This window comes from Gymnogyps californianus, chromosome Z (assembly GCF_018139145.2).
Source record: "Gymnogyps californianus isolate 813 chromosome Z, ASM1813914v2, whole genome shotgun sequence".
In the NCBI taxonomy this organism is placed as follows: domain Eukaryota; kingdom Metazoa; phylum Chordata; class Aves; order Accipitriformes; family Cathartidae; genus Gymnogyps; species Gymnogyps californianus.
The window spans coordinates 64,149,372-64,221,460 of record NC_059500.1 but is presented as its reverse complement, the minus strand read 5'-3'; positions in this window follow the sequence as shown (position 1 = coordinate 64,221,460).

Genomic DNA, 72,089 nt, shown 5'->3' with positions numbered 1-72,089 from the left:
ATGAGTTGTCATAGGACATCGAGTCTGAGTAGGAATATGAAGCTTCTGTACTGGAAATCATGTGAAACACCCAAGAGTTCTGAATAAAAATATTTGGATTTTAGCTAGACTGTTTCAGCTTTTGAGTCATCATAGAAAAGTTTAGGATTTCAAGAGACACAAAAGAATATTGCTCATACAAATGCAACCACTTCTTTTCTTTTTATATCACAGCAGCTCACTGTGGTCCAGGCTGTGCAAAAGGCAGCTATGGACATACTGCTGACTTACTGTTGCCACATGTGTGGTACGTCTACTTGTTTTTACTGCTCTGCTCTTCACCACTGAAGAGGACACAAGGGTGCTTTCATCCTGACTGGTTTCGTGAACACACAGCCGTTACTGTACAACTCTTTACTTTCTATTGTGTCTCCCTGTAAAGGTGTGAGGGCTACAGAGGACACAAAGTTCCTGCATGAAAGTATGGGGACCTTCTGTAAAATAGACTAAATTATTTAGCTGTAGCTAGGGGACCTTTTGTTTACTTATTAATGAGAATGTTTTAAAGCAAGAAACAACAGGGAAAAATGTTAATGATGGAGGCAACTTATTCACAAGAGATTCTCTGGATACCTGCTGGCGCTAAAGATGGGATTCATCTGACCCATTGTGGAAGTTTACTTTGATGGGATGAATTGTGCCCTGCAGGTGCTACTTTTCTACACTGAGCATAAAAGGAACCTAGTATGACTATTTCAGCTGTAAGCCTCTGTATTTGTTCAGCTGAATCTCACTATCTTGTGTAAATGCTTAAGATTTTATTTAACAGGGAATAGGAGAGAATAAGCACTCAGGGGATGTATAGATATAGATATATAAATGGGGAGAAATAACAAGCTGAGGACTGACATGGACTGTAGAGAGAAAATCAGTAGCTTTTCTTACAAAGGAAACAAAGCTAAATCACACCGACCAGATTGTGAACAGCTACCACTAATGAGCAGTCACATTAGCTATTACTAACGACAATGGGGATGTTTCTCTGAGCAACTGCTCACAATCTGCCCCTGAGATTTAAAGCGAATGCTGGAGGGAAAAAAATCAAACAATAAATGGGTCTAAGATGGGTGAAAGTAAAAGAAAAGAGAACAAAAATGGGAAAAGGGATAGAACAAAAGGTATGAACAAATGGTGAGACTGAATGCTGAAGTTCACTCTCACAACCTTTAAGAGGTTATGAGGCTCAGCTGAGATGGGAATGGACGGTAAAACAGAGTAGATTGATTGAAATTTCATGAGTATAACAGACCACAGCACAAGTTAGGAAAATTTTATATTATTTATTTCTTTGGAAAAATGCAGACATGCTTTTCATTGAGCCATGCCTAAATAAAACATTTATGAAGACTTTTCTGCATTATAGGATAGACTTTCTGATCAAAACAGAGAGAAAGAGAGAGACTTTTTACTTCTTAATACTTGCCTGGAGTATTGAAGAAGTCCCCAGTCTTCTTAATTGATATTGGGATTTAAACCTGTGCCATCTTCACATTTGGTTATTCTGGCACAGGATACTCAGGGTTATTCACACAGTTTGACTAAGGCAGAACTATGCTCATATCTGTGTGTAAGCCATGGAGAAAGAGTCTACTTCAAAGGAAAGTTCAGGGTAGAAAACTAATATAAATCTTTGCATTTCCTTCCTGAAGGAACAGTTTTCAAGTTTTCACCTTGACTGTAGAGGGAGACTAGCAGGGTGAGCAAGCTGCCTGGGAAAGGGTGTCCGTCTCCACCAGGAACACCTCCACTTCAGGATTAACAGGAGGCAGAGCAGCATCTCCATGCTGGGTCTGCAACATCACTAATTACTGTCTCACTATGGAGCTGGTCCACTGGCAGAGCCCAACGCGGTTGCCCAGGGGCTGATGGCTCAGTCTCTGCTTCTGTGATAGCTGGTTTGAAGCAAGGACTTAAAGTCAGGTTTTGCTATCCTATGTGACTCTTGTCATTAGAACACAGGGTCCTGCTCTGACCCTCCAGTATTTAATTCCCTGGATGAATTGGAACAGTTCTCATAAGGAAAATCTGAATGATTATTTGGTGGGTAGGTGTCCCCCTTGCAAAGTCTGACCCCCTCATTGGTTAGATATGAAACAGGGATTTGAAACTGCCAAGTACATCCTAGCAGATTGCCTAGACACCATTCAATCACGCTTGCCTTTTAAAACCTTCAGAAAACCTTGATTTGGGTCAAAATAAACCAGGATAATGTTGGAAATTGCAAATAGTACCATCAGACGTGAAAATTGTTTCCTACCTAGCTTCTCTCAGTAGATTTTTTTTTTTCAAGCAGTCTGTCATCAATGTGTAGGAAACTACCTGTCACTGATAAAATCCATAACTAAATAACAGTATAGCTTAATTAGTGGCATAAGTATAACCAAAGAACTGAAAATAAAGTCATTGTTGCAGAGTGCCCTTGATTGTGTATTTCACCCTGCGAACAGATTTCTAGTAGCATACATCAGTGGATCCGGGCTGAAAGTTGATTTTTTTCCCTTGCAGCATGTGCAATAACATTGTAACACTCTGACCTTGCAGCACTTTAGTAAAGTAGCAGGATTTGGACCCCAATGTTTTGAAAATCCTAAGTATTTAGGCTCTTAGCTTCCTACTGAAATGGACAGAATTCAACTAATTTAAATGAGAATACACATTGTACTGCATACAGGACCAGTGATTTTGGAGAATCAAACAAACATCAGTAAGAATTGTATTTTAGGTCACTTAGGAGACTTTGAAAAACTCACCAAATGATTAGTGAATTTTGTTATTAAGGTTTCAATAGAGCCCCTAATATTCAGTTTATGAAAGTCACTTTTTGGTTATTAAATGCTCCATTCCCAATTTCTGTTCAGAAATGAACAGGATCAGAAAGCAAAAGCAAAGTCTCTCACCCTAGAAAACATTTACTTGGTTTAAACTGTATTGTTTGATACTGCTTGTGTCATCACTGTTTGCTTACATCTGCTTCAGCATATTCTTGCTGAGTACGAGCACTCAAGGTGATGTTTGTGCTGGTTGAACTGCCTCCCTATGTTTCACCCAGGCTGCAGTCACCCCACAATAAGATAGTTTGGAGGCAAAGGGATTGCTCCCCATCAGTTGGACTGGTAACATTTATTTGGATCCATGCTGTCAACTGAATGAGATAAAAAATCGTACAATAATACTTGCTCCCCAAAAATACAGAAAAGGAGGGAGGGAGGAGGAGGATTACTTCAGCAGCCTGGTTTATTGCACAGCCCTAAATCAGCCAGGCTGGCTTAATGCAGAAGCAAAGAATTGCACTGGGACAGGAAAAAGCAAATCTGAGGAAATTCAGCTTTCATGATGCCAGCATATTATGAAATTACAACTTTGTTTTTCTTGATCAGACTTGAAATTTGAAATTCAAAGGGACATGCTGTCTGCATGTATCATAAATGCAGCGCTTTCCTTCCTAATCTGTAGCAAGTACCCTAAGCCTCTGCTAGACTCAAAGGGATGTCACCAGCACAGGTCCAAGAAGGTGAGCTCCCTGACCCTTCCAGTCCTGTGTTTCTCAGCCTTGGCGTTAGGGTTTCTCACTCTTTGTGGAGGGCCAATGTGGCTGTGTTCCCCCAAGGGACTGCCTCTTGGGGACCCTGTGATCAGACAACATCTGTGAGGGCTTGCTGCAACCTCTTTGCAACAAAATGCTATTAAATCAACAGGAAAAACACAGTTAGAGAAGCTAAAGAAAGAAGGCCTGTATACATGAATCTTACCTAAATAGAGGATCCTAGCATCATTTTCTCAGTTTCTCTCTGTACCACTGACTTTCATCTTGATTACATTGCCTGTCAGCTGTCCAGGCCAGGTCTTCTCTCCCAGAGCATCACATTTACCTTGGATTGAGCTAACAAGGGGGCACTTCTAGTTAAGAGTTGCCATACTGTCATCCACAACACTGTGTTACAGCTCACTGAGGACAGCTTCTCTTTACTGTTGTTTCCCTTCATCATCCCATGGCTCTTGATGACTTGCAACCGTGCAATACACTAAACTGAGGGGTGTGCAATATTCATGGAAATAATGCAGAGGTCCCCAGCATTCAGTACCTGCCACCAGTAATTGTTGCACTCAATCTACTCACTGTTTCTAGGAAAATACATTTTAATAGTTCACTATAAATTTGTCCTATAAGCACTTTACTCTAATGGCTGTTGTGGACCACAGGGTATGAATCAGGCGTGTGCATGTATAAATCAAGAGCAATTCAGCTAAAGGAAACGGTGCTTGTGTAAGACCAGCAAAATGAGGCCCTCTATAGCAAGGAAATTTACTGATCTTTGTCTCAATTAAAGTGGTGTATTGGCAAATGTCTTAGTAACTGACAGGTATAGATCCTGTGAGGTACACCACCATAGTAGTAGTCTGGAGTCCCTGTATCTTTGCAGGTAAATTTAACCATTTTGTGGTAGATACTGAAAAAAAAGTTAGTAGCAAAAGACCGAGTCAAACAAACACAAACCAAACAAAACAGACAACCCTTGAAATCCTAAGTCACTTTTAGATTAAATAACATTGTAATCATATGGATTTTAATATATAAAATGGCATAGACGCAATGACAAGATGCAAAATACCACACTAGCAAATTATATATAGACTTAATATATTATCGTGGCATATGGTCATTATGAGAACTGATGGTCATATTTTAATTAAAGGAACAATTGTTCTGGAAGGGTTGAAATAATTTGTAAATATGGGTCAATCTAGTGAGAGTTTTGGATGAAGTTTTTTTTTTAAATAGAACAACACTTTTCAGCGTTTTTCTTTAGAAAAAAAGAGATTAATTTATTTTAAATGTTTCATATTCATCAGGATTTATTTTCCCATCATCACCACAACTCTCCCAACATCTTTGGTTTGAAGTATTCTTTTTCTCCATGATTTCCTGCTCTCTTTACCCTCTTCAAGCAGTCTGAGCAATGAAATTTTAAAAAATGTTGTTTTCCTAGATTTAGCCAGTACCTGATATTTCTGAGAAAGGGAATCCGTATTTAGCCTCACAAACTGCATAAAGAGTTTGGAAATTGAGTGCAGTATATCAGGAATGTGGCTGGCTTGGAAACCTGAATGCAGGTCCCAATGTTCCTAGATATTCACAGTCAGGCTTCTGGCCTGTGATACATGTCTATTTTAACAACTTCTCTTACCCATTGTCCTGGTTTCGGCTGGGACAGAGTTAACTCTCTTCTTAGTAGCTGGTACAGTGCTGTGTTTTGGATTTAGTGTGAGAATAACGTTGATAACACTCTGATGTTTCAGTTGTTGCTAAGTAGCGCTTATCTTAAGCCAAGGACTTTTCAGTTTCCCATGCTCTGCAAACAAGCAGGTGTGCAAGAAGCTGGGAGGGAGCACAGCCGGGGCAGCTGACCCGAACTAGCCAAAGGGGTATTCCATACCATGGAACGTCATGCCCAGTATATAAACTGGGGGGAGTTGGCCGGGATGCGCGGATCGCTGCTGGGGCATCGGTCAGCGGGTGGTGAGCAATTTCATTGTGTGTCACTTGTCTCTTCTTGGGTGTTATTTCTTTTTTTTTGTTATATTCCTTCTCATTACAATTATTATTATTCTTAGGTAGTAGTGTATTTTTATTTTTACTTTAGTTATTAATCTATTCTTATCTCAACCCACAAGTTTTACTTTTTTCCCTTTCCTCCTCCCCACCCCACTGGGAGGGGGGAGGAGGAAGCAGCTGTGTGGTGCTTAGTTGCTGGCTGGGGTTAAACCACAACACCCATATTCAACCGAATTTCAAAATAGACACAAAAGTAGCTGGATAAATATATTAGGTTAGCTTTCTACCCTCGCTAACACTATCTTTTTTCTTTTTTTTCTTTTTTTTCTGAGGGCATGAAGCCTGTCAGAACTGAAATGCAAGTGGCAATCATTGAATCAAGTCAATCTACCGTGTCGGGGTGGAAGACAGTTCCACCTGATAAGGCACCTCACCTCTACTGTGTGTGACTGATGTAAATTCATTCTAGTTGCATTTGCTCCCTTGCTTCATCTTGCACAATTTCGTCTGGAGTACAACAAAGCAAGGTATTTCCTGTAATGTCACCTTTTTCTGTGAAGCATGTTGGATGCAAATGAAGCTATACAAGGTATCATCATATATGCATCACACAGCTTCTGCAGTGTCAATTTATCTTCCTTCAGGGAGAGCTAAAAAGAGCAGCATGGAGGATTCACAGGGTATGACAATGTACAAGTAAGATAAAGGCTTCCCTAAACCAGCAGCGTTAACTGGCTTCTGTGAGGGTTATTTTTCGAAGAGTTCATCCTTTTGGCATTTATTTCTCACAGTTCTTAATGGAAAATGAATTAACATTATTCTTGAAAATTATCTTATTTCAAGTTATTGTCTTTTTGCTTACTTTAGTACCTACAAGCACATGCACAACAATGAATACATCTTCTACATTTAATTACTTTCTAACAATAAAGATCAAAAAGAGGTTTTAGAGATAGCGCTTGATTTCTAGCAAGAAAGAAAAAATCATGAAAGACCTTTAACTCCATAATTTATTCTTTTCTGAGTTCCTTACCACTGTTTCTTTCCAGACTAAACCTAACCATTGTCTTTTTAGTCAGATGTTGAGCACTAGAGAAAAACTTTTTTGAGTATGTCACAGGTTTTTATTTTATCAAGACTGAATTTATTCTTTTTCTGAGGTTTGTTTTAACCAACTACACTTTTGCTAAATTTTACCTAAGAAACACCCCTTTGTTTTGTCTCTTAATACATTACCACGCAAAGAGCTGCAGTCTTCGTTAGAAACAGATTCTGAGCAGTCTAGAAATAAATGAGTAATGGAAACTAGGTGGAAGTAGGATGTAACTACAGACCATGAACTTCCATGAATGAATGCATGGATGGCGGGATTTAGTTTTTCTAATCAATAACATGAGTTTCCTGCTACTCCTCCTTGAGGCCACTTATTTTTCTCAGGGATTTGGAAGACCTGCAGACCTTGGCTTCACAGGTCCACGTAACCCAAACTCCCATAATCAAACCAGTTAGTGTACAGGCATTAAGACCCTTGTAATCAGAATGAAAATTGAGTAACGTGAGAAAACAAAGGGCTGAAGAAGATACAGATCATCACAACTCAAGGTAGATGCTTGAACACTTTCCTCTTCACACCCTTACTTCTCTGTGCAAAAGACAACCACTGCCAAAATTATATGATTCTTCAGACACCGTACAAGAGATATAAGGTCTCAGAGTGCTAGGATTTTTTCTGCCAGAAAAAAGTGTGTGTGCAGTTATCATTTGATTTGATAGTTCAAATCAGGTTTCAGTTTTATTTGTCATGGCAAGGAGGAGAAAGGAAGTTGCAATGGGAGCTGAAGCAGCTAAATTCTCAAAGTATAATGGGTAGCAAGCAAAGGAGAAAGAGAAGGGACACTGGATGGATCAGGACAGAATATACGCTGAAAAACCAATTCTAAGTGATTATAAACCCAACATTCTCTTGCAAATGGTCTCCAGTGTTCAGTTAAAGCTCTAGCTTTTGCAAATGTTTCTGCCAGTAAACTGACTCAATAGTATATTTATATAAAGCAGATATGACTGAATTCATTTTTCTAATTGGAGTGAGTATCCACAGGCGTTTTGAAGCAGGCACCTAGTGCCAATTGCATTGCAACTTTTCTCACAGAAAAAAACCCCAAGAGAGTATGACCAGGTGTGAAAGTTATGTGGTGAATTTCTCACATTACATCAATTCAAGGAATTAATAGTGTGGATGAGAGTTTTTTCTAATGAATTTACATTCTGTCAACTCATTTGAAATAATTGCATTTGACTGGCCCAATTATTGTGCAGGAACATGCTCTGCCATTGCCTGATATGATACTTGGCACAGTTTGAGCACATACCATGGCACATATTTTTTATTACTTAAGAATCTGAGAAGTACCTAAAAATAATGAAGGAGGAGTATATTTATTCCTATGTTTTCAAGTGTTTGACAGCTTTCCAAAGCCTTATGTTCAGAAAGCAGTCCTGCAAAGCCTTATTTGGCATGTCTTATTAGCACTGTCTGAGAGATTTCTTTAAAAGATAGCTCAGATTTTATAGCCAGGAGACACTATTGTGTGGTCTGATTTCCCGCCCCAGATTTTCTTGAGGAAATTATTGCTCTTTGCCCACTAAATGTGCTTTTTAGAAAAACATGCCACAGTAAGTGACAAATATATATGATCAGACTAATCACTGCTGCTTTCTGAAGCTGCTTTCATGTACTATTTAACAGGTCATTTAAGCCAAACATAACTGAAGTTCAGGAGGAAGGGAAACAGGGCAAAAAAATACATTTTCTTTGTTATTAATCTAATCTCAATCTTTAAAGTTTTTATGTAAAAATCAAGGTAGGCAGTAGAAGTCAAATTGCTTCCTCTACTTTTCTGAACATTTTAACACAATTTCCACTTTCAGTAACCTCAAGAGGATACGAAGAGTTTTTAGTCAAATCCAGGATATGTAACAAACCCCTGTTCTCATTGATTGATTCTCCTCTCAGAGCAGAGAGTATACACTTTTCTACAGTCATGCTAAGCTCTCATAATGACTGTAGTAGTTAGAGAAAACAGCAAATTCAAAATCTTACATGCAGAGCCTCCAGATATTAAGACCAATATTTATTGTTCTTTAAGCAGGGTAGTCTTTGAACCTTATGCTACAGATCAGAGACTTAAAAATATAACCTTTTTTCTTAGATTTTAAAATCTGAAAATAGACTCCTTTTCCTGAAACATCCAGAAAGTCACTTGCACAAACCATTCTGTCAAAAACTTGTAAATCAATATATATAAGCAAAAAAATTTGGCTTGAAAGAAACAGCATATTTCAACAGAAACATTTTACTGAAAACATTCTGAGTAGCTCTTCGTAGCATGTCTATAAAAATAGTGCACTGCTACTAGAAATGCATTTAATTAAATTGATAAACATAGTATGTGAAACCTGCAAGCAAAGTGAAACCTGACACTGCTAGAAAATATTTTCTGAGCCATTGGATAATGAAGAAGCTCCCTTCTGACTGTTTTAGGGATCATTTGTACTACTGTTAATGATATTAGACAGGCATACTAACATCTTTAGGCAATGTGATCCATGCTGTGTCTTTCTGTTGCTTGCTTGTTCTTTAAGAGCTACAACTTGCAGTACAAACAGCAATGTATATTTTGAGAGCTGATGTTCCCTAAGTCCCAAAACCTAGACTCAAAGTTACATAAAAAATGAAAGCTAGAAATTTTTCACCAAAAAGGAAATTTGATGCTCTGCAATTTGGAAGAGAAGCACAAAACTGAAATACACCCAAAATATTCTAAAGACTATATCCTCACCCCAACTCCTCCAATTTTCAAAGCACCATACATTTCTGAGGAGCATTGGCTTACTCTTGGAAGTTTACGTCAAAGAGGCCCTCCAAAAAGCTTCTGAACAAACACTCCTTTACAGAGCTTTTGCAGGATTTGTATACCTTCTTGGTATCATACAGTGGAAAAGGAGATTGGATCCTGGCCTAGCTGCCAGGTTGTATAATTTAGTTCAGAGCTTACACTTCTTTAAAATGTAGTAATTTGCAGAAGTCATGCATAAGGCAGTCACAGGTTACATCGCCAGAGTCTTTTTATGCTAGTTTTACTCATCACAGATCAGCATTCATTCTGCAATCACTTCCTTAATATGAAGGCGTGAACTTCACCTCCCCCTGCCAAGACATCATGGAGTACATTCTCCTTTTCCCTTTTGAAAAAAAAAAAAACAACCCAACTTTTTTGCTCCTAGTTAAATTGAATGGTAATTGGCAATATGTTTTGAGCATTCCGTAGTGTACAGGGTACCCAATACCCTGAGATATTCAGAATCTTGCAGAACTCCTCAGTTTAAGGAGAAAAAACATCTTGGTACTTGACAAAAAAAGAAAGAAGAAACAAGACGTGAAATGTCACACTGCCTAAAATAAACCAGAAATCTTCTAAAAAGGGCAGACTTAATAAAGACAGAGAGATTAACATACTTTTTTCTTAAATGAAAAAATGTGATTTTTCTATATATTTAAAATCTTACTTAGAAATTCAGCAGTACTTCACTTCTGAGATTTTATTCAATAATCGCAGAGGAGATCTGCAGGATACAGAGGGATCGCATATGGAGAATTAGGAAAGCTGGAGCTGAGTGGCTGCAGGATTCTTTTAAAGTAAAGTAAAGCCTGACTCTGGGGCTCAGATAACAGTCATGTGTAGCAGCCTGTGCTGTTCGCTGATCAAACCAAAGGTGTAGAGTTCTGTTTGGGCTACCAGCACATTAACAAAAGGCAGACAAAACATAACTGTGCGGTTATAAATGCTTTACTGGGCAGAGACACCAGCAGCACAAGAAGTAGAGAAGGAAATAAAAAATGGCATAGTGCAGACATTATAGATTAAGCCAGACACAAATCAAATGAAGGTTACTTTTTTGCTGTCTGGGTTGTAAACCTGATTAATCAATTCACAGTAATGTTTGAGCTGCCTTAATTAATACTTGGTAAAAGTACTAGAAAGCCTACAATTACAGCTGGAAAAGGGAAAATTTTCAGAAAATAAAAATGCTGCTTTGGCATTGGCAAAGCCTAAGTTAAAGAACCTAAAAAAGAACAAATGTGGAAGCTAGAGGGGGGAATAACCACTGGCTTGTTGTACCTGGGCTTTGGTACCTTTCTCTCCTTCCCTTCATTTCTTTGAATCTAATCACAGGTTCCATTTCTAGCAAAGCCAGCTTTAAATACTTGTTTTGCTGAGATATCCCTCTTAAAAGAAAACCTAATCATTACTGTAAAAAGTAAAACAGCAAAAAAATTACCCTAATATTTGCATTATCAAAAATCATGGCTATGGCTCCCCAAAACTTTCTGTGCAGAACTTGCTGAACATCTGACTCCTGTGCTGATGGGTCCCTGTGAGCTCAGGGGACAGCAGGGCCCACAATGGTAAGGGAAAAAGGCAATCCAGCAGTCTTATTCTCTTTATCCTTTGGCAAATCAGTATTCAGTGGGGTTCAGACTGGAGGAGTCCTTAGAGTGAAGAGAAAATACAAATTTAGTGGAGAGAAGACCATCAAGGTAGAGGAAATTCATAATGAATTTTAGGAAAAAGCACAGTCAATCACTAAGAGAGACTGGTTAGAAGATGAGATCAAGAAGAAAGGCAATTTTGTTTCATGTGTTTCCTTTTTTTACTGCTGAAATGGCAAGAGGAAAATGAACCAGTGATTTATTTTAAAAATAAACAGGGAAAACTGTAGAGATTGATAAGCTGATTCAGACATCTCTGGCAATAAAAAGGGTGAAGAAGTGAAAGAAAGAGGACAACATGCAAGAAATGAATTTTCTAGTGGCAAAATAGTTTGCCTGTATGCCCAACTGCTTCTTGACATTCCAGGAGTGTTCTGCATCTCCAGACACATCATGGGGGAGCCGAAAGAAACCTTTTCTGTGCACAGAAGGTATTTTGCATTAACAGATTATTCTGTGTATTGAACAGAAAGCTTTTGGCAGAAAAAAATGGGACAAGAAAGAAGAATTGGGCTAAAATTAATAAAAAGACACATTGAAAATTCAGATCTTTGCAGGACCATACTGCATATGCAGATATAAATAAATGCAACACTTCTTAGATAAATATGGTCCATGTTCCCAAAATGAACTGTGAGGAGCTGAGTATATATGACCTCATTCAAAATAAAAATTGTTGGCAAGTAGACTGAATGAACAGAATTATAATGTTTTAGTGAAACAAAACAAACACTGCAAAATCAAATATTAATATTATCTTAATATACAGCCTATTCTGTACAGTAAACTAAAACTACTATTGTTCATTCTATACAGCTAAACAATGTTCTTCATGTCAATACATAGTATCAAAATTATCCCAAACTAAATAACATTTTCTAAGGGAATATTTTGCTCACAAACCTGGAAGAGTGAATATAAACAAACATTAACAGCAGAAATCTTGCATTACTTTCAGGCTCTTCATTCTGCTGTAGCATCTTTATCTCAGAATCTCAGAATCACAGAATGGTGGAGGCTGGAAGGGACCTTTGGAGGTCATCTTGTACAGCCCCTGCTCAAGCAGAGCCACATAAAGCAGATTGCCCAGGACCATGTCCAGACAGCTTTTGAAGACCTCCAAGGATGGAGACTCCACAACCTCCCTGGACAACCTGTGCCAGTACTCCGTCACCCTCAGTAAAAAAGTGTTTCCTGATGTTCAGAGGGAACCTCTTGTGTTTCAGTTTGTGCCCATTGCCTCTTGTCCTGTCATTGGGCACCACTGGAAAGAGACTGGTTCTGTCTTCTTTACACTGGTCCCATTCTTGTTTTCTTCTTTGTTCCCAGATTTGAATAATAGTTTTCAAAAAATTATGTTTGCTGTTCTTTCTGTCTTTGTATCTTGTTTACTTTGATTTTCCAGCTTGTTTGCCCTGAAATTGGTTTCTGAAGAGCCAGTTTTTGCTAGATGCTTCTTGCATCATGGTCTGTATACTCTGTATGGCTATGATATTCCTAACCTAATATTTTCAAGAGTTTTTTAAAAAAGCTCTATTGGGATTGTATAATCTTCTAAATGTTCTGTGGATGCAATTTTGCTGTTGCTTAATTGTGACCACCTATTAGTACTGAATGCTGAGCACACTGTATTTTAATAAAACACAGTCTCATCAAGCAAACAAAAGTTCTCTCCAAGTGAATTCTGCAATTTTCTTTCTGTTGCGTGATGATAAAAAGTGAATCACTGTGAGTGAGGGGGAGGAGGAGGAGAAGGGAGAGAAGCTGAAAGTAATCAGACTACTTCTGATTAGCCTTGCAGTTGAAATAATAGAAAATTACCATGCCAACAACTTTGTTGGTTTTAGAAACAAACATTGCAGCACTGGAGTCTGTCATTAACATTACTGTGGATTGCTTCAATGCACAGTGTATTTAACTGTGGTCTTAAATAAGAAAATGTGCAGAATATGGAGCAACAAAGCCTAACATGAATAGATGTGTTATATCCACAGAGACACATGCCAGCATTTGGTATAGGCAGTGTTTCTCTGATTGCCAGCATGACCCTTCCGAAACCATTGAGTTACTGGTCTCAGTTTATTAAAACAAGGAAATGGATGTGGTGACCTGAGAGGGCCTTTCATTTTTGTTTAAAACTGTACCTAATTGTATAGCTTCCGGCTCACAGGTCTCCCTCCAACTGGAAGGAGGGCTCATCCTCTTCTCCATTAACTGTCATTTAGTACTTTTTTCTTTCCTAGTAAATCACTCCTAGCTATTTTTCCTTCTTCAAATTCTTTCCATTTGTCTTTCAAATAACTAAGTATCTAGACTTCTCAATAGAAGATGCTTACTTTAAGGATTACATGCCAAGATTTATAAATCCAGAGTGTAGACAGTGAGAGCAGAAAGGGCATACCTTCCAAAAATGGGCAAGTACTTGTACTGGGTCTGGCTGAGATGGAGTTAATTTTCCCCACAGCAGCCCTCATAGTGCTGTGCTTTGTACTGGCAGCTAGAAGGGTGTTGATAACACACCAGTGTTCTGGCTACTGCTGAACAGTGCTCACACAGCGTCAAGGCAGTCTCTCCAACATTCCCTCCTCACCAGCAGACTGGGGGTGGGCAAGATCTCAGGAGGGGACATAGTCAGGATAGCTGACCCAAACAGGCCAAAAGGATATTCCATACCATATGATGTCTGCTCGGCTATAAAAGCTAAGAGGAAGAAGGAGGAGGAGGGGCATTCATTATTACGAAGTTTGTCTTCCGGAGCAACCACTACGTGTACTGAAGCCCCACTTCCTGGGAAGTGGCTGGACATCACCTGCTGACGGGAAGTAGAGAAAAAAATCTTTTGTTTTCCTTTGCTTCCATGCACGGCCTTTGTTTTTGTTTTATTAAACTGCCTTTATCCTGACTCATGAGGTTTTTTCCATCTTCTTTTCTCCCCCTCCATCCTGCTGAGGAGGGGAGTGATAGAGCAGCTTGGTGGGCACCTGGCATCCAGCCAAGGTCAACCCACCACAGTACTCTTCCTTCCTATTTTACAGCACTAGGTGATAAATAACTGTTTAGATCAAAGGCAACCGAATAAGCTATTGGCGAACTTCAGCACCTCTGAAATACTCTGAGACACAGGAGTCCTAGTAAAAAATCTTAAAGAAGCCTGTGAGCAACAGGACAGAGATTGGCAAAATTGGATTATCTAGACAGGCTGAAAACTGAGAAACACACAGTTCAAATTTTGATTTATCCAAAGAAAACTAATGTGTTTTAGACTAGAGACACCAATGTGAGAATAATAACTACTGATCAATTCATTAGTAACTGATGCTGCAGAGAGAAAACACTTCTGGTCCCTTCATTAACTAAATCCTGTGTCAAGCCATAACATTTGAAAAGTCATCCAGTGCTGATTTCAAGGATGGTGGATTGACAGGGGGGTGTTTATTTATTGATTACATTTACATTTAAAAATAGGCATTAAACCTTAACATGTCTAACTACATTTTCCACTGTTAGATGCCAATAGGTCTTTTCATTTTAAAGAGTTTCTTCTCCTGCTGGTAAATACTTGTAGATTGTGATGATATCACCTCAACTTTTTCTTCCATTTGCTTTAAAAAAGGTTTATTTAACCTTTTCCTCGAATGCATGTCTCAGTACTTGTTTGTCGCTCCTTGTTATTCAATGAGTAAAAGAGACAAACACATGTATTTTTGAAGGACTATGAAAAGCCTTGCTCGATAAAGGAGTGAAAAGACAGAGAAGGAATCTGTGTCTTTCAAGTACTTCAGAATGAAGTTAAAAATAACAAATCAAGAGATACTTCCAACCTTGGGTAAGCAAAAGCAGTGTATTGCAGCATTTGCCAGATCTTGTCACCTCCATGTGAGCTATATGCTAGAAAGAAAAAAGCCCAGGCACATCAGTTTGGACAAACACTGGCCAAGAAAAAAATTACTCTATTTGCAATAATATGGGTAAGAAAAAAGGTCATAACCTGGTCTGAAAGTAAAATTGAACACATGCTTTTGTTGTAGACATTAGAAAAACTCCAGATGGGTAACATTTGCACCAGTCCTCAGACAGGCAATGCAGAAAGAATAGAATACTCAACTCCTTGAAAAGTGAAGGGGTCCTCATTATCCATGATCTTACAGTGCCCGGCAGCAGAAGTTTAAGAAGGCCTAACCAGGCATTTCCTTCTCTCTGTTTTTTTTCTCAGGGAGTAAAAGTTCAAGAGTTGATTTGCTACACAAAGGATTAACAAGGAGATGAGTTGCCTTTGCTCAGTGAAACCTACAGTCCATCTGGTGTTGATCCCAAGGAAGAAAGCAGGTGTTAGTTGTGACACATTTTAACACAGTTACACAAGTTTTGTGCAAAACATCCACTGCACAGACACTTCCGTTGTCTTTACACCCCCTCTGAGCCAGAAGTCAGGAAATCTGCACTGGTCAGGGCTGTCAGCTGTAGTGGAAAACTGAGGAGGCTGTAAAGAGTATTTTCCTGGCTTATTCTTTGTTTTCAGTATTCATCTGGGATCAGATGGGGAAAAAAATCAACAGTGCTAGTGATGGTTCAAAACAGGACAGGCAGGGCCCAACTGTTGTTGAAAATCAAATCAGTAAGTTTTGAGTTCTTCCTATGAGGTACCTGTGCTGAACTATTAGTTGCCTGTAAGTTCCCTGCACGCACCAGTAAAGCTATAATTTACATTGCCAAAATGCAGCTGTGTTGCATGCCAAGGGGAAATAAGTCAGAGACTGAACTTCAAACTTGGATGTGGGGATATGAGGTATTTTTATCCCTGTATTTGCCATTGGTTTCCTTTGTGACGCCTGCAACTTCTTCCTCAAACTTTTCAGAAAACCCCACCTAACACAAATTAATCAGCTCACAGAGGGACTTCAACGAACATTAAAAATGCATGTCCATAAGCCTGTTGGTGTTTTCGAGCTGGGATCAGACATATGCTTTTCCTGTGACCCTGAACACTGCGGTCATGGTGTGCCCGGCTGCTTTACAGCTAAGCAGGGAACCAGACACAGACTGCAACGAAAAGCCGCATCCAGGTTGCCAATGTTATATTTTTTTCCTGAGAGAGGCACTCTGTTTCCTGAGTGGAAAATGAAAGAACAACTCCCTCCCTCCCGCCCTAAATAATTAATAGCCCAGGGGTTAGCGCATCCGTGCAACACGTGGAAGATTCAAACATATCTCCAGCATAGATTAATGAGTTTATTGATGGGTCTCTTCAGCTGGACCTGTTTTGTTATGTGGAAATATGTAAACATTAGTTGGCTAGAGAGAAGGTGGCTTTGAGTTTGTGAGGTGGAGGTTGAAGATCCTGCCATGATGAATGCTTGTACAAAATGGTGTGTGTCCAAGAAGAGTCTGAGAGTGACTCACCACTGGACAGCCAACAGATGAACAGACTCAGGTGCTACAGGGATGTGAGCCTGAGTTTTTCACTCCTAAACAAATTTACTGCCCTTTGTACTGGTCAGAGTGGGACATCTTCATATGCCTAAGAATTTAATCAGGTGGGACATTAACCAACAGTTCATGCAGCCTGACACTTGATTTACCATGGCAGACTACTGTTAGTAGTGTGTTAGTACCCGTCAGATTTCTAGATATCAATCAAGCCGCATGAACAGTCAAATAAATATATATTGTGCATGTAATATCCAATTGCTCTGTCAGTGAAGGGCATTGGAAGCACTGAGGACTTGTATGTGTCCAACTGGACTACAGAGAGGTATGTTGGTCATACTTATAAACCTTTTCTTTGGCAGGTCTCCAAGGGACACCTCTGAAGAAACAGAGAATTGATAACCCCCAAAACCCTTCAACATTCTCAAATTTTTTCTCATCCTTGCATAACCAGACAAGAGACTCATGTTATCTGGATCTTTACAGAAAATAACTAAGGCAGTAGGAAGATTAGTTGGCATGCCCAAAGTACATGTAATGTTGGTCATGGAACTGAATGAAAATTGTATATAAGCTGAAATTCATCCAGCTATTCCAGGTTTGGAATTGGCAAAAAAATTCAAACTGGATTTCTTTCAAACTTGAATGGTGTCAACAATGCGTAAAATCAAACTTCACCTCAGGAACAGTATAAGCAAAAAGAGGGAGTACGAAATAGAGAAAAAAGGAAACATATGGAAGTTAAATGTAGGGTACAGGAAGTATCCCTCATGTGTCTTTCCATTATTGCCATAACAAATTGAAATATGAGGAAATGCACATACTGAGTAACAATCGCAACTATCTTTAATTCCTAGCAGTTCAACTTCAGCCTGCTCAAACTTTTCACTGGGGGATAAAATAATTAGATCTTTGCTTCCTGATCATTACATCCAATTAATATTTATGTCTACCCAGCCTACAGGACACCTCCTCAGAGTGCATCCAGAAATGGGGACCAGAGTGCTGAAAGGGTATCTCATAGACCGCTGTTTCAGTTCCTCCATATCCCTGAAGAACCCTAACTTTGCATCCAGAAGTCTTCAGAGAAATTCAAAGCAACCTCTCCATCTGAACAACACAGGGGCAGAGACTGCTGAACTTACAGAGCATATATCTCTGCAGCTGCCTCCAGGCTGGGACTGTACAGGGCGGGTTTTCCAGACCCAGCTTGTGTATTCCTCAAGTCTTAAGGTGGAGATTTTTCAGGATTTTGTGGTCCGCATGGTAAAGAAAATCTGCATGGATTGAACCTTAAAATACTCTGCTGTGCAGGCCCAGGTGTCTGGTGACAGGACCTAGGACATGGTGTATCAGAGCCCAAATGGCAGCCTAGTCACCCATGGGGCTGGCACTGAGCCTCTGACTGCCAGATCACACCTGCGGCGGGGGGGACTCCTGAGAGCCGCAAACCCTCACCATCCCCATGTGGCTCTGGGAGACTGCTGCCACTTAGTTTCACTCAGCTGCTGTGACACCTAGGGTATACAGCTATGGAGGGTTCTGGCAGTATATTTAAGGGGGGAAAAAAAAAAAAAAGATGAAAAGGTTGTGGTATCTTCTTTTTTTAGAAAGGAAAGAGGCTTTTCTTGAGGGGGTCGAGGGGGAGGGTAGGAAGCCTGTGAACCACAAATCCTCCCCTGCAGTCATATGCAGTTAAAAATGCTGGATACCTTGCCTTTTTTAATCTCTAACTGGGACTGAAAAGTAGAAATAAATTGTTGTGGAAGGTATAGTTGTGTTAGGATGGAAATTTTAGCCTTTTAATTTGAATTTACTGTTAAATCCTCATCTAAGGAACTCTGTCCTGTACGAGGCAGAAAATATTGGATCTAATCCAGCAGGTCATTTGAGCACACTTATTTTTGCTAAGTCAATGGTGCCATTGGCTCTGATGTGATCCCAGAACTTAACATTAAGTATATGTCCCAGGGCTTCATGGGGTTGGGCCCCAAAATTTCAGCATCTTACTGTTTTTATCTTACTGTGCCAGGTGAAGCCCCTTCCAAACACTTTCTTTTTGAAATGAAAGAGGAAACAAATCTCAACTATATTACTTATGTGAGTTACCTTATATATGCAGGCTGTGTGTCAAATCTTCTCAAGAATTTTATCATTAAAACCTTTATAACAGCAATTAGAAGATTTTCCAGTATAGAAAAATTTAGATAAGGGAAATCACAGTAAGCTGAGCTCTCATAAAGTCTAAAATAATTATCATCTAATTGTGGCCTGTTCCATTTTTAAATTACCATAACGTAATAAGATGTGCAGTTTTGGAGAATACTATCAACTTCAGAAAATATTATAAAATTCATGAAGCAAAAAAAAAGACTAAATTCTGAGCACAAAATGTCAGAAACTAGTATTATGAATGTTGAGAGGAAGGATAACAAATCTTAAGATTCAATAATACATCTATTTTTCCCTTAAGTAACAGAGAAGCATATATGATTGGCAAGTCTTGTGATATGCTAGTAAACACTTTATGACTTACTATTTGATCAAATTTGCATTTAATATAGAAAAAAAGAACTTCTATTTCTGCTTCACGGTAGACAGTTTGCATCATTTATGGAAGTATTATTAGTTTTACAGTACCAAAAAAAAAAAATTCTTTTATCAGTTGCATGGCTGATCATCTGCCTACTTTTAGTTTGAGGATTAAATGTTTATCATTAACAGTTTTTGAAGTGTCGAAATGAACAAATTTTTGTTCTCTGCTTTAATTCTGTTGTCTGCTTGATAAGTTTTCCAGCACATATGGAAGGGTTAAATGAAAAGTATACTCAATACCTGCTTCAATAACAGTACCAACAAGGTTTGCCAGTTTCTAATTTTCCAGGTAGTACCAACGAAACCTTGGGAACTCCTACTTCATTCTCTTGCTTCATAACAAGAGCAGCCTGGCCAGAATATTTATCTAAATGGAAAAAGCTTCTTGTTTGAGTCCAAATGTTGAATCCCTCCGCTTGCTCTTGCCATGACATTCAGTTGATTAGAAGTTAATCAACTTCTTAGTTGATTAACTAAGAATCCTTATTTGCTCTTCAGTTTCTCCCCTTTTTCCTTCTTGGCAGCTGTGGCTTCTCTGTATCATTTAGCCACAACAGATAGGTTGTCTTCTACCTTGGTATCACTGCATCCTCACCTGCAATACTGGCTGCCTTCTCAACACATCAGCCCTCTCCCGTGTGAAGAGGAAGAGAGAGGTGGAGATGAGAATTCTGCCACATTACTCTAAAAGTATTTTTTTTTTAAATGGTAAAGCCTGACATGAGCTTTTGCCTTCTTATTCCCTGTGACTGTGGCCTTCTACTTCCAGTGCACCCGTGGTACCAACTACTCCCAAATCACACGTTTCTCAGTAAGCCTTTCCTTGCTTTCTTCATACTGTCCCTAATACACAGAAGAATCTTCTTGCAAAAAAAAAAAAAAAAAGCGTATTTATTTTATGCTTCCTCCTTAAATACTCCTTTGCCAAAATGCACAGTAAGAATCTCGAAAAAGCCCTGATACCCTGAAGACTGCCTCTTCCTCTGACCAGCATCATCTCACCATCTCCTCCCTTGCCTGGACCTAGCTGCTGTCTCATGTATCGGTCCTTCTCAAGTGGGTGTCATGAACCCCCATTGCATGAACTGAATGGAGGCCACGAACCCTCAACTACCAATGGAAATGGGAGCTGGCTGCAAAAAGAAATTTGAGAGACACTGGTTTTAGATTGTAAATTTTGTGGACAGGTTATCTTCTATGTGTATTATCATACAGAGTGGTATCTGTGGCTATTTGCCACCTTCATTTAACTTTGGTGCCTTTTTTAAAATGAGCAATTGTGATTACTAATGAGGATAATTTTATAGCTGCTGTGAATAAGCAGGCATAAGTCTAAGGTATCTAGGCCAGAAATGACAAAACTTTTTGGGATCAAGTACCATATGAATTCTAAAAATCACTCTGGATCCATGTTGGTGCCAAGTTTGAGACCTGTGCCCACACTTTACCACTACTAGGCATTTCCTTAGCAGAAGCAGAACTGCCTGGATAGTTTGATGTCCCATGACCAGGAGCACGTACACAGCACCACGTAGTCCTAGTTGCACAAGGAAGGGTAGGATGTCCCTTTGATAAATTGTGTCCATCAAAGAGGCTGGGAGGCTATATAATATCCCTTATCTAACCAACCACTAGCAGACGAGGTGCAATCAAAGGAAATGGCTCATGGCTTGTATGTATCATTACATCCTGATGAGGAAGCTGAGAGCAAACCAGAATGGCTCTTGATCTGCTGTGTGAGAGAGAGCAGCCCGCGGTCAGTGGCTGGTCACCTCAGTTTCCTGAAGCTGTGATGATGGCTGCTCTCCAACCTTGCACTAAGCATAGCTTGAACACGCAGAGGAAATGGGGGGTCCACAGGGAACAACTCTGGTCTACTTAGATCTTATAAATAATCCTGCAGAAATTTCACATAGCTTTTCTCATACTTTCAAGCAAATGTGGCAAATATCTATCTACCTGGATAGTATTGATATCAGAAAATCCCTGAAATGTCTACTGAACCTTTCACCCATTGCTGGGAGATATTTTTATGAACTACAACAAAGGGAGAACAGAGCTAAAATCATTCTGCACTGATGTAAACAAACACAGATCTTACTGGATAAAAATAACACATTTTGAAGTCACTGATATCTTTAATTGCTATGTATTTATCAATTTATGTGGCCAAAATTCTGTTCTGTTTGTGGCATAATTAACCCAAATTGTGTTATAATGTGATATTAGACCAGACTTTTCCTATTTACAAAGCTGTGGCCATTACTTCCAACTTTCATATTACATCTAAGCAGGCTGTTCTAAATGAAATTTCCAAATTGCTGAAAATATCCCTTGTGAAATGAACTTAGTAAGCTGACTTCTGGGAAAGTCACTCTGCTCTAAGTCATTTTGAATTTACTCCATTCAACTCCTCCCCTGACTTTTTATGTTCTTATTCAAATGTGATGTCTTGTCTACCTACAGTGTCAATTTCAGTCATAAAATTGGTTGAATCAAATACTTAAAACCTCCAGAACTACAGGCAAATCTGCTAAGACAAAACCTTCCTAATTAAGTAACTGCTACCTTGATATTTTTATCAACATAGAAAGTTAATACATGCTTCATTTGCAGAAGGACCATATAAGTAAGAGGAGTTTGACTACATTATATCAATAAACTAATTAGACTACATTTGAAACTGAATAATCCAGATTTGGTACTGAAAATCATTGATACCACCAACAAATACAAATTCCAGACAGAGTCAAACCTTCCTTTATTTGCCCTTACTGAAAATTATATGCAGGCATGACACACTATATGAAGATATATTATTATAAACATCATTTTTTGGTTTACATCTTCAAAATAACGTAGGTGCACAGTTTAGATCTGCAGTTGCTATGACTTCATGTGCAAACACAACAAAAACACCACAACCACCTTCTCTGTGAAAATTCACAGGGCTAAAGGTACTTTTTGACAGGTTGTGAGACCTGGGCTACACTGACAGGCTATGTCTAAGGACTCCAGTGTTCCTGCATTCTAACTTACTTTACCCTATTTTTGCAACAACTGCCTTTAAATGCTTCATCTGAGTCACATGATTCTGCTTTCCTGTAAGCTTCCTTTACTCGCACATCCTCGAGGCTAATTACATTTTATCTCTGACAAAAGGTGCTGCACGCCACTTCCTTCCTACCTGGGGTTTCAGTCCAAGACCTTCCAAAGGAGCAACACTCTGGACTCTCACCCGGAGAGGATACAAAGCAGCACAGTAAGACTGAGGGGAAAGAGGCTTCTGCTGCCAAGGGTCACAGGGCATTGCGTAGCAGGAAACAGACACTCTACATATGATGATTCTGCACGATTTATTTGGCAGGTGGGGAGGCTGAGAGCCCACACTGCAACTGTGCAAGTGTAGGGACAAGTTTCCTCAAACAAATAAATGTGTGCCGCATCATTCACAGGCACTTACTGTGCCTGAAGTCTACTGTTGTATCTATCCTCTCCTGAAAGACAGAAGTAAGGAGATGTGCTTTGCAATCTGGTCACTGCCAAATGTGGTCTGGAGACGGTGTTGCAACCTCCTTCTGCTTCTCTTCCTTCATATACTTTGTTTAAAGTGCTCTTTGCCGGAGGAGCAGTGAGTTTCATTTTTTATGCAGGTTGGTTACAGGGCATGTATTAATGTAAGTCAATACCTGGATGAATAGGATTGGCACAACTCAGAAGAATGTGAATGTTCTGGTCTCATTTATTTCTGAGAACCCTTGTTTGCTGCGTATCTTACACATAGATACCTGCTGACAGTGAGATAACTGGCAGGCTGAGATTTGTCATCCGTCTGAAAGCAGGCTTTTGTTATCTAAGTTCCTCTCTTACCCGCTCATGCCATAGGAAAGGAGTGTGGTGATCTGGTCTCCTGAGACCGTGAAGCTATTGCTTGCTTCATGAATAGCAGAAGGGACAAAATCGCACTGAACTTATCACAGTGGAATTCCCAATTTCCTTTTTTTGTTTCATCTACTTTCTCCTGCATTGGGAACTGGCACCTTTTTGAAGAGAGTACATCGGAGAAACCACTGCACCTTTATGATAATTAGAATAAGTGGAGAATTAAACCCTTCCTTCAACTCAACTGCTCCCCACTACTAGCACCCATCAATGGGGAGTCTAGATCAACTCCTGCTGAAAAATTATTCCTTTTGCTGTTTTCCAAGCAGTTGCTATTGAAGAGTTAAGGTGGCTGTAGGAGATGAAAACCTTCAGAAATGGGAGCTTCACAAAATACGTAGAAGCACATTAAAGAGAAAAGAGAAAGTTAAGAAAACATTAAAACTTTGAGTTATGAGATGCTACACAGAGAAGTGGTTCGCTCAGCCCTCACATTGTCCCCTTGTGTACACACATCATGAGATAAGATGTAGTCCAGGATTCAGAGAAATACTATACCTCCTTTGTAGCTTCCCCCAGTTATCAAGATTTAAGGGCTGCTTTCATCTCTTACAGGAAGTTTTTGAAGCCCACAAGTGCTTTATGTGTTCAAACATCTCCTTTTAATGCTAAGAGAAGGGATGGTGAAGAGCTACTGTTAGAAATAACCAAAAGCAGGCCCCACACTCAGACAGATGTTGGACACAGCCCGCATCATTGGTAGAATGTCCTACTGAGGCAAAAAACAGAAATAAAAGCTGTCCCATAAAGTAATACACCATGATGCTTGCAAAGCAGCTTCTGCCACAAGAGTGGTAAGCCATAAAACAGGCATTGTTTAGTAGTGGACAGTTGCACTTCATCCTTAGCTAGCAGAAACTGGGATAAATCCATTGACTTCAAAAGAACTAAATCCATTTGCACTGGCTTAAAATCTGCCTTATTGCTATTTTCTCTTTTGTCTGAACAAATGGAATTTTGGCTGAAGGAAACTAGTTGATTTTTAGCAAAATTATTATAAAAGAACAATGCAAACCTGGTTAATGTCTTTATAAAACTACTTTGAAAAGTCCATTTCTCACGGAGGTTGTGTTTAAGATTTTTCAGAGCTTTGCTTTCTAATTTCATTAAGGTAGTGTTACAAAGCAGCATCAGCTGTGACTTTAGTTGCTCACAGTGAAAAGATCAGGTGTCTTTTTTAATATGATATTTAGACATTTGACTTCATTTTTCAGAAAACAAGGCCCTCTCCTAAAAATTAGAATTGTTATTACATAAGTTAGGGTTTTGTTCCAATCTAACAGGAAAGATGAAAAGAAAAAAAAAAATAGCAAGAATGCCCATTAATGGAAACTAGAAGCTTAAAGAGTTATTTCCATGCTACCAAGTGTTATTATCCTGTCTGGAAAATTTAGGATTCTAGTGTGGAAAATGCTACAGAGGATAATTAGAATCAATCCTGCATTTTATGATACCTCAGTGCTAGTGCAAGTTGCCAGAAAATCATCACTGGGCAGATACTTATCTTCTGGCACATTTCAGGATCTCAGAAGTCATGTTTAAAAATTGGCACAGCAAACTGGACAGAAATACGAGCTACTCCATAGTGCCCAGCCAACAAGACTATATTATTTTGGAAGGATCTTTTTTAATGATGAGAAAGGCACTGAGTCATTACACTAAATAAGCAATCACTAATGAATTTCCAGAACTAGGATGAGCTTATGATTCAGGAAATTTTTTTAAAGACACAGAAATTCTTACAGATCTCTTGCAGACCGTGTGCTGTGCTCTGAAGTTCTCCCCTCGAGTCTAAGGGGGGCCACTGTAAATCTACTTTGTGACCCTTGTGGAGCAATGAAAGAATCTGGATGTTCAGAATATGCACCCACAAATGAGATAGTCCATATAAAAACGACCAAGTCAGACATACTGGTGCTCATTTTTGTGCACACCATCACTGTACACATATTGCATTAATTCATAGATGGGATGAAAGAAGAATGAGTATAATTTTTCCTGATCTCCCCTGTATCACATAACATTAAATTTCCCTCCCTTATCCCTGCTCAGAGCCTGAAAACTTGCACTTCAGTGACATATACCTTGTACATGTTAAAATACATGCCAGAAAAGCAGTCTGTTCTTGAAGATAACAAGAAATGGAACATTTATCACTTCACTTGAAATGTTGCTCCAGTGATTAAACATTCTCACTGTTTAAAAGATGAGTTCAATGTTTAAAAATGTGTTTAACTTCAGTTTACATGAGTTCACCTCCCAGCCACTGGTTTCTCTTATGCTGTTCTCCTGGCTGTGTGGATGGTTGATGCAGCCCTGGAATGGATTTGCCTAGAGATTTTGTGGAATTGCCATCACATCTAGATAGAGCCATAGCTGATCTGACCTGGTGGCGAAGACAACCTTGCTTTGAACTGGAGGTAGGACTAGATGATCACCAGAGATCCCTTCAAACCAACACGTCTGTGATTAAGAAGTATTCAGTATCCAGTAGGTCATTACAAGGAAAGAACAAATACAGAGCAAATAAATTTCAGTTTCTTTCTCCTCTGACTAAAATTCTCAGCCTTACTCTGATACCTCCTCATAAAGATCTTGCCAGAAGCTCAAACTGAGACCTAGCAAGCTATTTCTCAGACACTGTGGGCCAATCTATCCACTTAAATTCAAAACACAGAGATTGTTCCTCCCCCCACCCCAAACCTAAAGCACTCATTGACACATTTCCTAAAACTGCTAGATCCTTTTTGTGGGGCACCTTTACTTAACACCTTTTCTATCAATCTTTCTCATGCAAAAAATGACATTTCCCTGCTTCAAACAGTACATTATGCCATTGCAAATATTCATCAGGAGATAATACGGCAAAAATATATTAGCCTGTCACACTTGTCATGCCAATTCTTCCTTTGTCCCCTTTCCCAGCTTTGTCTTTTGCTTCCAACATTTCTCTTTATCTGAGCTACATTCCCTCTCATGTTTAGTTTTTAAGCTCCTCTAGGTAGCACCCATCTTATTGGTCACTGGTGCTATAAGACACAGCAGATGATGTATGGTTAGCGCTTCTGGTATTGCTATACACGTAATAATAAAAGGCTGAAGAATGAAAAGGCTGAATTTACGACATGGATATAGTCCTGATTGATAAGTGTTCAAGGCATTTTTGTTTTGGAGGGAGCATCTTTGACTTTCAGATTGGGAAAAGTCTTTTTCTTCAGATCCTGACAAACAAATCAAGAAGAAAAGAAATATTTCTTCAGTGACCATTGTAGGTGATAAACTCATTGTATATAGGACATTTCAGAACTAGTCAACAAATATTTTTATTCTGTACACAACAAAGAAACTTGCAGCTGTTGAGATTTCTATGCATGTCTGTGAGAAGCACTGCAATCACTTGAAACTAATTGTTTGACTAAAGAGCAAATGACAGAATGAAAGCTTTTTCAGCAAGAACTTGGGGGACTGTGGGAAGGCGGAAAGGAGATGATGTGCAGGTGAAACCACCCTTGCCACCCCATGGGAGCAGCATGTACAGTCAGAGCAAAGCCCAGGTGGCCAAGAGCAGGAGCCTGCCATGGGGCTGGTCACCAGTGGGTGTCCTCCCAGGCCTTAGGGTGAGAGGGGGCTTGGAAACACTTCAGCTCAAGTCCTGGCTCCACCGAAAAGGATGGGAATACTATCACTGCTTCAGACGCAGCACATTAATTCCGCTACACAATGTAGAGCACTTAAATTTACATTTAAAATGTCTGAATATCTAATGTTCTATTTTGAAAAGTGTTCCCAATTTTAAAACTGGTTGGAAAACTGAGCAAGATATTGAGAAACAGAATGAAAAGGTGAGACTGAGAGGAAGGAGTTGCTCTGAAGACTCATTTGAGTCAGTGGTGTCATTCTGAAGTGTAAGGAATTTGTCATTTGGAAAGACTCAAACTAAAACCTTTAGAAAACTGCAACCTTTAGAAACCCCATGTTTGCATTTTGGAAGTTACGTCAAACCCATTTTCTAGGCAAGCTGTGCCGCTTTTCATCCAGATTTATGGGAGGAAAGCAATGCAGTAGCATTATTCATGGAGTTTCTTAGCAGAATCTACACTTCTTTGAGAAAACCCAGTAGACCAAGTTCAGTCCTGATTACTTACGTATTCACTAAGGTGTATTGAACCTATGATGGTATACTGCATCCTAACTTTTTTTCTAGTAGTTTGCTGCCTTTATTAGCAACTTTCTGCTCTTTTGCTTTCTTTGTCTCAGTACAGCAGTAAGAAAAAGATTTGAACTATTCTGTCTTGTTTCCTTGGGAAACTAAAATAATGAGAACAAGCTACCTACCCTGCCTCTTTCTCTAATAACTTCAGAACCCTGTAGCCAATTTTAACCAAATTTAAAATTTACTGAGACTTTGTAGGAGTCTCAGTGAAAGATCCTACAGATATCACGAGAATTAAATACTGAGTATGAGAGATATGCTACTAGGAAAGTATGCAGCATGAGCTCAGCTGTCACTAGATATCAAAGATATTCACAGGCCAAAGCTATTGGAAGCCAGAAAGTCACAACACAACTTGTTTAGCTGTACCTGTCTGGTACTTCTCTTCTCTGAGGAGGAAGGAGAAGAATGGGGAAGTGCTGAATGTGGGGTTCAGGGAATGGAGGAGACAAGGATCACTCTAATAGCAGCAGTTATGAAGCCTGAATAATTTTGAAATTTGAGATAAAGACTAAAATCTTTTTATTTTTCATGGTTCTGACCAAAGAGAAGACAAACTGTGTATTTTCAGTTGTTCATGTTTATATTTGCATGACCATTACATTAATGGACCGTAGAACTGATAGCATGGTTCAAGAGAGAAAAAACAAAGCATTGTCTGCTATGGTGGTTCCCTTGTGCAGGTAGGGGTCAATTTTGCATTTTACATTGAAGCTAATTGTAGCCCACATACTGTTTTATCAACGGTCATGGCAAGCTTGAGGAAAACAAAAAAGCAATGCAATCATTGTGCTTCATAGTATGAATAGCATTTGATGACACATTACAGAAACAGCCAGAAATAACATGAAAAAGGATGTTTCACAGAACAGATTGCATCATGAGCTCCAGCTACCAAGCTTAGGAGGCTGCATTTCAACCCTTATCCATCTGTCTATGTTCCCCACACAAATCATGTGGTTTTGCCCTTTCTATTTCTCTGTTTGGAAGATATCAAGACAGCTAGAGGCAAGAAGCAAGTGGAAGACTCTTGGCACCTGCCAGTCCCAGTAGCAGCATGAGTATGTGCTAGGGGCAGACCCGTGGTGGGGAGCAATGATGCTCAAGTAGTGAAATTCTGCTAGGAGACATGCTGCTCACCTGGTCGCAGGGACAATCCCTTTGGGGGAGGAAAAGCTCAGCACCTCCTCTGTCTGCTCTACTCCATCCAAGCAGTAGACTCAGTTGTTTTTTCTTTTTAAAAGTTAATTGTGGTTTAGTATTTTTTTTCTATCCTTTCTTAAAGTGTGTGGGGAGGGTTGTGCATGGCTTTTTGTTCCCACTCTTTTTATGTGCTTTAAATAGCATAACACATAATGTTGATATTTTCTGAAGATTTTTTTTTTCCCCATTCGCTGTCACAGCTTTTGCATGAAATGCTTAGATGGTGGCTTAGTAGACGACAGTCTGGAAAGTCACCCCTAATAGACATGTAGGTCATACTTAGATTTTGATATAAAGGGAAAAAAGTAAGATTCAGCTGAAGAAGTGATTTGTCATGGCTGCAGGTAAACTCATAAGACAAATTACAAACTCAATTTGTGGCAGAGGATATTTGATAATTAAGTTATTCTGCATCCCAGTACCCTAGTAGTTATAACTACTAGGGTTGTGTATTTTCCTGTTACATATTTGGAAATGGCAGTCATTTTGGAAGCTATTGACACCTGAAAGTGTAATACTGAGCATGACAGAACACAAAAACCCCTTCATTTTACAGTTAAATAAATAGTAAATTTGTACTGCTTACATACACCTACTTAAGTATTTGCACCAATGATCAATTTTATAGAGAGTTATATGTGAGATAACTCTGGGCAATACCACATCTGCTTTAGTTTAGTCATTTGAACTCAACAAGCTGAAAATCAGCTCTGCAGAAAAGGATCTGGTAGTCCTGGCGGACTTGAAGGTGAACACGAGCCCGCAGTGTGCCATTTGGGCAGAGACAGCCAACAGCTTCCTGGGCTGCATTAGGAAGAGTGTTGCAAGTTGAGGGAGGTGATCCTTCCCCTGTACTCAGCATTGGTGAGACACGCCTGAAGTGCTGTGCCCAGTTCTGGGCTCACCAGTACAAAAGAGACATGGACATACGGGAGTTAGTCCAGTAGAGGGCCATGAAAAAGATTAAGGTCTTGGAGCTTGGAGCATCTGCCATGCAGAGACGCTGACAGACAGGGACATACAGGGACAGACAGATCTGGGACTGTTTAGCCTGGGCTCAGGGGAAATCTCATCTGTGTGTATAAATGCCTGGTAGGATGAGAGGGAGAGAGCAAAGAAGGGGGAGTGAGACTCTTCTCAGGGGTACCAGTGACAGGACAGGAGGCAATGGGCACAAAGTCAGATACATGAACATCCACGCAGACAAAAGGCGGTCAAACACTGGAATGGGTTGCCCATGGGGCTTTAATCTCCGTCCTTGGAAATACTCAAAATCTGACTGGACGTGGCCCTGAGCAACATGATTTAGTTGATCCTGCTTTGAGCAGTGGGGTGGGACTACACAATCTCCAGAGGTCCCTTCCAGTCTCAACTGTTTTGTGATGCTGTGATTCATACATTTCCCTGTATTCCCCATATGAGAATACAGTCTCTTTAACAAGCTGTTTGGGTGTTGGGACTTACATTGGATAATATAATTTAAATAGATGTTTCATATGTATGAATTCAACTTAGTCTTGATTTAAAAGGAGAGAACTATTTGGATTCAAACAACTGGTACAACTTTCCTCGGAAAAGTTACTACAGGATGAACTACACTAGGAGAGTCTGACAGCCAAAGCATGCCTTGCCTCAGTGCTGCCCTGTTGACCTGATCAGTTAAATTAAAGCACAGACTCAGGGGAACACGAGTGTGTAAAGCAATGTCATGACTTACCATGACAGCTTGGAAGACATGATTCAAAAATCAGTATAACCTGATGTTGGTAAAGATCTGGACTTCTTACCCAATTAGTAGATATTAATAGGGCCCCAAATAACAAAATGCTACCTAGACTATATTTTCTATCATTTAATGTATCACAAAGTTCTTTTATGGGCATTTTGTGGGAACAGGTGTGCCATAACTCCTGCCATTTCTATTCCTTGGAGTTCCTTGAGCAATCAAGAGTGAGGACTCCAGCCCAGTGGGCCAATTTCTGTTTATTATCTCCAGAACATTACTATCAGCCACCTTTCCTTTACATTTCAATAGCTCTCAATAGGGGAGGACTCCTTTGTAGTACTGAAAGTGTGTCTTTCCTCTGCTTTTATGACTTCTCAAAATAAACATTGAATGGATCCTGTAGTACTTTTTTGAATATATTTAAGGAGCTAAGACAATGAATCTTGTTTTATAGATCCAGGCTTTTTGCATTCAGAAACTGAAAGCATAAATCAGAAGAGCCAGATTATGAGGCACATACAGTTTAATATCACAACAGTAGACAAAAGTAATTAGAGATGTCTGCTTGGATAAGTGGTTTGATATGGAATATTTTGCACTTGCACTGTGATGCAAATCCTGATTCTTCCCTCTCCTTGCCCCATTTTGTCTAGTAAACTAACCTAACAACATAACTTAAGCTCAGATGTGATCACGTCTATTGTCACAAACTCATTACTGGAAAGAACATCAAAGCGTGAGACTGGAGATTGCTGCCAGAATGGTGTGACCCCTCTCGATCAACAGGTTCTGTGGCCATGCATTTTCTTCTAAAAACAGGGAAATACCACAAGTGTTGTTGCTACATTTGTTCTCTTTCCCATAGTGGAGGGGTAGCTTTATTGAATACAGAATCCAGTTTCATTCACAGACTCTCAGTAGGCAGTACTGAAATGAAGCACAGGAGGTAAACCGTAACATACCTATGCCTCCTCGCAGATTTGAAATGACAGCCTGGTATGCTTCCTAAAGCAAAATGCAGCTACTTAACATTCTTTTAAGCCATCTCACAATTACCATGATCCACAAAAGGACACGGCCCCAGGTTAGCATTCAGGAAACTTTTGTCACAGGCAGCTCAAGATTCTCAAGAACTTTATTAGAAGAAGGCATAAATTAAAAGATGGCAAGAAGTAAGTACCAAGACACATATTGAGCTAGAAATTCTTCCAAAAGATGATGAAAGAAATCCAACAGAACAAAATAAACAAGGACCCTCTGATACTGACGCTGCCTCCCTTCCTGGTGATGAAAGGAACTGCAGTACCCTGAGCTTCTTACAGTAACCACCAAAGAAAAGAAAAAGAAAAAAAAAAAAAGAAAGTTTGAGACTTTTTTCTATCAAAATATTTGATTATTCATTCAATATTAACTCACTAAATAAAAGCGAATTAAATTTTTGTTTTCTTTCCCAGGCTCCGTGATTAGCCTGTCTCCCTTGATTAGCCATGGCTAGTTACTCCTGTGTTGCACCACAGCAGATCAAAGGGATAAAGCAGCCTAGTATATCACATAGGATGTAGTCAATGCCGAAAACTCTGTCCTCAAGGAATCTGTGCGTCTATGGATGTGCAGGCAGGGAACAGAAAGCTCAAGGAAGTACGTGGTGAATTAATGCCCCCTTCATAGCAGCTGGCACACATTCCCAGATCAGGTTCGCATAACCCTAGAGCTGTAGGGTCTCAGTATTTAAAATGAGGCTTCTCTGAAAAATTAAACTAAGCTGACTCAGGTCAGCCAAATGGTATCCTCTATCAGCCCACAGATGTGGGCTCCCAACAGCAGAGGCATGACCAAAGGCTGCTTCACCAAGACTTAGCGGTTCACAAGAGCTTGACCAAGTCCCATGGAGAGTCTAACTCTGCACAGCTAATTCTGACACACGGCATGGCATGGCTTTGTTAACACCATACAGAGCCTAGTCAATCTGGCTCCAAGGAGCCCATACCTCTGTCGTGTTTATAGGTAGCTCCAATATTATTATGCAGAATGCTTTGTGCCTAATCGTTTCAATTCTGTCAAACGACACACACCAAGCAACATTGAGAAAGACGTAAATGCAACTAAACTCAATTCTGAGGAGACAGGCTAAAGAGGGTGAAGCCATCTCTGGTAATACTGTAAAATTAAATTTTACGTTTCAGGTATTTGGACCTTTCATTCACAGTTTAAGTACGTCTAATATATTGCTTAAAAGATAAAAAAAAAAGTTTAAGTTATCATCCTCTTATGAGATATTTTGAGAACTTGAATAAAATCCTTACTCAGTACCTTACCTTACCAGATTTAAGGTGACAATGAATAAGGCAGCTTGCAAATATCTAACCCAGGTGTCATTCAACTGCTGGGATGGGTTTGGGTACATTTCCTAACACCTGACTGACACTGTTTTGGGAAACTTTGTGGTACACCAATTAAACACTAAGAAAGAAGATTTTAGAGGAAAAAATAAACAGAAAGCTGCAAGTAGCACAGAGAAACATTGGTAGGAAGGAGGCAATAAGAACGCAGGGGAGCAGAAATAAAAAAAATTGGGAGCTACAGTAGATTATGATAATACAAAGAATGTACCCGCTTGTCCATCAGACACTGCCAAGACAACAAAACTCTCAGCAAAATGATATTTCATGCTGAGAAATGGATGCACTTAAGAATCTATTGATTTATCATTAAAAAATGATCCCCCTTACCCATTTTAACTGTGCTCTATTTACATGGCACTTAAGACGTTCATAAAATGCTCTTCTACTTGGCACACTGTTCATCTTATGCAAGCGACAAGCAGTCTAATCAGTTGCATTGGTTCCAGTGTAGACATGATTTGCTCAATAACTGATAGCTGAGATGTAATCAGGGTTGTGTTGGAATTTTCTAGAGAGATCAAAATTAAAGAGTTAGTTTTCTAATATAATATTTATGCATCTAATATGAATTAATGAGAGGTAATAGGCATTAATCACCTCCTGTCTGCAGGTCTTACACACATTAATGAAATAAGCTGTTAATTCTAGGATAAAGATAGATGACATAACGAACATTTTGATACAAAAGACTAAAATAAGACAAGATAGTCTCTGGACCTGGGAGGTGAAGATAGTACTCAAAAGACTTTCCACGAGAGATGCAGCATAACAAAGACAGAAGCCAAGGGACACTTCATACACTTCTGTCCAAGATAAATGAAGCACATGCCAGGCGGTTTGAGAACCTATCATCTGAAGTGATGAAAGACTTTCCACCAAAAAAGCTATGAATAGCACTAGAAGAACAAAGGGAGGGCAGAATATCACACCACCTTGCATTTCACTTTTCCTTCACATAAAATCTGGACAATATCAGCATTCTGGATACATGCTCTATTTCCCTATTTGCCTTTAGACATCTACCTGAAGATGCTGCTTCTACCCCTCCAAGGGAGTAATTTTTTTTGTGATTTGGATTGATTTATGTGCTGATGACACTTAAGCCATCTATCAGACATAGATTGGACACTGCCTCACTTGCCTGATCCTTGGCTGTGCTAGGAACAGAATAAAAATGGATTTTAGTCACTTCAGCTCAGACAGAAGAAACTCAAGATAGTAAGATATGTCAGGGTAACAAAAGCCTCTGAGCAGTTGCAGCCCCTGTACAATTTATGTAATTATTTATTTTCCCAAAGGAATTAAGAGTTTTGGGATACATCTGGACATGATTGCTCTAAGCCAACATTGTTATCTCTGTTTGCATCAAGTTTTTTCCTTGGAGAGCAGACCAGAGCCATCTATCATTGACAAGACAGGCCACCAAAAATGTTTCTAATGTGGAGCATGCTGAGAGACCACTTACTTGGCTGGTTAAGGCAGCTTCTGCCTAAGACAAACAAATTACCAGGGATGCATGCAACCATGATACACCTGCATGCTAGCAACTCCCAGGCCTTTCTGCTTCTGTGTACAGCTCCCAGATATGGGTTCTGATCAGTTACAATAAACAATTTGGTGACTACCAGATCCTCAGTACAGCAGCCAACATTCCTACTTACGTATTTCTGCTGGATCTTTCCGGATGCACCCTTTGGAGAGCAGAGCTGTGTGTTAGGCAGAGAAAATATTCACGTTCCCAGCTTAAGCTCCTAAATTTCACTTCCCTTCATGGATTTTATTAGGAGCCAAGATTTAAGATACAACTATCCATGTGTTTCTTGGTGAATGAAGGCCATAGAATGAACTGGAATCAGAGCCAAAGGGTTATGGTTGTTCAGTCAGCACTAAATATAAAGCACCTACAACATGTAATTGCTATCTGCAGTAACCTGCCATGCAAGAAAAATATTTTCTTTAGCTGCACGTGAATGTAGCAGTGTGAGCAGGGCATTGCAAGTCATTAAGTTCTTTGCTCAGAAGCTAAAAGTGAGCCTGGAAGACATTTTTATTCTCAGATGAATCTAAAATGGGGAGTGTCTTTCTGAAACAAACTCTTCCTCCCAAAGGTCAAGCAAGGTAAGCTGAGAGACCTAATCACCTGTCTTAAGTGATGCTGTGTAAACCATGCAAAAATCCTTTCACGGCTCTATACTCACAAGATTTTCATTTTTCTTGGAAGTCAGTGATGACTTCAAAGCAGAGTAGGTACAGACAAAATTCCACAATGAACAGAAAAACAGCTGAAACTACTCCTTTGTACAGTATACTGTCTGTATGCCATGTAGTCTAGCACAACAGCAATCACACCCCTTTCCACAGTTCTGGGAGGACTGCACATCATTGCAGTCTGGGAGCAGGGTGCTGAACACCTGCTCAGCAGGTCCCTTCAAGCCTAGGGTTCAGAAACATGGAAATGTTAACTAAATTATTTCCTCAGCTTTTCAGTGGAACCAATTTGAGAGATGTGAACGTGCACAGGCAGATTTATGTATTTTTTACCCCAAAGTTGTGTTTGACAAATAAGTCATTTGCAAAAAGTTAGTCAACATATTAGTACCTCAGTAAAGCAGGCAAATCATCAGGTGCATATTCTGCTCCTACAAAGATGTAAGTAGTTTGACTGGAAGAATCATACATAACTGGTGTGAGGGCCAGTTACATTAATATTGGTCCCTTTAGCAGCAGCACTTTGTTTTTCTGCAAAAAAGCTGTACAGTAGCTGGCAAAAATCCAGCACATTTATAAGCAAGTTCCCATATACAAAGTTGAGTTTAGCTTACCAGAAAGTGACAGTTCCATGGATTCTGAATTTCTGTAGTAACAGCTTATTTTTCTTAAATGAAATATGCAGATGAATAACACAGAAACATTCCCTATTTGTTATGGTACTTATTTACTATTTCCTTTTATTTTTCAATAGAAGAGCTATTTGTCTTCTAATTATTTTCTTACATAAAATGGGATTAAAAAAGGGATTTTAGCCTTTAGGTTGAACTGCCTCTTTCAGTATCCTGGAAGTAGTGTAAAGACATTTAGGTCATACAAGATCACAGTATTGTTCCCAAGCTAGCAGCTAATTGACATAAACTTGAACACTTCAGGCATTTGAGTAATTGTTTAAGGCTGCCTGCAGAATTGAGACTTTGTTTGTAAAGTTTTCAGTATTTGCAGCTGAGAAGAAAAATCTTAAGAGGTAAAGCCTTGTCTAGTGTGAGTTTTCCAGTTGCAGCAGCAGCATTTTGGTGTAGTTGCATACAACTTGCACCAGTGCAGTTCACTCTGCCTTTTCTCTACAGCAATTGTGCACCAAGAACTGTTTTCTGCTGTCAGCCAGCTATGAAATAAATGGGTGCTCTATTTATAGGTAAACTTCCTGTGACCCATGGAAAGACATTCTTTCATTTCCCCTTACGTTTTTGCCTGTTCAAAATCCCAAGAAAGCTATTTCACTTTTCAGCTGTTAATGTCTTTTTTTAACCCATTATACAGATACGCAGTAGCTGGAGATTTTTTTACAGTGATCACTGACATACCTGTGTAAGATTGTACCAGTTAGTTCAGAATACCTGCTATCCCGAAAATATCACATACATTCTTCAATAGCTTGATAATTTTTCTTCATTTTTGTGAACGTATCCTTTGACTCATAAAACAGCATAGTACGTTTAGCTTGTGAAGAGATACTGAAAACCAAAAAGGAATAAAAGCAAGAAGAACGTAATATTTCTAAGGAAACTCTGTTCTGGGTTTTCAGATTTTTTTTTTAAATTAATCATGCCATTCTGTTTTCCCAGGTAATATAACCAACTTACCTGGCTTAAATTTTGTCTCCATCTATCATTATCCCTCTACTCCCTTTTTTTTTGTTTTGTTTTCTCTCAATGAGAAGCAGCAGACTTTCAATTTCAGACATCTCGAGCATACATTTTCCTCCGTGTAGAAAATGGTAGTATAAAGCCTCTGGCCACATGTTCTCAGCATCCTAGCAATAATTACAACATGCAACACGAGCTTTATGACAGTCAAAGTTAACAAAGAACAAAGGACTACATTTTTGTCTTTGCCCAGACTGTGTTGGTTGCGTTCATTTCTACACAGCTGTCTACATCTGAGCTACCTTTGCAGTGAACAGGGAGAGGTGGATGACCCACACCCTACGGTTGTCCAACCTACTTCAGATTTCTCCTTCTAAAAAAGAGATGAGCCACAAGTCAGAGGTGTCAATATTTCTCACTACACTAAGAAGTAAACTAAAAGAAACTAGTTCAGAAATAATGCTTGAAGTTAGGAGAGATTTGTCCTAGCCTGGTGACTGTCAGAAATTTGCATATTTGTATGCATTTTCCAAAAGTACTGAAGCATTTTGGTAGCTGATCTGCAATGCTTTGAAGGCTGATTTTAGGGAACGCTAAGCATTCCCAATTGCTATCAGTGGTAGGTCAGATTATGAATCTGCTCAGTTTGGCTGAGACATTGACAGAGAAGGCTTTGAGACATTTTTTTGGAAAACTTCTCCAGAACCACCAAAAATCCTGAACTTCCAACTTGCCTTTGGAATCCCAAGAAACTAGTAATAGTGTATGCCTTATGTTCATGACAAATACAAATCCAGGATTCAATCTCTTGAACTGTTTTGCTAGGAGTTTTCTTTTTGAACGTTTAAGTCAAGACAAACCTTTTATGGGGCAAACTCATCTGGAGTTTGGGACATTAGAGGGACAATGTGTTAGCACAGATATGTATATATAAACCCCAGAACATTAAAACAGTGGCAACATACTCAGCAGATTTCAGAATAACCTGGAATTTTGAAGGAAAAAAAAAAATAGTGAGCCTCTTCTGTTGAAATTACCTGTAACACCTAGCAGACGTAGACAGCTGTAACCAGTCTTCCATGAGGGAAAGCAAAAATTCACCATCCTTCTTACCCAAATATCATGTGAATTCTAGAAGAGCAGTATCCAGAAGTCTGTAGCAGCAGTCAGTACCTTCAAGTACCATTGGAGAGATCCTGGGACTGAAAATTGCCATCAATTTCTTAACACCCAGATACTTCTATTAAAAATTGCTATCACATTTCCAAATTCAGAAAACTGTGCTCTACTTCTACTGATTTCCCAGTCATACAAAATACCAAAATTCTGGAAAAGGGGTTATAAGTTCAATTTTTTTTTGTTTTGTTTTCACTATGCTGTTTACTTCAAAAGATATTAAAGTGCCTGTAAAACTTTTCCTCTTTATCCCCTACAATAGTTTACTTGATAGATAATGCTGATAAATATTTATCGGAAGCTTATTGTACTCAAAATAAGTTTGCATACTGTGAAGGTCAAACAAGCCTAAAAATAGGAGGATTTGCATAAGCCAAATAGAACACAGTTCATTCCACTAAACATAAGCAGACAACCTTCCCTCCCTCCCATCCCCCCAAATATCCAGACTCTTCAGATCTTCAGGTAATAACATGGGCCATATTAGTGCTGGCATATGACCTACTTTTAAGATATTGTTACAGACCTCTGCCTCCATGCAGAATGCCACCTCTGCTAAATTGTGGTCTACAGAGCTTTGGACTCTGGTGGCAGTTTCAAATGCTCCCATTGCTGACCCTCCTCTTCTTTCCCACTGCCTTTGCTTTTCACAGAACACCCCATGTATTGAATATTTCACTTTTCTTTTATTTCCTCCATGCAAGGCTATTATACTGTTTCAGTGAGCATGATCTTGCCCTTACTTGTCTCCATATGTCTTTCTTGCTATAAAGGGTAGTTAAACTGCATCCTACTGTTTATTAAGCCGAAATTTGACATATTTACCTGATGTTTCTCTCCTGCCTTGCCTAAAATTAGGTTTTTTTAGGGCTCCAAAAACTGAAGGGCTAGACAGGGAGTCCTCGGGGATCAGAATAAGGATCTTTTCTTTTTTTGTTACACACATGAATTTTGTTGCACTACTTCATTCTAGGGAATTGTTGATACCAGAACTTGACAGATGTTTTGTTTCCTTGGAAATAAAACGGAAACACTGATACCTCTCACAGGAGAGCAACTCCGCTATGTTTGTTTGGAGTACGTTGAAACACTACTCTGATACTACTTTGCAAAAAAATGCTTCTTTGGCTCTAGCTCAGTTCAACCTTTCCTGGAGCCAAGAGCTCAGGACACCTCCCTGGCTTTCTACAGACTTATTTTCCAGCTTTTCTCAGAAAACTTTCAATTTTGGTAAATGTTTTATGGAAAGGATACTTTCATTAACATAGCGTTAAGTATTTTGGATGTCTTTTCCCACAATTAAACTTTGTTGGCATGTTTCCTGCACTTTGACTCGGTTTGGTGTGCTCTGTCTGTGTGAGATTACATAGGGTTTTCCTTAACTTGAAAAATCTTATCTTTTGTTGATGGGAGTGACCTCACTATTTTTAGAGCATAATGCAAGACCCATCTTTTCACATAAGCCTTTCCTCAGTAACAAAGAATGACATCATGTCCCAGGGATTCTTTTAAGAAAATAATCAGACCCTTAGTAACTAGATATCAGAGATTAAATCAAGACAGGGAAATCGAGGCCTTTTACAAGATACATCTGCACAAGCAACTCTTGCTTATAACCATAGTAACTTTGATTTGCCTAGCCAAGGAGCAGGTAGCAATGAAGCTACAGCAGCTTAGGTTTCAGCAATCAACTATACACCACGCTCCCAGACAAGATTATAGAGCTACTGGGACTTCTCTAGACTACACACATCAAGGCCATGTCTAGATGACTGTAACTGTACCCCTTGATTACAGTGCAGCCGAAAGACCGTTCTCACCCACAGGGGCTCACGAAGGCCAGCACCCAGAGTGAGGGCCGCACAGCCCACACTGCTGCATCTCTCATCCATCCAGAGGCTGCTGAAAACACACCACACGTCCACTCAGTGGTCGCCAAGAAGGTAAGCCTAACTTTCAAGGCCAATCATTTTTCACCAGAGTGATTCAGCTGCATAAAACAGGAGCGTGAACCATCTTTACGGAAGCCATAAGACCCCCTCAGGCATTTCAGTCGCTCTAAGACAGATGCTTATTTTTACCTCTAATCCCTGCCAACATCATAATGAAAGTAGCATCCTTTTACAATCCCAACTAAAGAGACCATGTATGCACCATGAAATCCAGTGTTACTTCGGCTTTTTAAAAGTGAAGCATGCAGAAGGCCCTCAGATACTACAGTCTGAGTCAAGAGTACAAAACCTCTGAAGTTAGATAAATACAATAGTTAGTCATGCGCTCTCTCGTGTGGGAGAGCAAACATCTGATTGATGCAAGTTAACATTTAAGAGTCTTCAGGCAGAAATGTGTTGGTAGGAGGATTTATTCACAGAGAAGGGGAGATTGCAATTGTTCTGCTACATGAAGCGGAGTCTATTTACTGTGGAGAGGATTAAAAAGCAAAGGGAAACACTCCTGTCCAACTGATTTGGAGGAAGCAGACACCCCTTCGTCAAGGGCACTCTCTGGGAAACTTGACTGACCTCAGTTATCAGGATAAGAATTAAATCTGGGGCAGAGGGAGAAATCCAGAGGGGGAAATACTCTACTGGCTGGGGACAATAGGCATTTGTAAAGTGTCATATACATTTACTATGACAACAAAGCCTTATTGAAACCCTTTCCTTATTAAGAGAACAGCCATTTTCACCACACATCTGTTTCTCACATGAGGCTTACCTCCTTAACTTCAAATATTCAAAAATTCACATAGCAAAAGCCTTTCCTCAGTAAGCAAAGGAGCTTATAAGCTATAATTTCTGAACAATGGTTACTATGCAATGGATTCTCCCACTCATGAGCTACAAATACACTGCATACCATCAAGAGCTTTTAATAATTTTGTCATCTAGTTCTTTCAAAAATTTTTTAGATTTCTGCAATATGTTCAGCTGTGAAAGTGGCATGTATCCAATGCTAACAATAGACTCTAAGCTATGAATCACTAGAGGAAGAAAAAAAAATCGCAAGAATAATATTTAGTCATATTTGTTGGAATATATCAGAACGAGCAAATGCAACCCTATCCCTCAGTGTTCTAGAGACTAAACCTCTCTATACAAAATTCCTGAATTCAGTGAGAATTTTGCCAAAAGAAACCCTACTTTAAAATTCAACGTACCTTGAGACTGCAGCATTTTTGCAAACAAACAAAATTATATTTATGAAATCATACTGAAGCACTTGGTGAAAAGTTTTTTCCTCAGTACTACAAACCTTACGATTTGGGGGGGCCGGGGGTGGGGAAGGAGGGGCTATGGTCTAGCATGTTGCATGTGATACTAAAGACTCTGGGCCAGCTCCAATACAAGTCTTTAAAGTCTGCAAGTTAAGTGTCACACTTCTTGAATAGTAGATGTCAGAGCCCTTATAAAAAGCTTTTCATGAACAAAGTGTTCATTAATGGGCTGCCTAGGGATAGGCAGCAGGAAAATCTGATTACACAAACAAATCTCACGTCAGCTCGCTTCAGGGAGTCTGTAAGGTAATGCCGCTGCCAAGTCAGGATCTGCAGCCCAGAACCTTCCTTCTTCCCCTCAAAGCACTGAACGAGGTCCATTCTTGTTACTGAAGAGATGTCAGTACTTGTATCCTCTTTTACAGCGTATCTGAAGAGCATTCACAAGTAAGAAGGAGAGCCAGGTTCAACTGCTTTTCGTTGCTTGAGGGGTTTCAAACTTGCATGTCTACAAGGAAACACCCCAACTATTACTGGCTATTCTGCATTGGAATTCTCTCCGCTTCATCCTGTTTAAGCTGTTCTGCTGCACAGAAAAAGGACTCAAGATTCGTTTGATCAGAAAGAGAAAACAAGTGGCAGCCTGATTCGATAGCCGGGTAATCATCACACTTACCAGAGGGGAAGAGTCCTTACTCCTAAGAATGTTTTAGGCATTTTATCTACTGACCTTTGGACAAGCTACAGGAACATGTAGAGCAGCCCATGTCGTGGTACCTAGGGCAGCATGACGGATGTGGGTTTGAACTCGCTCCAGCAGAGGACAGAACTGAACATGGAAGCATCACAACAGCCTCAAAATTTCACCCAATATTCACAATTTCCCACCTCCTTCAAATTCCACAGCCAGAACACCATGCTATTAATATCACTCCATAAGCAAACATTTCCAGCTAGTTAGATCTCTCATGTTTATTTCTGCAACAGGTCTCACCTCTTTAGTAATATTGCAACCTCACCACTTGTAAGAAACTATCAATCACAGTTAGTTGTGGAAAGGGACAGCAAGAGCTGAGCACAAAACACCAATGTGTCACTGCACAAACTACTAAGAATTATAGTAGTAAATTAATTTTCTTATTTTTAAATAAAGATAGTCTAACTACAGTTTTAATAGTTGGGTTGAGAGCTCCTCTTCCACTACAGACCATGTACCAGCCCACACTCTAATCTTAGTACTTTCTCCTCTGTTTCTTATGGAACAGCTGCTGTTGGAGAGGACAGCCTTGAGAAGGCAGCAGGATTGAAAGCACCAACACCACCGATAGCCCTAACTGAAGTCCTAAACCTGTGTTCAACAGTATGTAAGGTGAATATTGCTCTTTGAGACTTCAGAGTGGATATTTACAAGAACAGGCAGGGCCTAAATCTGCAAGCTGTATCAATTCTTATCCAAAATCCAGAAAAGTCAAACCTACCAGCCTCATTTGTCCATCTCCAGGCTCTAACAAGTATTTAAGAAAGTTTTTAAAAGACAAAAAAATCACTGCAGAGAAACAAAATTACCACTCAATTTCATGATGAGCTTCAAGCTCTAGTTCATGACTAAAGCTTGAAAAAGAAGTGGGGAACATTCAAATGGTTCCATTTAAAAATAGGATTCTTGGATTAAACAAGCATAAATAGAGCTAACAAAGACAAAGAGGATGAATTAACTGAGGCAAATTTAAGTTGGAGGAAGTTTTTTTCATTTATTGAAAATCCGGGGGAAAAAAAATACTATTTAAAGAAAAACAACTTTGGTAGCAAATGATTTGATGTGGGTTCTCAGCCCTACTTCCCGTCTTCCCTTCCTTTAGAGGCACACAATTCTGGCAATTTTATTGCAAAGTAAAGAGGCAATGTTTTCTGTTACAACTTTGGCAGGACATCAGTGGTTAGCAGTTGCCATGTAGGAACCTTCCTGAACAAATTCACTGTGAAATAGCAGCACCTTTTTACTTTGAAACAAACTGACAAAAGCAATCACACCACAGATGGGAAATTCTCCTGCTGTTAGTATGCATAGCTGCAAGTGTTTGGTTTTAATAACCAAACAGCAAGATGGCTACAAGATAAATTGTCTAATCAACTTCCTGACTTCTAACTGTTGAGTGCTTCATCCCATATATAACAACATTCCAAAGTTTCTCAATGAAGTGATAAAGTAGCACCAGCCCTTACTTATTTAAATGCTGATAATATATTTCACAGATAACCAGCTGTTAACTCCTTGCACCCATTAGCTTGCGGTTAGGTTTATCTGCTCATATACAGAAAGTCCTGTTGTTCTAAGTCACACTGGATTTGTGTCTGCCAATTCCTCTTCATACAAATGAGCCTTTCCTGGGAACAGCAAGGCATTTATGTCAGTGAATGATTGAAGTATGAGCTTCTCTACACCTAGAAATGCTGCTGTGAATAACTGTAATAGCTAGTCTGGGCAAGCAAATTCCATTACATGGAATACTGCCGAAGTTGAATTTCAAACCAGCTTCATTGAAAATTGTTTTTTTCCCCTTGATTTTTTTTTAAGGTCAAACCTTGGACTAGGAGTCCTGTTCCAGAGCATTAGCAGATACTACCTGCTGTGCAAATACTGAAGAGCCCGGTCCCACCAAATCTGGATGGCAGCCTAAATTCCTCAGAAACCCTGACAGGCAGCCAGCCCAATGAGGGAACACCAAACTGTCTGCTTCACTACCTGGCATGTTGAAACTCCAGTGGTTCTCATCCAGGAGATTCAGCAGCTCCAACTAACAGAGCTGCAAATGAAAGTGCTGGAACTGCTGACTGCAGGGTCAGTAATACACTGGGGATGTTCCACATCCATTGGCTCCTGGCAATCCGGATCCCCCATAACCTGCTTAATGGGCTCAGGGATGGATACTCTGGCAGAAACCCGGAAATAATTCCTGCAGACTCCAGAGAAACACCACCTCTGCTGACATTTCCAATTTCACAGACTCAGCAAGTGTGGATATGATCGAATTTTTTTCTGACCAGCTTTAAATTATTACTACTACACCGTGACATCAAATCTTTTGCATCACTTCTGCTGCTTGGCACTATTGATCTTGTCTCTGTTGCAGGAAACAGAATTGGCAGTACCTGAAGAAATAAATGGGACTAGCTCACATCATATATTTTTATTTTGTTGAGTCACAGTCCATATTCCAGAAAAGACCTAGCTCACAATTATTTTAAAGGCCAGTAAATCAGTGTATTGGGGTTGTGTGGCAAGGTTTTGGTAGCAGGGGGGCTACAGGGGGGGCTTCTGTGAGAAGCTGCTAGAAGCTTCCCCTATGTCCGATAGAGACAATGCCAGTCGGCTCCAAGACGGACCTCCCACTGTCCAAGGCTGAGCCCGCCAGTGACAATGGCAGTGCCTCTGTGATAACACATTTAAGAAGGGGAAACAACTGCTGCACAACAGCAGCCAGGAGAGAGGAGTGAGAATATGTGAGAGGAACAACTCTGCAGACACCAAGGTCAGTGAAGAAGGAGGGGGAGGAGGTGCTCCAGGCACCAGAGCAGAGATTCCCCTGCAGCCCATGGTGAAGACCATGGTGAGGCAGGCTGTCCCCAGGCAACCCACAGAGGTCCACGGTGGAGCAGACATCCTCCTGCAGCCCATGGAGGACCCCACGCTGGAGCAGGTGGATGCCTGAAGGAGGCTGTGACCCCGTGGGAAGCCCGCACTGGAGCAGGCTCCTGGCAGGGCCTGTGGACCCATGGAGAGAGAGGAGCCCACGCTGGAGCAGGTTTGCCGGCAGCACTTGTGACCCCGTGGGGGACCCACGCTGGAGCAGTCTGTTCCTGAAGGACTGCACCCTGTGGAAGGGACTCATGCCGGAGCAGTTTGTGAAGAACTGTAGCCCGTGGGAAGGACTCACATTGGAGAAGTTCGTGAAGGACTGTCTCCCGTGGGAGGGAACCCACGCTGGAGCAGGGGAAGAGTGTGAGGAGGAAGGAGCAGCAGAGACAACATGTGATGAACTGACCGAACCCCCCATTCTGCGTCCCACTGCGCCGCTCAGGGGGAGGATGTAGAGACAATTTGGGAGTGAAGTTGAGCTTGGGAAGAAGGGAGGGGTGGGGGAAGGTGTGTTTTTCAGGTTTGATTTTATTTCTCATTACCCTGCTCTGATTTGATTGGTAGTAAATTAAATTAATTTCCTCAAGTCAAGTCTGTCTTGCCTGTGACAGTAACTGGTGGGTGATCTCTCCCTGTCCTTATCTTGACCCACAAGCCTTTCATTATATTTTCTCCCCCTGCCCAGTTGAGGAGGGGGAGTGATAGAGTGGCTTGGTGGGCACCTGGTGTCCAGGGTCAACCCACCACAGTCAGTTCCTTCTTATGCTTTTCTTTTTGAGTACTTGTAAGAGGTTTCAAGCTCACTGTCCTAGTCACTGAAGTCCTCTGTTTTTATGCAGGAAAAAATACAGGATATATAACAAAAGTGACTGCTTTCTCCAGCTGCTTCAGTGAGCTTAGAGGGGTGTAGCTTGTTGACTTTGCATGAAAGCAAGCCAGAGGAGGAGCACCCCCTTCCACAGCAGCCCTCTCACTTTCCAGGTCCTTTTTTGTTCCACAGTAAAACAAGTGTTGTCCCCTTTGGTTACATTAAAATGGAGCGGTACAGATTTTGGTCAGTTTTTCAGTACATGTACAAGAAGCAAGATTCAGTGGGAAAGGTAGTGTTTTTCACTGGAGCCAAGTGGTGCAAGCATGGGGAAAAGAGCCACCAGGCTTTTTGACCCAGAGTCACTGTATCAGCACCATACAGTGGTTAAGTGCACATAAAGAACCTGGAGTTGTTACGGCATTTGTTTGGTATGAGGGCTTTTGGGCTCTGATTAGATTGCTTGATCTAGCGCAGCAAGGAGAGGAATCCTTACATTCAAGGCTGGTTGCGTTCTCACAGGATAAAGACTCTCTTACTGAAAAAAATAAAGCTGAAACCTCCCACCTAACTAGTAGGTCTCCTTAATGTTTTAACTTCAACAAAATAGCGTATTTTAATGAAGTCGTTTAGCCAAAGTATTCTCTCTAGTTTAAATTTTCATGCCTGCTGACACATCAAGAATACAAGTACAGTCAGTACCTGTGGTGATAGTTCTTGCAGTAAAAAATCCTTCCCGCTGGAGACAGAGCTGTGATCACGATTAGCTTATTTGACACAAGCTGCAGTGACGCAGGAAAGTGACATCTTAAAAACTCAACCTTACAACAGACTCCATTTTAAGGTATCTGACTTTCATCAGGATTTATACACAAAGTGCTCCTGTAAAACCACTTACTTTGCTTCCTTATTCTTCAGGAAAACACAAAGGAAGCTGGCTAAAGCCTGCAGTTTGCACTGCTGGCTTTCCCACTGCACATGCAAAACCAGACTTGTGATGCAATTTTTTCTATGCTCCCTTGAATATGTGCCTTCCACTTAAAAAACACATAAGCAAAATCCAAGTTGCTGGGATTATGGAGCATGAAGTAATTTGTAGGAAGGAGCATAACATTAATCATAACATTTCCCCCTTTGAAAAAGATATAACCAAAGCTTTTTTTCTTGTAACACCCCCAGAATAACATGCCCAGTATATACTTCCCCCAAAAGAGGAAGAGAACATACAGCATAATTGCTGAGAAAGATAGGAAAGGAAAAAATGTGGTTTTTTATAAGGACAAGCAAAACCTTTGAAGTGCAAAACCACACAATAAGTAACAAAAAAATCATCCATGCTTCTTGGTTTCAGCACCTCTGTTGCACTTTATAGTGAGGAATACACCTCTCACCTGCAGGTATCCCCCACTGCAGTCGCTCAGATGCACTGCTGGGAGTGGGATTGGGGAGAGGTCCCAGCTGTGGCACACAAACCCCCCTCCATCACCCCCAGCCACATGCTCCCTTTTGCTGGCAGTAGCAGTTCCCTCTGTGCTTGAGCTGACAAACTACAGAAAGGACCAGTCAGTCACCTGTCAGATTAATTTATTATCTGCTTAACTGTGGCAGTGTCTGGAGTCATGCACCCTACCTTCATTAATATTAAATAGCTAGCAGCGGGGGGAGAGTTCAGGAGATATATGTGTGACCCAAACTATAATATAAATAGGCTGTCCTGGATTGCCCACAGGTGTGGGGAGGGAAAAGCTGAATAAGAAAAGCAAGGTTCTCCCTCAGAGGTAATCCTAAATGAGTGCTAAATGAAGGTGTTGTGAGTACTTCTGCTATTGAAAATGATACTGCCCTTGGGATAAGACACAAAAAGAATATACTGATGACTAAGTGGTATTTAAAAAAGCCTGAGAGACTTTCTGAGAGGAACATATTCAGCCAGCATCCTAGTCAAACTCTATTTGGGAATATACATCATGTGTACAGAAACATATACAGCTTCATCTGGAAGAGGCGGGTATTTTTTCCTCCTTTTCCTTTCCAGCAGAGGTAATGGCCATGTGGTTGATTTGTTACACCTCACTGCTTGTTGCTGTTAGTGACAAGTAAGACAGCCGTGACTAAAGACTTTAAAGCAACCACTTTCTCTACCACCTTCCTCTGCTTAGTCCTCTCCTCTCTCCTGCTGATTTTTACCCAGCCTTACTCTCCCTTTACTGGCATGTTATTTACCTCTTTTTCAGCCAGTTACGTCCTGCCATTCCCAATTTGACTTTATGTTATCTATCCAGTGATCCGCCTATGGCCTGTCATATTTCATACCCTCATTTTTTACTGCCTTTCGTTGCATATGCACATTATAGGCAGATATTTTTTCCACTGCTTGTGCTCTGACCAAAAAAGTGAAAAACAGAATAAAAGCCAACCCACTCTGCAAGTTCATATGAGCATGTCAGAAAACTTGAGTTACTAAACTTAGACTCTCAGTAAAATTTATAAACTTGGGCTTAGGGCTGTACTAAGGCAGACACACAGCTTCTCCCCCTCCCCAGTATGAGCAGAGCAGAGTGAGCTTGCATCAATAACTGTTGCACTTGTATCTGCCCATAAGGTAATTTGCACATATGAAACCTGGACTGCTCACAAAGATCTCCCCTGAAGCAGAGACCCCATCAATACTATGGAATAGTTGTCTTTCTTGCCTTACACACATCCTAGAATAAACTCTGCCTTTCCACTACCGTCACCTGTAGCATAAAATTATTGACTTGTGCTGCATTTGTGATCATGCCAGTCCCAGATTCTTTTGTGTGGTATCTCTGCCTACCTGAGTATTTGTCTTCTGCAGCCATTTATGGGCTTCTTCTTTCTATTGATAGTATTTTGTTACTGTCTCACAAAATTTCATACTGTAAAGGTTTTGGAATGACTTTCCATTTTTGTCAAGACCATTTTGAATCCTGATCCTACCCTCCAGAGTGCTTACAAACCTCACCTTTGTTTTTGCCATCTCAGATTTTATGGCTATATTCTGTCTTGCTTTACTCATTTGGTTATGGAGTTCAGTGGCCTTCGATCACTAGGAGCTGCTATTCAAAACAAATAAAAGGGGATAAAATATTTCTCACAAAGTCTAGATGCATTTTTGATCAGTTGAAAGCTCTGTTAATTGTGTACAATTGCAATCATATACTTCTACTTGTGTTTAATTTGCCTTATTGTATTCTCAATATAATACTAGGAAGGAAAAATATGGATTACTTTATATGTAGTGTGAGGTTAAAGAGCTGAGTAAGTCTATCAGGAAAAGCTGTTTTGCGTTTGTTGACTACACCTGCTAATTATACCACAGCTATTTCATAGCTTGTGCAATGTGCTTTTATATGGCTCATTATTTCATGTCTCTCCCTTGAGTTCCCCTGATTTAATAATCCAGATAGCCAAGTGTCCTCACATCTATTGCCTTCCCTAAAAATCATCTCCTCAGCATCTTCCAAGATTAATTCCCTGATAGATATTAAAAACCAACAAAAAAGTCCCAGTCCTGTGACCATGATAGCATAGTGTATGTGACCAGTAAGCACTGTTACCTCAGGAAAGCTGACTTACATGACAGAGACATGAACCTCGCTATTGCTGGAGAAAGCCAGCTGATCTCCTCAGGGCTGCTTACAGATTCTTTTGCACAGTATTTCCATCTGTATTCAGTTATTGCCTACACTACATACAGGTGAAGATAGCTGTAGTTTATTCTGAAGTGGCGGAAATAACCTCATGAGGTTATAATTAATTTCATCTCATCACATAGTAGAACTTTAATCTTCAGGGAACAAGAACATTGGCCTAGACCGATCCAGTCTAAAATTAGAGATTACATGGGTGAAGAGCCTATCTAACCAAAGTCCTTTCTGTAGCCCATGGAAACTACCTTTTACTTATTTTTCTGTCTGTAAACAGCATATGGCTGACACAATCCTAAAACATATATTTCTGCTAGGTACCTAATGTTAAGTAGGCTGAATCTAAGTCTACGCCTTCAACATTTCTGTGATGGTCAAGTAAATGTAATGGTGAATTTGCCCTTGCTGCTATGATTAACAATTTATGATCAGTGTGTTTATTATTGAATAACTGAGAGGATGTAAGTCCTAATTTTTTATAGGACCATTCAGGAAGAAGGCACTAAAACTCTACGTGATTCCTCAGACATATTCTAGATGAGCTTATGTGGCTTGTCTAATCACCACTATGACTACTTCCCATACAGTAGAGGGCTGGAAAACATGATGATAACAGACTAATTTTGAATCCTCTAGTCATCCCATGAAAATTCTCAATTGAGTTCATTAAACTTGGGATAATTAAATGATCTTGACAGAATTCTTTCAGCCCCTGGGCATTTGAAACACTGACAGCTGATAAAGTATCAGTGAGATATCCAATGTCAAGACACTCATCTGTGGCAAGACCAGCTTTTAGTCTTTTCCTTGGAAGACCTAACACCTATGACAGAAGGGGAAAAAAAGTCAGACAAAAAGGTAAGGAAAGAAACAGACAGGAGGTCAGTGTTTTATGCGTGGAAAGGAGGTAGCTTTGTTATTCTAAGGACTTCTCTTCTTCTTAATTCTCAAGCCTACTTCAACCAAAAATCAGACCAGCTCTGTGATTGTAGCTATGATTTATACATATACACACAGCTTGACTGTATTTCTATTCTCTCCCTAACTAGGGTGTATTGGATTTTATTCTGTTTTCTCCTCTGCTAAAAAGGCGCACAGTAAACGCCTGGGTATACTGACACTTGAGTCAAAGAGTTCAAGTCCAACTACAGTTGCTTAAAAATCCACATCAGTATTTGCCAAGAGTTGTGAGTAGGACTGCATTCATGCTTAAATGCATGCACACATGGGGTTGGGGGGGTGGGGTGTCCCTACATGAGGTTGGACAGGATGTTACCTTTCTTCAAAAAGGAGGGAAAAGAGAATAGTCGTTGAAAACTGGGAAAACCTAGAAAAATGTTTGACAATAGAACTTCTTAGCAAAGATGAAGGTTTTACACAATGGACCTTCTTAGTAAATGGGAAGGTTTTAGAGACTTCTGGCCATGTTAGATTCCTCCCCTGCTTCCTTGGGCGGAAGTCCAAAATCAACAGGGAGGTACATTGGTTGTAAGTGACTATCAAAGTCGACTCAAATCTGTGACCTTTCTGAACTCTCTAAGTACCTCTTTCGCTTGTAAACTGGAGTTTGGAGTTACAAGCATCACCAGCAGTTGATGCTTAGCCCTTGACCAGTTTGCAGGTAATTTGTACCAAATCCCTGTTCATGCTGACTCCAGTGAACACTGTAAGATATTTTAAATGTCTATGTTTACACTGTCTACTGAAAGCTCTGCAAGCTTAATGCTTGAGACTTTTTTGGTTATCGAATTTTGTGCTCTTTCACAGATCTGAATTAACATTCTCTGAATTTAAAACATGCTGACTGTGCTTGCGGTCACAGAGGAGGAATTGAGGTGCTGCTTCCTTCTGCCTTTTGTTTGGTTTAGGAGCATGCAAAATTGTTGCAGCTATGGAAATGTTTTGTTTGAAGAGTAGAAGAAGATGGCCAAATACAATAAAATACGATGCATTCAGGTTTCGTTACACTTCCTGTGAGCCCAACACTGGCTGTTGATGCTGGACTACAGACCAGGTGTTCATGTGAAATCTCATTAATCTAACATCTGCTTGTGTCACATGGTCTCTGCAGATGCATTAATAAAGCACTCCAGCTAGCTGTAATCTCATGAAATACAGCAAATCCTTCTAATACTTTTATACATTAGTAACCATAAAGAAATAGATCTTCATAAAAAGGGCTATTTTTGTACCTCTGCTTCCTCTTAACTGCAGCCTGGAATTGGTAAAATTTCAAGAACTTGTCAAATAAAGTGCTTGTTGTGGCAAATCCTTGAACTAAAACATTTTATTTGTCTTTCAGAAAAGCTCCCAGATGTTTGAACCCCACCCTGAACTCCCAAAACAAACAAAAAAACCTGACAGTTTCTAGTCAGTTGAAATAATGCATTTTGACAAATTCACCTTTTAAAATGTTTTACATTTTATCTTATAAAAAGCACAGTAGTAGCTTCAAAACACAACCAAAATAGAAACTTTCCTGAAATTTGAAATGATGTTTGACACTGTAGTCTGTCTTCGTGAAACAAAACTGTCACGCTTTGAAAAAGGTTTACATTAAATCAATAGGTATTTATCTTTTAATCAAAAAGCTGTTGAAAAGATATTTCTCAGTTGTAATTTAGGGTCATAGAAAAGGCGTGGTAGCTGAGGTAACAGTTACAGGGTTTCCCTGACTCCATTGTCATGGAAGACTTGGTGGGATGAGGACAAGCAGAAAAGTGCCTCCTGTTTCTTGGGCAGCATAGAGCTTAAGTTGTGTGCTAAGGATATAACGGATATATAAAATAATGAACATTTGTAACAAACATACAAGGATATAATATGCACACAAAACTCCTGTTCCCTTTATGAATACACGATGGCCAATTCCCTGTGAATATATTTGACAAAAATCATTATTAAGTTTATCTCTGCAGAGGTACACTCCACACATACAAAAAACCCCAACAAACCCATCATCTAACTATTACCAAGTTTTCTTTCTCATTCTTTTTTTAAGTGTGGATAGAGGTGTGGATTTCTCAGGGTCTCCATCCAAACTGCTGTCATCTGCTGTCAGCAAAACACCAAGCACTGGAACCCAACAGTTTCTTGACAGCCCCCTACCACACCTTCAGAAATTGGGATTTCAGTAATGTGGGAAAAAACATAAATAAGATAATGCAAACTACAGCTTCTACATTCAGTGAAGATATATTGTTTTGGGCCTTGTCCTGGTTTTGGCTGGGATAGAGTTAATTTTCTTCCTAGTAGCTGGTATAGTGTAGTGTTTTGGATTTAGTAGAAAAATAATGTTGATAACACAGTGATGTTTTTAGTTGTAGCTAAGTAGTGTTTATACTAAGTCAAGGATTTCTCAGCTTCTCGTGCCCAGCCAGCAAGAAGGCTGGAGGGGCACAAGAAGCTGAGAGGGGACACCGCCAGGACAGCTGACCCAAACTGGCCAAAGGGATATTCCACACCGTATGACATCATGCCCAGTATATAAACTGGGGGGAACCGGCTGGGAGGGGCAGATCAGTCAACGAGTGGCGAGCAGTTGCATTGTGCATCACTCGTTTTGTATATTCTAATTCTTTTAGTATTATTATTGTCATATTATTATTATTATTATTATCATTATTTCCTTTCTGTCCTGTTAAATTCTCTTTATCACAACCCACGAGGTTTTTTTTTTTTTTTTTCCAATTCTCTCCCCCATCCCACTGGGTGGGGGGAGTGAATGAGCGGCTGCGTGGTGCTTAGTTGCCGGCTGGGGTTAAATCACGACAGGCCTGAATGAGGATCTTGCCTGCTGAGAGTGGCTAAGTGGTGCCTGCCAGATCTACATCTGTGGTTCCATGGCACTGGGAAGTCTGTCATTTACTTAAGCAGAGTTAAATTTGGGAGAAGGAAGCATTTCACCTGCTGTGCATTCCTTGGCCCAGATTCAGAAATTTTGCTCTCCAAATGGACACACTCTTCAGTATAATATAAAATAGAGAACAAGGTCATGTTTAAAATTAGCTTAGACCCAAGAGCACAGGCCGCTCTGCACACTGATTAGAAGTGTGGTGTACTCTGGCTTTGAGTCTTTAGGTTTTTGGACATCTAATAAAGCAAAGACTCAACTGAAACTTTTCCAGTGGCAGCCACAACATCTCCCTCTTCCCATTGAATTCTTTAGAGTGCAGGATGAACTACGGTCTTTGTGATACATTTCCTTCTCCACTGGTATTACAGTTTCCCTCCACTATGCACGACCTTATTTTCTGAAAACTAGCAGCCTGGAAGCTTGGAGATCTCTTACCTTTTTCACTAAGGAATGGCATCAAAAGGTTTTTAAAGGGGAGAGACAGACTCTTTCCCTTGCACCCAGTTGCATGTCTCATTTTCATCAAGCTAAAAGGAAAGAAAAGCAATTTAACATATTTTTCTATTGTATGGTGTTGAATAGTTTATCTATTATCTACCAGCAAGTAGTTGCATTAGTAATATTCATTTAGCAATAATGAGATTCCTTGTGATTTGCTTTTTGGCTCTACTTACTAAGAATTACCCCCAGTGAGCAGCAACTTGTTTCTATTACATGTGTTTAATTTTAATACGCTTACAGGGATTAACAGCTCAGCAATTGATGACAATGGAGTACTATAACAGACAGAGTTAAATCATGCAGGAAAATACTAATCAAATACTTTGTTTGATGCATAGACCTACATTTCAGAATATGTATCCTTCATCCAGCAAAATTTGACCAGTTCAGAGACATTATTGGGCCTGAAAGTGATCCCTATGATTTTCTAGGACTTCTTGATTTGAATTCATGTCTAGTTGTATAATGCCATAAAGTACATGAACAATTGCCAAGGTCACTTCAGATAGCCTTATTGCTTTTTTTATTCAAGGAGATAGCCCTTCAATAGTGAGAAATATGATATCCAGGAATTCCAGGTTGCCCTCATGTAATCTCCTTCACAGAGTACAACAAAGAACAATTGTGTGAAGCACAATGACCTCAGATGCTTGAACGCTCACAAGCTATTTATGAATGTGGAGTGGAGAGACTAAGCATGCATTCAGGATGAGGAAACTTTGACCAGAAAGAGCCCATTTTAGTTGTGAATTATTTTTGTATGAGAAAGCTTTAGCAGAAAACAAAAAGTACAAGTACTATAATAGTCAAGTCAAAGACAGGCACACTCGATTGGCATTAGTTTTGCGAGAGCATCATACCTCTTCAGAGATTAGGGAGAGCAGACATGACATGCAGTGTATATACCCTTGAGAAAATTCATGCATGTTACTATGAGGAGTCCTTGTACACCTGTATCGGTGAAGATCTAAACTAATAAACAGATTTCTCCTAGCATTACTGTAATAAAAGCAGATTACTTTGATTTGTGAACTGACAGCTCTGTTTATCCAAGGAAAAATAACAACATATTATTTGTTGTTGGTAAGTAACCTGCCTGTGTATGTGGCTTACTGTCAAGCAATAGATTGCATACCAAATTATCCATGGTAAATGAGCTGTGATGTGCCCATTCCCCAGATAACAGGTGCTAATATGTCTGTGATTGTGTGTATACATGCAAGTCTGGATAGAAATCTTTTCTACAGACTGACAATATTTAAAGGAGAATTTGTAGGCTGGACCAAAAGAACTGTCTATGCTACACGCATTTGCCCCTCAACTGCTGTCAAATAAAAAAAAAGTAAGCAAAGAAAAAGCACGACTTGCAGTTATAACTATACTGTGATTTACTGCATCTGCAGTCAAATGTGTTATCATCACTGTAGTATGCTATAAAAAGCAATCTCTCACATACCCTCCACCCTGAAAATGACTTCACCTCTAGGAGTTTTAAATCATAAAAAGCATGATTTTATTCAGACTATCAGGAAACAGGAATCACCAGGAAATTTTGCACTGGAAAGAGATAGATGCACTGAAGGCCAGAGAATATTATGGGAATGTTATACCTAGGAGCAAATGTCAGAGAGATTAGGAAGTGAAATAATAGATGCTTGGGAATGTCAGTCCAGAGAAGCACAAATTCGGATGCATCCCTTTTCTCTACGTCAACAAGGAGTTTTGAAGGAGAGTATACTGAGAAAGTAAGGTAGATCCTGTATTTAAGAACTGTGTGTAATTAAAATGAGGCAAATACTAAATTCTGAAGTTATATCTCCATCTAGGATTTTGTTGATAATATAAACCAGGGCCATTGTGATTTATGATGTCAAAGGGACCTAAGAGAGTGCAAAAGCCCTTGAAACTATGCTTGCTTATAACACACAGTACTTTAAAAATTGTTTTGGAAATACTTTAGAATACATTTCAAGCTTTTGGATGGGGTGTTGTTCTTTTTTTTACTTCAAAGAATACTAAGTGAACTTACCTGATGCTTTCCTTACTTTTTTGAATGAAAGTAATTTTATGTTTAAGATAAAAAACTCTGCTTTTTGTATAATTCAAAAGTCACTGACAAGCATGCAGTAATCATATTCTGTTGTTACTGCTATTGCACATGGAGCCCTCTCTGAAACACCATAGCTAGGTTAAGAAAGAGAAGGGATATTTCAGAACCTGGTATTAGGTAATACTAAGTATCATGGATACAAGATGAACAGGTAAAACAAATGCTACTGGCACCTTTATCCTTACTTATCTGTGTCAATTGTTGAAACACTAAAAAATGCAATTATGTGAGATACAGTCAAGTGCTGCTCCTAGGCATTTACTAGTTCAATGTTTGTCTAATGCTGAGCTGCCAAAGACACACACACATGAAGATACTGGAGTAACTTGTATTCCAGATGAGCTTAGTTTAAGGTGTTTACTTTCCAGAGTTTAAGACACAAGTTAGGGAGAAAGTCCTCACCTCCTCATTTGGAAATAAGGCATTATAATGTTATAATTAAAACTGTTAAAAAATATAAACCACTATTTTCCTCTTTTCTCCTTACCATTAAAAATATAAACTGCCATTTTCTTCTTTTCTCCTTTGAAGTTGTATGATATTTTTCACACAGCTCTTTATGATATTTTAGTCAATACAATCGGTAAAATGTTTAAATACCTGACAAGTTATTCTTTTAAACAAGATCAGCGTTCTATGCATTTTCATGCTATACTGCAAAAGCACCTCTGTTTTGCATCCTCAGAAGTCTGTGTTTTATGAATTCACAAAGAAATAGGCAGATAATCAGGTTAGGACATGAGGAGATGGGAAAGAAGGCTAAATAATCTTCTCCTTGCACACCACTTCTACCTTTTGAAGTAATATGGTCTCCATGACCATAGGATTTCAGTACATTGCACTTTTTAATGTTTCTACTCATTGGCATAGGAAATCACTATTTTCCCTACTTTACTTTCTGTGAGTGGATACGTAGAGATCTGCAAATGTAACTAAATACCTCAATTTTGTCGGAAATGAGTAAACTTAAACACCTTTGAGAGCTTAGCAGTTCATGGTACAGCACAGATATAAACCCAGGTCTCTTAGGTGGAAGCTAGTACCCTACCAAGGAGGCTATGCTGCTTTATTCCATAAAATGTCAACAACTAAGTAAAATAGCTCAGAAGCCTTTCTTCAGCCTGAGAGCTGGAGGGATGGCCCAGCTTATGATAATACAATTAAATTCTCTTTCCTTAAAAGAGCAGCTAAGTCCACACTGCTCAGTGGGAACCATCTCTAGTCCTTGCTAACCCTTGAACTGTGCCTGGGTGTCTTGTGGGGACGCTAGCTGGTGTGGGTCAAAACTGTGCTATTGTGCATGCTAACAACTAAACAATGATTACAGGACACTACTTGGGCCTATGCCCTGGCTGTATTTAATATGCTAGTGTAAATATAGCAAATTACAGCAGTTATAAGCCTTCTAAGACATCAGTATTTGAGAAAAGAAGTAAGACTGGGAACTTCCCCACATGGGGATAGATTTATCCACTTTGGTCTCTGTATTTAGCACCACACCCAGACTGTTTTCTTTTAAACTGTACAATGGCTATCATGTCTCTGTGTGCAATAAACATGAATAGCAAAGCACCTTTTCTCTCCTCCCTCCTGCCCCTCAACACACGTACACACACTCTAACTCAGTTCTCAGGAAAAACAAAACAATTCTGTGAAACAAGCCAATTCAAAGTAATACAATGAATCCGCCAAAATAACCTGTAAGAATGACGAGGAGGAAATGATTTCACTTTTTGCTTTATCCAGAGGGTGCTCTTGCATAACATGTTCACTGTGCACAACAGCTCGGTTCCAGTCTCATGCAAGGCATATTTGCAAGCAATGCTGAGAACACAGTTTAAGGTAGAGGTTGTTCAAAACCCCATGTTTTCCTGGAATCAAGAAAAACTTCTCTCTCTTTGTGCTGAAGCATTTTAAAGTGCTTATGAAAGGCACACCGGAGTGTGATCTACAGACAACTGCGAGCCTGAAGCAGACAACCGTGTATTCAGAACTAAGAGCTCATAAAGAGCTAAAATGTTTCTCGTTATGAACATGTATTACAGCTTAGTGGCTTAGATCCTAGGAACCTTTGCTTGACTTTTCTGAATACTGCCTGTTTTCTGATTGCATTTGATTCAAAGGTTGCTCACATGAATTGACTAGGCTGACCAGCTGGATCCAGTACCTCTACTAAAAATTGAATTTATTAAGTGAGACTAATCATAGGGTTGGCATTCTCTCCAAATATCTCCGTTATGCTGCAGGAAATGCAGTATCCATTCTGCATCCACACTGAGAAATGAAGGTTATCAACCTTGCCAAGAATATAGTTTTAAGAATTTTGAAATAGCCACAAAAATCATGAATGCAAAGACACATGCATGTAGGAATTTATGAAAAAGCACATTTTAAACAAGCTACTTCAGCTCTCAGAGGCATGTTTGAACACAATGATGTCCGCTGCGCTCTGAGTCCCAGCTGGCTGGCAGCAGCATGCTGTCCCAGCTGCATCACCAGGAGGTACAGTGCAGCAGCCTGACATAGAGCTCTCAGTACTGCTATGCTAGAGCAGTCTCTGTCACCCTTATGTCCAGCCACTAGACCTTAATCCCATTTCCTTTCTTAACCTCCCTAATCCTTCCAGTCTCCTGCAGGAAAGTCAGTTCAGTAAAACCTGAAGGGTATAGGTCTTTCCTCTGAGATTTTGGGAATGAAGCAACTAAGGAGCAGGGATGCTAATGTTACCCACCTCATACAACTGCAAAGAGATGGGGATAAAATGAGCCATCCCCTTAAGTGACCTCTTATCATTCCAGGGAGAGTTCTAGGAAACCAAACAGCCTTTAATCATTTTGAAAACTATACGTTTTTTCTAAGTCTTCATTGTAAGCCATTTACTAACCTCTTCAATTCAGTTTCATAAAATGAAGTTTATTCCTTTGTATGTTACAAGGTCCTGCTGTGCTTAATGGAAAATTTTTATTTCCTTTAATAACTTAAAAATATATTAGGGCAATGGGCATCAACAAATTGCTTTAGCTTCTTTTGTAAGTTCCTTCATTGATTTCTGAGATGATAAACTGTAATACACCTATAAATACACTCATTAAAGTGAAGATTACTCATGACAAGATACAAATCTGAGTGCAGTATCCGACTATCTCTCAGAATATCGTAATGATTCTCCTTTGGGGGCAATACTCTGACACATTACCATAAATTCAAAGGAATAGATAAAAGCATAAATCAAGCCATGTCTATTCTGCTTCCATTGCTTGTCTGTATTCACTGCAACCCAGCAGGTGAATTAAATATCTTAGAGATGTTTAGAGATGTCTTAGAGACTCCTGGATCAGGAAAAAAGAAGAACCAATATGGACCATTGTCCAAGGTGAAACAGAATGATACCTTTTAGGGGTTCTGAAATAGTGCAGTACATTTGTATGGAATTATTAACTTCCATTTTTCTGAACTTTGTTTTTTTTTGTCATCAGAAGATGAACTGATAGAATGTAGTCAGATAGCCTAGTTTCTGTACTGTTAGCACAATGAAAAGAAAGGAGAAAATAAAAGGAAAACCTGAAAAATGACATTCCTGTGTGATCTCCAAGTTCATGTTTCTGGCCCAGACTGGCTATCGGTCTAATGTATTCCATTAATGGGTTAAAGCCAAAACAAGCTAGATAGTTTTAGATAAGCACTGATCCAAAATGACCTTTCAGGAGACTCTCGAAATTCACCATTGGGGTTCTGAAATAAAGATTCATCTTTGTGTCAGGTTCCCTAACATTTATTAATTAACAATGTTTTCAAAGTGAATGAGGATTTGATTTGGTGTGGGATGGCACTGGGACATGACATGTGAGAAGCCAAATGTTTTCAGCTCCTATTATCTTTAAAAGGAACAATGTGATTCTCAGCGCTGTCTGCAAATGCCCAAAGATCTCTATATGTTTAATGTAGACAGGATCAAAAGGTTAAAATTACCATGTTCCTGTGTTATTGATTAAAAAAAATTCTTTAAACCCTACAGTGCCTGCAGAATACTGATGGATGCACACTTCTGTGTTGCTTTTTGTAAATAGTACAGCTAGGCAGAATATTTTGCAACTACTCCTTTGGAATTTTGTGTTCAGTTCAAAAGGATTGCTATTGCTCTCACTTCTTTTATGAATGTTGCTATAGATAGCTTTTTGTGTTTTTGACTACCCATCCAATTCCTGAACAAAGGAAAATGGCAAGTTGTTTAACTAAGAGATGCAATCAGAGTTGCATATGATCTGCAGGATAGGAATTATTGTCTGAAGAAACTTGAGAATGATTTCAAACAAGTTTAAGAAATACATTCAATATTAAAAAAAACCCAACAGATTTAGATTAAAGTAAAAAGTAAATAGAAAACACAACTGCTGTTCCATGAAGTACAGCAAGTTAATGACAAATGGAAGATTTAATAAAGTTTGTCCTTACCAATCATATTAATTGCTTTTATATTCATTTTATGAAAAATGTCACAGTAAACATATGACTAACGGGAAAGCAATTTGGGCTTGTTTTAGGGGAGGGATGGGAAGAAGCTATGTTTATTTTTTAGTGTTAGCTACTTCAGTAAAAAGAGATTTTGCATTAGAAAGCTGACTTTCAGAAAGCCCAAGAAATGTAATTCAGTCATCTGCACTGGAAGTTTTTTTGCATAACTTTTCCTTGTTTTCCTTATGTGCACAATTTGAACTTTTAACTGTTACACAGATTAATTTATGACTTAAGCTAGTATATGGAACTGCAACTTTACCTATCATATTAATGCCTTTATTAAGTTTTACTATCTTAAACAGATTTCATTATCTCCCCATTGTCCATGAGATATGTTTGTAATGAATGCAAACTGTGAGGACTCGTGTCTAAGCAAACAAACTCTCCTGAAAGAGTACATAAAGTGTGTGTGGCTTCCTTGACTGTAGTTAATCACTGTTCATTCCTTTTGGCAGTGGTTTCTTTATTGTTAGATTTTTGGGAAGCTTTTATCAATAATGTTTTCTCTATTTGCCTTGGAATAGAGGCATCTAGGAATAAGTCTTCCCATGCTCTTTCTAAGCCTATTTTGGTTGACCTAATAGTGAAATGATTCAAAGAATTACCTCTACCATCAGGGCTGACTTAAAAAGCAGTGCTAGGCTCCAACTCCCTTCTTTCCTGCACAGCTCTTTTTTGTTTTATTTTTGTTTTTTATTTGATACTGTAGTCTCACAAGATGCAAGTACTACATTGCTATGAATAAGAACGTATTGAAAGAGAGTTCTGTTAAGGAAAATATTAGCAAATTTTTTTTTTTGTAAGGGATTTGCTGTTCAAAATTCAAATTCTTGCTTCTTAAAGCAATTTCAAGTATACTTTCACTTGCTTATTGACCAAATTTCCAGGACAGTGCACTTTCTGCTCTCCAGCAGCACACCACCTATCAAGGGGGGCCCCAGATGTCCTGCATAACTCTGGTTCTGACCCCAGAGCAGGGTGGGCCCTGAGTACAGGGCTGCAGCCCACTGGGCCAGTTGCATCAGCCAGTAACTTCTTCCCCTTTTCCCATGATTTTAAATGTCCCCAGAAAATTTTCCAGAGAGAATTTTAAAATTCTTGTTTTTCTCTTCAAATCACCAAAATCCCCTGCAAACTGGACCTGCCTGTGCAGTTTGGGGCTGAAAGGGTCTGCTGCTTCTGACTTCATCAAGGCACAGCCCATTTCGGAGTGGGAATGCAGGGAGAAGGTTCAGCCTGGGCACATGGCTGTTACTCTCCTGACCATGTTCTCACCAAGGTGGTAAGGAGTCCCTTTCATTCACACTCAGACAATGTTGCCTGTGTTTTTGCACAGTGGTTCAGTGACAGCAGGTAAGGAGGCTTCTAGCCTGGTGGCTAAGCTACTCCCAGGCCTGAGAAATGGAGATTTGACCTCCTTAAGATAATTTAAACCAGATCTACCGCTTACCAGGCAACTTTCTGAAGTAATAACTGGACTGCTATAAGAAAAGTAAGGCATACCTTGACCATTAAAAACAGTGGAACCATTATTTTACTTTGAAAAGTAGTACTTTTAGCGTGTAACTTTCTCAAAGCACTTCTGCTCAGCTGAGTCACTTCAAAAATTAGGTAATGAATACTTATGGAGATATTCATACTGTCTAACTTTGGCCTTTGGATTTAGGTGTTTTAAACTGACCTTCACTGGCACTAATTTCTCTCCATTGACTACAAGAGGAACTTCAGCACACAGCTTTGATCCCCTCAATTATACCTTTATTAGGTACTTAAAATAGAGAGTAGGACTAATCTGTCTGGATTCTGAGTCCCACTTAAGGAGCCAGTACATTGGTCAGATTGGGGTTGCTAAGAATTTGCACAGAAACAGAACTGTGAGTGCCTGGAAAATGTCTCAGGCGAGTGGAGATCAGTGCCTTCAGGGCTTGTTTTGAGGGGATGTGAGTGTGGAGCAAACAAGCCAGAAGAGATTGGAATGAAAGTCTGACCATAGCTAGGAAATGATATAAAGTCTTCCTACTTGATAAAGATTTCCCACCATAAACAGAATGCCATTCATATCATTTGCTATCCTCTCACAAGTGCCAAAAATTTCAGCAAAAGACAAACAAAAAAATGGACCAACAATACATAACAATTCTACTGCCTGTCTTTATGCTACGTAGAAGCTGAAATGGGGTGACAGCTAGATGCTGACGCTACACAGGACTTTGCATCTGACAGACTGTTTCAGATAGAAGAAGTTCAGACACTACAAAATAGGCAGCTGTGTAAAAGGTTTGAGGGATGCTTCTACCTTTGTATAGATGCCTGCTTCAAAGCGTCTGAACACGCTCCAACTAAAAGAGCACTGCTGTTGTCCCACCTGCTCTGAAGGTTTCATCCTATGCTTATAGTGTCTTACGCAGACTGTGGCAGGCAGGCACTAGACATTGTGCTTAGTCAAGGTGATAAAAACAAGGAGTTTTATGATGGATCTGAAAAGCACATACATGGCAAAGCATGGAAAAGCATATGTTCTTGCAAAATGTCAGGATTAACCGCTAGTAATTTTAATGTAGTATAATAGTAATAATAATAATATTATTAATAATAATAATACACAGAGAAGACCCTTCTCGGTATGTGTAGATTTGAAACTGAAATGAATGTGAAGCCTGTCCGAGTAAAGCAAGTGATCCAGATCGAACTACTTGCTAGCTATCAGGCCATCAGTCCCTAAAGTATTCCAAACATTCACTGAAGGCGACAGGAACTTCTGGTCCAAGGCAGTTACCCTGAAAACAAAGATGTGTGCAAAATGCGCTTACCGTATCACTATAATATTAGTGCATGCCTCTGTGATTTAACTGCACTGTTTTAAAGACATGCTCACCACCCACCACAAGGTAAAATATCTGTATTGATTACAACTTGGCAGTAAGTGCTGTTGTTACTGTTGCCATGGTTCCCTTCTCACTACATAGCATCATGCCACTTACACTCTTAATTAAATATATTTCTCCAAGTGAGTTCTAATTACAAGGATAAGACAAAGGTTGATGCATTAAACTGGTCCAGGGCGATTACTTACATTCTCCACATCATCAGCATTAGTGCTTTCAGTGTTAGTCTAGTAAAAACTGCAAAAATTAATGAAAGATTCTCTTAAGAGAAAAAAATAATTTTGGTATTCCTCTTTTTTTCATCAGTTTCAGGGCCATCAGCAGCCTTTACAGTTCCTTTCCTCCTTTATAATTATTTAAAAGAGGACCTTTTTTTCTGTTTACAGGCATCATTATTACTAGGTTATCTGAATTATTCTCATATCTTGATAAACGTACAAAGTCCTCAGTAAAAACTAGTCTGTTTGCTAAACTTCTTAAATTATGGAGCCTATTCTGAGGACATAAAGAAAATGACAGAAGGGAACTCTGAAACATCTAAGAGAATAAAACAGATCACAGGCTATATAACTATAAATAGATCTGTGTCTGTAATAATGCTTCAAACTGAGCAATTCAAGCACTGTTTAAAAAGTTTTGACGTTGCCTGCTTATTCATCTGTCTTAGCTCTGGTGACAGGTTTCGGGCAAAAAATTTCTGGAAAATGAACCTGGAAAAATTACAGACAGTGAGATCAGGTGAAGTTGGGAAAAGGTTATTTACCCGGTTTTTCATTAGCAGTAGAGCTGCATTGCCAAGATCTGGAATACAATTTAAGTTTAAAGATGCCTACTGATATTACCTCATTTAAACATCAGTTTTGAGAACAAAGACAGTTCTCAAAAGCCAAAGGTTGTATCATTCTTCTAGTGTAAAAAAAGCCCTGGTGTTCTGTTGCAGACAACTAACAACTGGAGCCAGAGTCAGAACATTTTCAACTAAATGTATCTTCATCTAAACATACCATTTCACTAGAGTGAAATTTGTTTTGAAGAGACATATCAGTTGCAAGAAATGTTTTCACAGGAAGGTTTAAGAGGTCATGGTTCCTCTAGGCATTTCCAACCAGAAGTGAGGGAGAACCAGACTGAAAACTTGACATGTGCTAGCCAAGGACAGGTATTTTGAGGCAATTCTGTTAGTAAATATATATTTGAAGGATTTCATTTTTTGTTCCAGAACATGAAGTCATGAAACAATTAGGTTCTACTAGCCTGTTCTACTAATACTTATTAATGTTTGGATTACACATCAGCCAGGGGCCAAACCAGACCAGAGCCTTACATTGCAGTGCCCATAGAGCACACGGCAGAAAGATGCAGGCTAGGTAAAGGGCAGGAAGGTCAAACAGCAGCCCTGTGGCCTAGCTTATGGTCCTGATTTCCCTCCTCACTGAACCATACTGCCTCCCATAGCCCTGGCAGTGATCTCAGGGAAAGACAAGGTGGAAGAATGAGGTATCTGTGTTTGCCAAATAGAAAACACTTTAGTATGGAGATACTAGGTTTGAATTTCAATATTGGCCACAATGAACAAATGGGGACAAAGCTAAACTTTGACCTGATGATAACTGCTGAATACCATCTGGAAGGCAGAGCCTGAGTGCACTGCTGCTTACCTTGTTACCTCCAACCTTCTTCACTAAGTTCCGCTGTAATTAAAGCAGAAGATTCGTAACACAATAGAACGCATGAGCTGATTAATTTGTAAAGACTATAGGCAGCTATAAATTTTCTTCTTTTTTTTTTTTTTCTTTCAGTGAATATAGGAGGTTGACATTGTCCAGCTGGGGGAGCAAACCTGCATATCTTTCAGGCCTGATTTATGGCTGAAACTGGGTGCTCCTAGGCAAGGTTGGCAGAATCACTCTTGGGATGTAGGTGATCAGATTAACACAGCGTGATATGACTTGCACTTCTTAGCTTAGAGTTCATTCTCACTAAGCAAATAGCTTAATTTTGGGTCAAGTGTCTTTCAGTAAGATGTCATATAATATAAAATAATCTTCTTATAGACTTTCATAATGATGACAAGAAGACAAGAAACAGTCATGTTCTAGAGTTATTCTTCCATGAGTAGAAAGGATAAGAGAGAACAAAGAGAAGTGGCTAATAAAATAAATATAACAGTGAAATTATATGGGGAGCTAATATTTTCTACAAGCTATTTGCAATAACGATAAAATGTACCATGTGAAATTGAAATGTGTCTAGGAATTAATGAAGACCAGAAGCAAAGAGATCTGACAAGTAATGTGATGTACAGATTCATTCAATAAGTTCCATGAAGATGAAATTGCTTGACTGGAGTGAAATGTCTATGGCAGTATGAAGACCTGACCATAAACAGTTACACCCAATACACCTTAGAAAAGTTTGTAAGCCTAGCTGTCATGGGAGGGAAAGCCACTGAAATGAGACAGACACAGATGGAGAAGCAAGAGCATCCCTCAAGAATGCAGGATACACAGTGATCCAGAGATGGCACAGTCTGCTGAAACACACTGCTATAAGGGTGCTCAGGTTTGAAACCTCATAACGTGGCAATAGCAGCATTAATCTGCTTGAGAGCTGGCACCTTCTGCTCTGTGTTTTTTTGTGACAACTGAGACCAACAGAAATACTTTTGTTCACAGCATTTAGGTCTGACAGGACATGACATGCTCCTTCTACCCTCAGTCCAGCAGAACCCGAGAAGGTTGTTCTTCATCGTATTTTGCAAAACATAGCTACCACCTCAGGTGAGTGAGATAAGTTGTGGTGTATGAAAAGAGATCTGTTACTATGGCTTTTATTGTGGTAGTGTTTAGAAGCATTAATCAGTAATCTAGGCCTAACTGCAATGAGAGCTATGCTCATTTTATTAACAGATTATTTATAACCTTAGACCTGAATTCTGCCATCACTTTTGCATGTGCACAGCTCTCCTGTAAAAGAAAACCTCACAAAAGTCACTAGTACTATTCACATTAAAAGTTGAGCAGATATTGAAGAATTAATGGACTAGGACATTGGCATACTCTTTTTGTGTAACGGCAAATGACAGTAGCTCTGACAAGGTTCTGTAAAATACCTGGAGGAAATTTTCTAAACAAAAAAACCAGACATTGAAAGCCTAAGTCACACCTGGATTTTGTCAACTTCTCTGATTTTACAAACACCTCAAAAGTTAATACCTCTCACTCTCAAATTCCCTTCACTTTTTTAGCACATATAACTTGCAAAATGGAGTCACAGAAGCCTGTACTTGGGAAAACTGCTGTGACCATATGTTCACATAGAAATAGCATGTGAGAAATACAGCCACAGCGAGTTATTATTTCTTCTATTAGGGCATAGGTATGTACTTTAAAAGGAAATCTCTTACCACCCCGATTTGGAAGTCCACTTGTGGGATAGCTCTCCACTGTCTTCTTACCATATAACCACTGCTTTGGCCTTCACGTGCATGACATATGTCTCACTGAGGGTAGCCCTACTTGTTAAGACCCCTTACTGATCCTGTAACATCAGATCTACTGCTATTCCAGTTTCATCCCACAAAATCAGTCTCTGAATAACAGGCTCCAAATAAAATGGTTCAACAATGTCCTTTTTGTCTTCTTGTTGCACCTGAATTCCTTACCCAACCAAAGTGTCCCATATTTTACACTAGGGCCACTCTGTCACTCCCTACGATCTTTATTTCTCACAACCATTCTATTTCTTGTCCATAATAATCTCCTCAAAACAGAGCCAATACAAAAACGTAGTGATACAGTAAAAAACTAAAAAGAATATAACTAGAATGTATGTAAATTAATATTGTCAGAACTAACTACTTTCCCTCTATCCTACAGGAGGAGCAGAAAACTTGCTTCTTGCACAGTTCATCACCGTAAGTTTTTGTTAACATAGAAAGAAAGAAAATAGCCTAGAAAACAAAATGACAAGGGACGGTTAAACATCTGTCACTAGCATAAGAAAGATTATTTCACTGAGAGAGGGGAATTCCAGCCAGTTGCCATCTGCTTATAAAATATATATAGTTAATACATAAAAAAACAATAACTTGTTTTGAAAAGAAAAAAAAAACCAAACAAAACACTCTTAAAAGTGAAAAGAAAACTGTAAGAAAATAAAGAACAAACATTCTAACAAGAATCTCTTACTTGGCAAATGAACCAAATCGATGTCCTCTCCAGCAAACAGTCATGCAGCAGTCACAAAATTCATTGCCACTTACAAAGTGCTACAGGGCAGTTTCCATTCTGCACTGGCCTGTAACAAGGCAAAATACATTGAAGATCCAGCGGTGCTGAGCTAGTGCAGTAGTGGGGCCACAACCATGGAGCAAGGATGGAGAACTAGAGCACCTCTGCTGCTGCCTATGAGTGAACAAGCCACTCTGAAAGTCTTACAAGGTAGGTCCCTTTTTACCGGACTCTCAGTTGGGAGAAAATGCAGATATGGACTTGGGAGGAAGCGGAATAAAGTGAGGGGCATTACTAAGGAGAATGGTACTATAAAACAATGGAAACAATGAGGAAAAAATGCTTAGAAAACTTTATTACACCATAAATGAAAGTCACAGAAACCTTACCTGAGAAGACAAAGATTAAATAGAAGTTAAGATGACCATTTTACCTCGCACAGTGATATTAAAGTGTACAGTAGTATAAAATGTCCCAATGAAAGCTGAAATTTCAGATGGCCTAGGCATTCCTGATGCACAATAGATTAAGGAAAATGAGTACAAATTCCAGAATAACACTGGACTTTCAAAGTGCTTCAGCATGCTCCTTATGGATTTTTGTTTTAAATCTACCAAAATGAAACCTCACCTTTCTGAAAAATCTAGAGTCAGAAATGCATATTGAGCACCTGAAAATATTTCTATTGGCCTGGAGCCATGCCACAGGGCTTTCCTATGAAAAATAACTCAGAAAGTTTGGTAAATTACAGAATAACTGATATTAGATCAACTAAATGAAAAGCTTGCACTAGAGTGATTTAACTGTCTTCAAATTACAGGGTTCATCCAAATTGAATCTGTGAGATAGGTTTTGTTTAAACCCAAAATCTTAAACATATATTTAACAGAAGGAGTAAAACAAAAAGATTTAGCAGCTCGACATAGTAATCAAGAACAGAAGTCTACAGAAATTCAAGCAAGAGGAATACTCTTATAAATTATCAGTGGGTAAAATTCTTGAACTATTTAGGCAGTTCCCAGTACTGTTAATAGCCCATTGCAATCTTCATGTTGCATGTTAGCCTTAAAAAGGTGTACTTTGTACATTTATTCACTCTGCTGCTACTTTGTCTCAATATACTAAGACCACAAATATTTCTTCTATTACTTTTAAGCTACTCCACCCAGGATGTGGTAAATTGAGATATGCAGGAGTACAAAACACAACATTTATTGGGGAAGAATAACAGCTCTGCTTCTCCTACAAATGAAACGGAATATCAAGCTGAGAAGTGACACTGAGTATGTTTATCCATTTTGGAATTGCTGTGCAGCTTCTGTGATTTCTAAAAAAAGCTCAGCCTCAGCAGTGATCCTGTCACATCATCACATGCAAGCACAACATTACAACTGTAAAACCCAAGGCATTTTAGCAATAGGGGCTTGGGATTTGGGAAGTGTCTGGATGAAGCTGAATGTTTGTAACCATATCCTAGCACAACCTCTAATTAAGGGTGCTGGAAGCACCTTCACTGACTCTGTAAACACCAAGTCTGTAATTGCATGCATGTCATCACTTTGAAAGGCTTCCAGGCAGTGGGATTTTGTGGAGCCTTAATCCCCTAAACCCTTTTCACCTCATGTGTAGAAACTTGATTGCACTTCAGAAACAAAACCTTCAAAACGATGCACATTTTTGTGTGTACAGCAAATTTGAATCATTTGACTTTTCTTATAGCTCCTGGGCAGCACTGAGCACAGGCCTTTGGGATGACATACAATCATAGGGATGAAAGGCTCCCTTCATTTCCTGTTTTAAGATTCCCTCAGGGGAACATACATCTTAGAACTGAAAGAAAATCAAGTAGTGTCAGCACCTTGACTTCTGCACTTCACTGCAAGAGTATATGCATAGCAGCTTGATCCAACATCAAAGATGAGTTACAAGAGTCATTACTCATCGTCACATTCCTGATGAATACGAAGAACTGCATTGAAATCAAAGGAAGGTGCAGTTTGTGTTCCTGTGGTAATACACTCTCCTCTGCTTTGCCTGCCAAAACTCTCACCTCTGTTTGCCAGCCAGGTGGCTGGAGCCCTAATTATTTGCCTGTATGTGAAAAGTGTCTCCGTGCATGTGGTCATTGCACCCATCACCACATGGCCTCAACCACAGAAACTTCTTCAGCTGACATATTAAACACATATTTTTATGGACTTCTCTCAACTTCAGCTCTGGACACAGTGCAGAAGTGAATATGGGTAAATGTGTTTTATAAATGTCTTTAAGATACCCTTTGGCTCAATTTACCTATCTTAGAAATCTTCCCTGAATACCACTGTGTGTTGGCTGATCACAAAAACCTCATGGACGGCCTCTCCTCCCCACTGCCTCTTTTTCCCATGCCCACCAAATGTAGAATGAAAGAGATGAGGTATTTCTCTGGCAGCATTGGGGTCCCTGAGAATGCCTTAAGCTGTGTTGATCCTGCTGTTGCCAATTCATTTACATGGTGTAAAACTGCTCTAACTCAACAGAGGATTTTGCCATTTATCTTCATGCTGCTACAAAGCAAAGTAAAGCAAAATAGATTCCTCACAATGAGAAGGGTTAAGCAGTGGAACTAGTTGTGCAGGGAGGCTGTTTGTCTGCATCCTTAGAGATTTTCCAGGACAAGGCCCTGGGCAACACAAGTTGACTTTGCACTTAGCCCTGCTCTGAGCAGTGGGCTGTGCTAGGTGCCACCTGGATGTCCCCTCCAAGCTAGATTGTCCTCTGATTCTGATTTTTAAAGCAGTATTTGCCAACTGAAGTGCGTAAATCTGGTTTCTGCTATGCAAGGGGAGCAAGGTATTTATTTTTAATATGAGGTACTTTTCACATGATACTTACTGTGGCCTCAGTACTTTCCTGCTGCTTCAGTACTATCCCAAATAACAATCATCAGAGTGAGGCAATGTTTTAATGGGTCCAGCATATCTCTGAAACTGAAAGGAACCTAACTGTACAGTGACAACTATGGCAAGTAAATTTGCCGTCAAAACTCACTTTTGTAGAATTTTGCAAAGGTCATTGAATCCTAAGGACATTCAAGAAAACATTTGGCAACCACAGCCTGCAAAGGCTGAGCTCCTACTGTCTGAATGAGTGTGAAGTTCTCTGTGGAAAGTGAAACTTTCAAACTTTGGAATGCCATTACATTTATGAAGAGGTGAAAATAGCACAGTACATTTCCCTATAACAGCTTAGATCCATTTTTATGCATAATGAGAACGAAATTTTTGTGATACCAAGTGTGATTGTCTGAGAATAGGGTGGGTTTTTTTCCACAAGCAGCAGCTATCAGCGCAGCTATGTCTAACAGAAGCCAGAAGCCATAGGAAACAGTGTGAAAACAACCTTTCCTGAAGAGTCGAACATTATTGTTTATTGCTTCAGTTCTGGTAGCTATCAAAATATTTTCACTTACAGAAAGACAGTTCTTGGCCTGCAAAGTTTACAGCCTGAGAAAAATCATGCACAAAGTACGGGAGAGATGATTAAAGACTACAGTCACTTTCTTGCATTTGAACAGCAAACTTCCACTGTGAAAGTATTAGTAAGGGAATTAAGTTATTGGCAGCACCTATTTAGAGTCACAGTAGCAATATCTGTATTATTCTGGACAATGGTACTGCAATAATGGTTTACTGCATAAATTCACTTAGTCTAAACTTGCATTATGCTCATCCTGTTTGGATGAAAACCCACCCTTGGGTTATACTTGGTAGAATATATTCTTCTGGAGTTTGCTACTTGGCTAAGTTTTCTAGTATAGCACCTTGCAGCAGCATCACATACCTGGCTCTTGGCTAAGCCTGATATTTCTAGCAGACAATCTGGGAATACAAGGCAGCTGAGTTTGTTGCTAGATTTTTAGTTCTAGTGCTCACCAGGGCAACCCTTAACTTTTGGGGTTATGTAATGTACTGATACATTGTCAAAATCATTTTGATATTGACCTAATAGCTGCAGGTAAAATACGGTCTGTGGCTAACTTCCATTGCATATGAAATTCCACTTGCTTTCCCTAGAGTCCAAATGATTTAGATTAAATCATTTTCTCACCTGGGGCAGCAGTTTTCTTTTTCAACAAACTAACTAGATCTCTAGAAGCCAATTTCATAAGCTGTTTGTGAAAATGTTTAGCCAAATTACATTGAGTCCTTGGATTCTTAAAACATGCCATTTTAAAAAGCAATTGGATGGAGTGAGTATTGTACTACTCAAGAACTCCCAGTAATGAAAGGGTGTTTTAGCTTTTGGTTTGCCTTGTTCCACATAACTGCTTAAAGTGACCTTCTTAGCTTCAACTATATTGACATATTCCTTTTGAGGAAGGTTTCTCAGTGTCACATCAGTGACATAGGATTAGACACCCTTCCTAGTGCATTTGATTTAAAGAGCTAATGCAGGATTTTCCTACAGCCACTTGGTAAAATACCACATGGCTCTGTGAAAATGAATGGAGTAATACAATTGCTGCTCTGCTTTGCCCCAGTGAGAGGGGAGATCTATCAAAGTATGGGGAAGCAGGAGGGAGAAGGAAGGAAGTTTATTAGCAACCATTTCCCCATTAGCTCCTGTCTCCTCTTGCCAGCCATGACACTGGCCTGTGTACATCTATCAAGTGTAATAACAGACTGAATGATGCCAGGGCTGCAGCAGGGGAACAGGAAACAGGAGAAAATAAGATCTACAACTTGTTTCTATGGCTGTGGCATGCTGCCTGTGGGAACCCACTGTCTGTGGCTGTGTGCCTATGCAGCTGCCCGATACCTCTCTGGTGGGGACAGTGTAGTGACACTGGGCGTGCCTCAGTACCACCACAGGACCCGTCTGGAAAGGAGGACCATTTCCCCATCCCAGGTCACACGAGGGCTATGTTCAACTCTACCTGAGGTTCTTGACCTCAGCTGAAAGCAACTGTGTAGAGTGCAGACCTAGTCTC